Source organism: Pelobates fuscus, chromosome 13 (assembly GCF_036172605.1).
Source record: "Pelobates fuscus isolate aPelFus1 chromosome 13, aPelFus1.pri, whole genome shotgun sequence".
NCBI classification, from domain to species: Eukaryota; Metazoa; Chordata; class Amphibia; order Anura; family Pelobatidae; genus Pelobates; species Pelobates fuscus.
In genome coordinates, this window is record NC_086329.1 from 16032716 (window position 1) to 16104804 (window position 72089).

Sequence of the window (72089 nt, forward strand, 5' to 3'; positions counted from 1 at the left end):
TATAGTATTTTACTTTTAGTAGATCTATTGTAATGAGCTCGAATGATTTATAGTGATCTAATTTCTACTTATAACACCTGTATCGCCATTTATAGGGCCTTATTTCTCCACCTCCCAAGGTTTCAAATAGACAAAGGGGGTCACTTTAATTTTAAAGATGTGAGAAGGGATGTAACTAGGTGCGGGACTTATCTGAGAAATATTAGGTAACTTACCAATAACAATTCATGCTACTAGAATGGAGTTTAGAACAAGAACGATGTATCTTATTCACCAGACTGATTCTAAACCAGGGGTAGGCAACCTACGGCACTAGTGCCATGCAAAGCACTCAAGGTGTCTTTCCACGGCACTCAAGGCTGCTAGAGCCAAACAGGCTCTGGCCTATCAGGAGTCCCAGTGAAACTTTAGATATCTGCTAATATGAAAAGGTGGTGAAGGACAATCCTCAATTTATGCATTGCACACGTAGAGGAAGTGATCTGAGATCACTTCCTCCCAACACTTGTGAATGGGAATCCGCACTGTAGTAGAGCAGCCTGCAGCGGCTGTTGCAGCTCCTGTCCTTGACCTGTACCTGCCCAAGCTGGTCCCCACTGGAACCCAGGGAAGCCACCCACACCGCTAGATATACACAGACCTGCAGAATAACCCTCCACTCATACAAATAATACGAACAGCCCACACACAAACATACACACAATCCCCACAAACTCAACACCACTAACAATTCACATACATGCACACAACCCCACATGCAGCCTCTCACATGCAATACCCCAAATAGCCCCACACATACACACACTACCAAACACACAATGTGACATATACATCCACACACACAATTCCACAAGCAGCCCCCATACACAGCCCACATTCATATGTATCATATACGATACCACAAACTACTCCTAAACATATACAATATAATAGCTCATATACGCACAAATACAACAATACAAAGCAATTACAGAATAAATAACAAACAGAATACAGCAGCATACACACCTCAATTTAAAAAAATAGGATCGGCACGCTACGGGACATCACAATCCTATATCTGAACAGTTCTACTAAAAGGTAGCCTACCCCTGTTCTAAACTATTATTGAAGCATAAAGACACATTACTGGCAGTATTATTGTTGTGGACACACCAACAATGTGGAGCTCCTAGAAAATAGGGACATTCGGATAGAAAAGAGGATTAGTGGGATTTGGCTCAAAATAGGGACTGTCCATCTTAAATAGGGATAGTTGGCAGGGATGCACATTTGGGAGTTGGGAGGGATGCATTTCTCCTTCTACCTACTCCTGTGTCTCTCCCCATTATTCCTATCTTCCCATTCCCCAATTTCATTGCTCCCCATACCACCCACCCTTGTGTATGTCTCTATTATACCCACTACTGTACTGCTCTGCATTTTCTCACAATCCTTTGTCTCTATTCATATCCCTCTCACTCCTGTTTCACCTTCTATTGCCCTTTCACTTAAATGACTCTCCCTACTGCCTTCTATGTCTGTATCCATGCCCCCCCCCACGCCCCACTCACATGCCTCCCACTCATGTTTGTATCTCTAAAGACCTCTATTCCCATCCTTGTCTTTCTCCAGCTCACTCCCACTCAAATATAATAAGACATTTAAAAATTATAGTTAAAAAAAAAATGAATCTATTTTTGTAAGATATGTTGGGAACAGAGATATCTGCAGGCAAAAAGTGATTTATAAATAATAAGAAACATTGAACTTACTGTTTCGATCTCTAAAAAACCCCTATGAAAACACAGAGAATTCTTAGTCTTAACGTGTCACTGCAAAGCTGCCAAAAAATATAGGTAGAACATGAATTACGAAACATACAAAAACATGACAGTTCCTTCCACTACTGTAATAAATAATGTATGTTTGTTCAGCGTTTGTATCTGATTTGCTCTTTCTTTTCCCCAGACTCATCCATGATGTACAATTATTATTTTTTTAACACAAGCCATTCTACAAAACTATATATATATATATATATATATATATATATATATATATATATATATATAAAAAGAATTTTACTTATAAAGAATCTGACATGTTTACATTGTTTAAAACGGAAAGAAAGGACTTACATAAAAAAATTAAAATTCAAGACGTTATCTTGGTGACATTGAAAGCATTTAATATTTTAAACAATGACTGTTTTCATTTTGTTGTTTAAAAAAAAAAATATTAAGAATTTAAGAGCCTGACAAAAAAAAAAAACAGGGGTCTTTTCTGCGTGAGATAAATAAAAGATGTGTTTATTACATCTATTCAATACCTTTTTTAAAATTGGGTGAAAAAAAAAAAAAGGTCTTCTTTTAAAATCTCATTCCATGGTTGGTTATCATTTCACATTATGTGAGAATTGCTGTTTTAAAGATAGCAAGGAAATACGATACCGATCCAATTTTTTACTTGGAAATGGAAGTAAATGGGTTATACTATACTTTATAAGTTGTTCGTTGAACCTGGATCGGAGAACCGACTGAGACAGGCATATGGATTGCCATATAAATGATAAAATTATGTGACTCACAACGGTATTATGGTAACAGAAGAAATGACTCAAGCTGGGTACTTGAAGATGGTACTGAAATAACCATTCTATTTTCTTTGATGTAATTGGTAGCCCTCTGAATACATCTCTTCCTGTTTAATCTACGTCTGAAGTCTGCCTCTAGAACCGTTCAGTTCTCTTTCCCGAGAGATGTAAGCTAAATATCTAAACTATTTCTTTTGTTTCATACCATTTATTTTCCTGAAGACAGATACATTACTCCCAAAACACATCTTAAATATTAATGACTTTTACAGTCCTTTTTTTTCCCCAGTCAAGAAAACCATTAATCAACCAATTCTTGATATTTAGCTTTCTTCTTCTAATATAAAAGGAGACCAACTTGTTTGTTCTTTAGTACATTGTTACCTGGGTATGCGTGTAAGTGTGTTGAAGTAAGATATGGATATTATACGTGGGAACATTGTACACATGGGGCACACGTGTGTGTAAGTACATAGTGGTGAGCGAAAGTTCGTGAACACTTGAAAATGATCTGTATTCTTCCATTTATTTAAACTAAAATATGAATCGATCTTAAACCAAGTCTAACTACTAGATATATAGAGATGAATAATGAAGTAGATATACAGCAGGTAAATCAGACTTCCCAAGTTATAGGTTCCCTCTGTAGTTGCAGCTTGTTTGAGACCTGAGCGTGGACTAATCAAAGGGCACTCTACTGAGTTTTTACCCATGCTTAGGATTTTCATATCTTCTGTTTGTTTTTGCTTCAGTGGGTTTGGTTGGGTACTTACTAAGTGAAAAGGATCATTTAGACATCCGCTGCTCATAGTCCCCTAGAGCGATATGAGCCCCAACTCTTAAACAATTGTCTGGGGTTTCTATATCGCTTGTGCAGAGGGAACTTGCTTATTTTGGATCTGCCCAAACTTTGTAGGTAGGACCAGTTTGATATGCGACTGGCCTAAGCTCTCTGTGTAATAGCACATGTGAACAAAAATTAGTTTAAGACCTGAATGTGGACTAACCATACAGCAAGTTATAAAATGTTTTGCATGTTATCTGTGTTCTTGTATCTATTTGTTTTTGCTTCAATGTGTCAAATTATTTATAAAAAGTGCTATATGTTTAGAAGGTATGCATTATAAAGACAGACAAGAACCTGGTAGTGTATATATGCTGCCTTGTATACATTTGTTTCTAAATGTTTAGCTTTTTCTTGAGAATAACATCCCATATGTTTTTAAACTAGTTTACATCATTAGCCTATAATCCATTTACTGACAGGCTATTTAATCGCAGTCAATACCTTTTACTGCTCTATAAAAATAATCACTGAACTTAAAAAATCTTCAAAAAATATTAACTGAAAAACATATACGTAAAACAAAAAGTAAAAATAGGAAGCTAAGGATACATGACATTTGCACAGATGTTATTCGGCATGTGCCATAACCTTATACTTAAATAAGACACGGACACAGTTAATTCTGTTGGAGTACAAAGTCCACAGCTTTATTAATTAAATTATAATAAATTAACATAATTTAGGGTCATTGTCCAACTATACATTAAGTTACTATACCCCCCACACAGTACCCCTGACAATGACCCTACCAATTGAACAATAAATAACCAAATAACAATTCACTTGAAACATGGCCTACCAAAGAGGCCCCACATCATACTGTTAACTGTAGGGGTGTACCTCAGACACCCCTACACCCCCAGGTTCATCGCCACTGAAGAGCTAGAACCAACCAGTCCTTAATTCCATCCGGCCTACACCTTGGCCTGTCAAGCTCAAACTCCACGCAAAATTCCAATTTTCACTACGCCCTGTTCCGCCGCTGTAACTAAATGGAACTGCTAAAAAACTAGGGAGGGTGGGTGGCACAATTTACAGGTAAGAGAGGCTCTGGTTAAAATGGCCCCTACTCTAACATGGCTGCTCTTTATACTCCCTTTCTCCACCCCCAAGCTCCATTACCCTAACCCAGCCCCCAAACACTAGCACCTGCCCACTCCCTGGCTCTGTCAAGGCCCACTCCCCCACTGCGTTGTTCCATGGGCTTCAAAACGATAGTAGCGTATTTGTCTCTCACAGTTTATGGTAAATGACTGATCCATTCCTGCGTCATTGATAGTAAATACAGAGGTCTATCTAGATATAGTGAAAAAGAGGACTAAAGCTAGTAGTTTGAGATTAAAATATCCAGAACCACACAAGTTACTTTATTTTATTCTAGGACCAAAGACAAAATATGATTTATTCCACTGACTCCTGTTTTTTCAGACGTCTGCTTTACGTGGACCATTTCGTTGACAGTTCCACCTGTTCATGTAATGATTCCATGAACAAACAGCAAATGCGTGCTTGAGAAAGATTACGTGAGTTGAGAAATAGATTTCTAGGATTTCTGGAATATGAATGGAAAGCTATGCTTGTGCGTTATTTTTTATACCCACACATATTCTGTCTAGAATCTTTTGCTATTACATGTTCATGTCAATCAAACCTGTCACAGTCTGCAAAGGTCTGAACAGACTTCCCTGCTACCTACGGACCTCAAAATGATTACATTAACTGCATGTTCATGCTTTTCTCACCGAGGCAACATATTGGATGGAAATGGTCTGTTTGGACCAAGCTCTCTTTTGGTGTTCCTAGCTCAACGTGTGACAAATTGAGTGATGGTGAGAATTTGTGACACTCGTAAAGGTTAAGAAACGACTGATTTTTAGATGCCTTCCACATCACTTCAAGGCAATGAATCAAACCTGAATGTGCCAGCGCTAATAAACCCTAAATTACCCTAGTTAATGATTTGTAATAAACAAGGCTTTTTAAAATAATAAGATTGCTTATTTATGCCTCGCTATTTTGTTTTAATTATTTTTCTTTTTGTCACTTAGCATTTACAGAATGATTGAATAGTGACATTTTCCCCCAGTGGCATAAAAAAAGCATTTCTGAGACAAAAATAAAAAAAACGTCTATGTATATTTGTGTGTGTATGTGTGTGTATGTGTGTGTGTGTGTGTCTGTGTGTGTGTGTGTATGTGTTTGTGTATATATATATGTTATATGTATTCTGAGCAGGTATGGTCCTCTGGACTGTGAACTGAGCCACTTGAAGCTCTTTTTCACGGGTCCTATGAATCAATACTATTGATTGGGAGCTCATTCTCAGTTTAATAAGAAAAAAATCAATGGTTTGCATATCTCCTGATTAAATCTATATCTGCAGCCTTTTTCTATTAGACAGGAGAGCAGCAGGCAGAACAGTTATCAGCTTTCTTTTTTCTGTTCTGAGATTACTGATGGATTTCCGTGGGAGGGTAATAGGCGACTGATTGGAAAGATTAAAAAAAGTGCTAACGCTTCCATGAAGCCACTATATCATTTGCAGCCTAAAATAACATTAAGATTGAATGTAAAGAGGGGAAAAAAAACTGTTTAAGTATGTTTTGTTTGGGAAAAAGTGCTTAAACCATAATGTATTTAACTGTGTGTGGCAGAAAAAACATAAAAAAATAGTCCCGTTTGCACAATATTAACTTGTAAATGAAAAACATAATCAATTTTTTTTTCCTTTTAATAGTTTGGGTCTCTCTTGAAAGTTTGATATTTCCCTCTCAATTTTCCCTTTTATTTTCCTTTTTCTTTCCTTTAAATTCTCTTTTTCTTTTTTTTATTTCCTTATGTTTTTTTCTTTCCTTTCTTTTTTTTCCTTTTCTCTTCCTTATTTTCCTTTGGGATTCTTTTTCATTTTTTTTTCTTTCCTTTCTATAAACAATGTAACAGGTTTAAATATACAGTTAAGCAGAACACTCCCAGTGGGATAACACAAAAACAAAAAGACTGTTATGAGCCTAACGTGACTACGCACCACACTTTGGCGTTTCTATCCCATTGAACCATATTTACTATCAGCGTTATTCACTAAAGTGTAAAGTGTCAGGAATTCAATGTTAAATAATACCAGGCATCAAATTGTAGGTAAAACTAGCTAGATTACAACCTAAATTGGTTTATGCGGATAACGCGGCTGAAATTTCGTATTAACTCTAGATAATAGTCTAAAGTCAGTCTACTATCTGTCTTTTAGCCTTCTCGATTTTTTTACTGAAATAAAAGTTAAAAACAATAAAAATAAATGTACATTCATTATATATATAACCTTATGAAAACCTTTTCGTATGATGTTTTCTGCCGTAGATATGTCACCGTAGAAATAACTAAATGTGCAACATTTTTCTAAAACATTTACGATTTGGTCAAACCTCCTTGCTCTCGAAAGTCTTTATTGTCAGTGAACATTTTTCTAAAGCAATGTCATTATCATAATTTTTTTTATATTATGTCAAAGGGATAAATGTGCATTGGACTCAGGCTTCCTCTCCTTAATGCGTTTCTTTCTTTTTAATTTTCCAAATGAATCTCTGTTTCTGGTTAAGGACCAGCACAGTGTGATGAGTTCATTAAGACTGTGGTGCTCATTCAGTGACTCACATTAAGTACTGGAAGATCTCTCTGTTAACAATAATTACATGAGGTCATTAAGGCTACAATGAGATCACGATTGCCAGAAATTTACTCACGTTTTGTAAGGTCAAATTAACTATTAAGCACTATTTAATGTAACTCTGTATTCATTGTGTTGGTATTAACTAATCACATTTGGAAGTACAAGGGAGAATACGTATGTGATGAAGATGGGATTTTATAAATGTGTCACCTTTGATACAGTAGCTGATATAAATATAGACGATGGAAAAAGATATTGAGCAAGATTCATTGGTAATTTATAAGAGTATAAACCAAAATCTAAACTGTGTCTGTAAGTCTTATTAAACTCTTAGGTTCGGACTCAAATTGGACGAGTTATGTTATGTTAATGTTTTCATCTTAATGTCAATATTTATGTAATATATCCATGTGTTACTTCCAATAGTTTTTATTTTACACCAAGTCTTCGTCATTCATTTCATAGTGTTGGTTTTTAGCCATCTGTTTTTTTTGTGGAGGAGAGGAGACAATCAGGAAAAACAGATGACTGATCATATAGTAACAGACGAGTAAGTAAAACAAGTTGGGTCTAAAAAAAATACATAATCAATTATAAATAGGAGACAGCGGTGGGCATGTTTTTTGGGGTCAAATGAGATCTGGGCGCTGTGGGATTTGCCCTATTTGCTACAATCTAATATGGGGAATGGCTGGAAAATAGGTTTTACACAGTGGAAATGTCTAAATTGTGCTAAAATACAACTGTAAAAAAACAGCACCTTCATTTAACAATTTCATGATTTGGTTTTCATGTGCAAAAGAATAGTATATGTTTATCGCTTCACATGTGTCCTTGCTACCATTGCTATTTGGTCTTTAGAGACCTTGTATCTATATTGAAAGGCTTGTTTTTTTAGCATTTGCGGCTCCCATTAGCCTTCCATTCATTAACGTTGTGCCATTTTGGAATATTATCCATTGTTGACCCTTAGGGGTTTAAATAGTTACAGGACAAAGAAAAGACATATAGGCCAAAAATACACCACCAATTATGTAAAAAGAATCATCAAATAAGAGGAGAAGAGACGAGTCAACATAATAAAAAAATTCTAACATTTTGGCTAACGTGAAACATTTTGGCTTACTTGAAACATGTGTGTTATTCTTCCAAGATCGATGCAAGGGCAGTAATTAGCCTTTTATATGCTGCTTAATTTTTAAATAAATATCAATTTTTTTTCAAAAAAACTGGCGTAATGTTGTTTGAAACAGAGTACACATGTCTCAAATTAAGCCATCTCATGAGAAACATCAAAACCGACTACCATCCAACCCCTGTTAACTCCAATAAATATCTAAACAGTGGCTTGAGTCAGAACTTAATGAAAATAGCACAAATTAAAATTTATTGTAAAATTGTTACTCTCGAAAACAAATCTTGGATAAATCCTGTGTTAAGAATTTATTGTGCACACAATAGTATTGGCAGTTGTTGGCAACATGACCTAGTGTCTTCTAGAAAGATCAGGATATACCGGTGATTACGTTAGTGTGATGTCCTTGTAAGTTTGGGAGCTCCTCCCACACCCATGCACGTCCCCCTGGCACCTCTGTTATTAACTCTAGGGGAACAGATTAAGTATCTATAGGTGGCTGCTCCCTGCTTAACCCTGAGTCTCTATCTCTTTTCTAACAACTTCCTAATCTCGTATCCTCTGCTGTACTTCCGGGCCTTAGTTTCGTCTGTCATCTCATCTCCTACAGGCCTCTCTATATTTTGGGGTTTAAGCCCCTTCAGGACATAGCTTCAGAAGTAAAAGGTCAGCATGATGGAAAATTTCCGTCATGTGTCCTTCAAGGGTTTTAAGAGATGCTGCGTAATGTCACCACTTATATCCCAGAGTCAGTGATCCTCACTCGCCATATCATGATAAATGGCCCCAGTACTTTTCATACTGTGTGGGATTTGGGGCACAGGTAATATCATTATGAGTCTCAGGGACATGGGGTCGCAATAACTTGAATAGGCGATGCACAGCCACTTGCTCCAAATACCCATATAGCCAGAGAAGTCCCAATCCCCATGTCCCTATTGTAAAAAATAGGTCCTTATTCCATTAATTTTAATATTACCAAGCAATGCCAGTCCCCTGATCCCAATTATACAAAATTGCGCCTCACCACTTGTGGCTATGGAGCTCCAAGTCTAGAGTTTTTCAAGTATGAAAACTATTTTTTCAAAATATTACAATATTAAAAATGGTATACATTTAGCAAATAATGTGAAAATATGAAAAACATTTCAGGATACTAAATCATTTAAAAAAAGTTTATTCAAAAATATGATATCATTTTAAAAACTTGTCAAAAAATATTAAATCTAGACCCAAAATAGAAAAACCTGTATAAAACAATTGCTCTAATAGTTTTAATGTCAGGAGAAGTCTTTCCTTTGTTCTTGTTATTCAGACAAACATTGCCAGCGATTCCTTTTGCTAGATTCGTGTACTGGTCGGTAGTGCAAATGACATGGCAGACTGAATTCTGTTTTTTTCTGCTGAACAAGCTATAGAGTTTGACTTCAGCGAATGCCAGCAAGAAATCAGATTTGACAAGACTTAAGAATTGTACTCCCAAAAGTAGTCAAGTTAAAAGAGTTATTTGTGCAAGGGCAAGTACAGATACATTTAAAGCACTTAATTCAGCACTAATGTATCCAAAGTAGAATAGAAAGTAAGGCTGAAATTATGCAATAAAAGCTAAGTAGTCTTCATATCAGGAATGTCAGAATGCTGGGATAATGTGGCAGTAATGTGCTTTTTCCTTTATATATACAGTAAATTGCAGACATAAACATCTTATCAACAAAAACAATTTATAATACATTCTTTTTGAAAAGGGAAAAATATATAAAAGCCTTTATTTTCATCTTCCTTGGTGTAATTTCAACAGTTATAAAAATGTTTATTTTATTTTTTTTCGAAAACTGCCCGTGAAATTTTGATTATTATTATTTTTTGGAGAATATGACCATCCAGGGTCGTCCCAAGACATTGTGCTGCCTGGGTTCAAGAATGAAATGCTGCCCTCCCCTCCCCCCCTCCAAGAAAAACAACATATATGTTTCTGCAATGGTAGTGTCTTTATGTGTATGTGCTGGGGATAAAACGCGTGTCTGTGTTTGCTGTGGATGAAGTTTGTGTCTCTGTGTGTACTGGGGATGAAGTGTGTGTATGTATGTGTGCTAGGGATGTAGTATACGTCTGTGTTTGCTGGGGATGTAGTATATGTCTGTGTTTGCTAGAGATGTAGTATACGTCAGTATGTTCTGGGGATGTAGTGTGTGTTTGTGTGTGTGCTGGGGATGTAGCGTTTTTCTGTGTGTGCACAGATGCCAATACACTTACCTATACACTGTGTCTGTTTATATGCATTTGTGTCAGTGATTGTATCTGTTGGTCTATGTATCTGAATGCGTGGCAGTGTTTGTATCTGTGTGTCTGTATATCTGCATGTGTACCAGTGTGTCTGTGCAATTTTATGTGTGTCTGTATAGCTGCATGTGTATTAGTGTGTCTGTGCAACTGTATGTGTGTCTGTGCATCTGCATGTGTGTCAGCATATGTATCAAACACTGACACACATGCAGATATTGATATACATACCGATGTACACACACAGTGATACGCCTGCAGATACACAGACATACACACTGACACAAACAGATACACACACTACACAGAGACAGATGCACACAATACACACACAGACAGATACACACACTACACACACACACACACACACACTACAAAAAGATACACAGAGATACACACTACACATACAAGATACACAGAAACAAGCAAAAACACAGATTGTCAGGTTCCTATCCTGACTAGCAAGACTTTTTCCATTTGATGCCGTTTCTTTAAAATACAGTACCTGGTTCTCACCGCTAGTGGCCTCCCTAGCCACAAGTCACCTCCAACTCTCACCTGTAGAACATTAAATCAAGTTCTGCTATAAAAGGCCACATCCAACAAAGCAACTGGCTTTGACATTGAAGTTTGATAAATTCCTGAAACGCCATGCGTTGGGAACTCCTGTTATAGATGATGACAGGGTGCAGCAGTACTTACCCTCTCCAGGGGCCGGCCGGGGTCCTCTTTTCTCTCCGCGCGCGGTCCTGCTCCTGCACGAGCCGCGCGCGGCTCATCCAACGACGAGATCAGTCAGGCGGGCAGTGACCGCGAGAAGCAGTCACGTGTCCCACCTGACACTAAGAGCGCACCGCGCGTTTTGGGTGCGCTCTTAAAGGGACAGTGGGAGACAAAATTAGAATCAGTCTCCCATTGGCCCCTGTCATGCCACGTTCCCCATACACTCACGTTTTGGGGCGTGGATATGACAGGGGCCAATCAAAGTGAACATTAGGGTATTTATACTCACCTGTTTCCTTTGCACCTTGCCCTATCGTGGTTTCTGTTCAGTTCCCTTTAGTGCTTGTTGCGTTCAGTTGGTTTTTTGGTGCTTGACCTTGGCTTTGTTCCTGACTCCGTTCTCTCTTTATCCTTGCTTGTTTATCCGCCGGTTTGTCCTCCTGTGTACCAGTCCCCGGCTTGTTCTACTTTACGCTGTCTCTCCGTCCCCTTGACCTCGGCTTGTTCTGGACTCTGTCTTTTCTTGTACTGGTCTAAGTTCAGCCATTCTAAGGTCCGGTAAGACGAATCCTGTTTTCTTGTCTCTTGACTATCTGGACTATTCCTGCGTGTTGGGGTATATTACCGTGACACAGGGGTTGCAAAATGCTGCCCCTGTCAGTGTGCCACCTGGAGCCATCGCTCCACAGTGGTCTATGGACGGGCCGACCCTGCGACCACCACTTTGTGGTAAAATCTGTGAATCCACGTTTGTCGGTAAAAATAAAAATAAAAAACCATTCTTTTATCTAACTAATGTCAGGGTTTTAATCACTTAATAAAGTAATTCAAATTTGAATTTAAGGTAAAAAATAGCCAAACTGAAAACATAGCAGATAAAAATGTTCTGCCAAGTCACACCTTAGCTAATAAGTTATATAGCTAATATTTCTACCTTTGTAGCCCATTAACATTTACCAGCCAAGTGAGCAGTGGAAGCTAAAATCATAATTTGAGAGTTGCTAAGTATCCGATCCTTGGGGCATTCTTCTCTTACAGATACAATTAAAATAATATATATAGCACCAACATTCTACAGCGCACAACAGTAGAAAAGCCAAGACAAATAATGAATTCTAACAATACACATTTGACATATGAAAACAGTAGGTGAAGATGGCCGTGGTTAATCTAAAAGGATGAGAAACAAATATGCAGAGGAAACTGGGGGACTCAATTTATTTGGATATATCTAAGGATAGGTAATTGGAGTAATGGGGGCAGTAGATTGGAGAAAGCAAAGGGATGTTATTAGGGGTGAAGAGTTAAGGGGTAAGGTGATAGACTTCTCTAAGGAAGAGCTTTTCCTCTCCTAATGTATCATGCAGTCCATAGCTGCTGAAGTCAGGGTTGGATTTCCCATAAGATTGTCGAAGCCATGTCCTCTGGGGCAGTATATGGGAGTTGGGCAGCACTGCTGGACTCTGTATCGCTGGTGAAAAGAGACGAAGAACTGTGTAAGCAAAAGGGGACAGAAGAATGGAACAAGTATTTTAAGGGATAAAGAAGAGGAGAACAAGTGAAGGAAGGGGAACAAGTGAGGGATGGGGAAATAAATAGGGGAACAAGTGAGAGAAGGGGTAAAAGAAGAGGGGAACAAGTGAGGGTTATTGGGAGAGGGCATAATTAAGGAAATGGGGAAAGGAAAACATGTGAGGGAGAGATAAATTAACAGAGGGGGAGTGTAGAGGGGCATATGGGATTTAAAAACAAAGTACACAAAGAAACCCAAACATGCACATTAAAACTTCACATGCACACGATGGCACTCTATAAAAACAAACCACTAGACAAAGAGCTTAAACTGGCTGATGGCCTTCGAGCCACCCATTTTGTGTATTCTGCTATTTTTTATGAAATTACAAAGTCTGTCTCCATAAGAGGATTGTATTGTATTGACTATTGTAAAGTTATAAAACCTAGTAAACTTAATACAGGGATATTTTTCACTTAAAGTGTTACTCCAACAATCATGACCACATCTGCTTTTAGAAAGGTTCATGGTGGTAGGAATCTGTAGGTGCAGCATTTAAACACACACATAAATATCTTCACTGTTGTGCCATGGGCTAACTACAAACCTGACACAAGTGACTTAGACAGCTCGGAACTCAATGTACAAAAATTAAGTAAAAATTAAGTAATGAACTTCTCACTTGCATCCCTGCTTGTTAGATCCCTCTCTCCCCACCTTCCTTCATTTATCAGGTTTTTTTTTTTCTCAAAGTCCTTCCATCCCTCCCTCTCTCCCTTTGTCACTTCTCTCCTTTCCCTCCCTGGCCCCTAGCGCGCATGCTCTCTGTTCTATGAGAAGCATTTGATTGGACCACTGATTGGACCACAGAGGTGACGAAGAACCCTCGACTGTGCTAGATTCAAGGAAAGTCTTATATTTAATTTATAGTGATTTTAACAGGAATAAGGAAGAGGGCATCTAGTAACCGGTATCTAATTAAAACAATGACAATAAATTATTGGAGTAAGCATTTAATTTGTACATTCACTGTGTATACGTCTATTCTCTTTTTACTTTTTTGTTTTATTCGTATTAAAAATATTGTTGAAACTTTCCTTTTAGTTTTTTTTTTGATCCTGCAAAACATTTCCATATATATAAATGTCAAGAAACATCAGAAAAGATATCAAAAAAGAAAGAGGTTAAAAAAAATAGCTACAAGAACTCATTCTAGGTTATGTATATTTAACAGTAGTAAGTGACCATTTGCTGTAAGGACAAGTCAATGTCACCTGCAAAGCAGAATCAATTTGGATAAAACACAGCGGTTATCGTCAACAGCATGAAAAATGCACAATTGTTTCTTCCACATATAAATGTATTTATTCTGTCTCTGCTGGTAAGTAAGGATTAGCCAGCTGTATTCTGTTCTTGTCTGTGGAGGTTACCCTGGATTGCTGATATAAAGTTGGCTTCTGCGGCAGAGCATATTCATTGGGGTTTAAAATACATTGTATCAGGCGAAGATTGGTAGGTACTTAACAGTATCCTGCCGAATGAAGGGTATTACACAGTTTATGTTCAAACTTCAGTGTGTTACTATAAATTGTGAAATAAATTCTGACCATCAGTTTATTGATGGGAAAAAAAATGACTAGCCAAGTTAAGAAATACAAATACAGACAAACGAATAACGAGCGTACTCTGAAGAGGAAATAGTGTTCACGAAATTCCAAAAGTTATTGAAAATTTTAATAAAAATTCTATTTTTTTTTAAATAGTTACAAATGTTTCATATTGTTAGACAAATTAATTAATTAATTTGCTGTACAAGCTTGCAAGTGTTTTTCTTGGCTTTTACATCTTGGGATATTAAAAAAGAAAAAACAGTAAAAAAACGACGTGAGATTTTTTCAATAAATTAGAATTAAATAATGTTATTGTTTAAAAATAATGCAAAATAAATACAATAAAAATGTTTAACTTCCAAGATTTGAAGATCTGAAAATGGACAGATTAGAGAAGCAGACTGCATCTCTTGGAAGATCTTTTTCACTCCAGGAAGACGCTCCACCAATCAGGAGTCTCTGATTTTGGTCTACGTGGTCTGATTGTATCCCTTCGAATAGGACAAGTTTATGCATTGATGCCTATGCATTCCACTGCTAATCTTCAGTAAATCTACTCTGGAAATCCCCTGCAGTGATTCTCTCCAGTGTCTTTTTTTTAGAACACTTCAATGCTAGTGATCTCGTAAAACCAAGTTTTAATCAGTAATGTCTTTGAAATATGCATACGTTATTGTTCTATGAGCTGAAATGCCAAATGTAGGAATCAAGTCATATTTTATCCAACACTTCTCTGAGTTATGAGACTTTACAAGCAACATTATGCAAATTAATAAATGCAGAATTATTCACTAGAACATGATTTGTTGAATTGTAGCTGAATTAGAATTTAATAAATACATTTTAGGGCAAACTTGCTGAACAGGAAACATTGTCATCTTTGTTTCAGTCTTAGCTGCTTTGGCCTTAAATTTACAATTCCCTAGTGAAACCCCAACAATATTTGGTTAGTAACAAACCATGATTGTGCATAATTATGGGCTAGCTATGGTAAAGGAAAGGTGTATATATATGTTATACATGATGGAACCCAAAGAGACCTAGCCTAGAAAATGAAAAATAAAAAACAACAGAGTGAAAAAAACAAAAAACACACACACACATACATATCAATATATATATATATATATATATATATATATATATATATATATATATATATACACACACACAGATGTACATCCTGACACACACAAACTCACAAATGCCGACACACACACACATACACTCATACACACACACATACACTCATACACATACACACTCCTACAATCAAAGACTCATACACATACACTCATACACACACACACAGACACTCAAACACACACACACACTCATACACATATTCATACTCACACTCATAAATTCACAAACACACACACTGTTTGACCAACAAATAACTTGTTTATCATTAACACGTTCTAGCTAGTTTGTTGATTGTGTGTTCCTCTGTAGTTTCAACTTTAAGCTACTTCTCCGGTTTGCTTTTGTTTAATTGGTTTTTTTAAACCTTTTTGTCTACTTGTAAATATTTTATTAAACCCAAACATTGTAATGATGGATAAAATGTATTCCCCATGGGCATTGACAACAGCTGTGTAGATACATGGTCCTCTAGCTACCCCTGTAAAATGTGTAATTTTGTGCTACTCACAGCCCGATTATATATATTTACCATTCTTGCACCTCCGCCCAGTTGCTCATGGGATCTATGAAAAGTAAAATGTGAAAGGTTAATAAAAATGAATGCATGTGCAGAAGTGTGTATACAATAACTGTACCAAATGTTGTGAGCTTAATGTTAACTCTGACTAATCTTTTAATAATCTAATCTTTCTTTTAATAATATAGTTATGGCACAAAGGCAAGTGTATGGGCTAATGACACTCACAAGACACAACACAACGTGGAAATTGTGCAAAAACAGGAATGATCTACCGTGCCAAAACAACCGAACAGATAAAAAAAAAAACAATATTTAAAGTATCCTTATTGTGCAGAATTAGTATAGAATTGTATATACACATGCACTTATTAACAGTCAAAGATTGGCTATTCCAGATCGCACAGGACCTTAAAACACAAAACAGTAAATACAGATAATAGAGTGTGAGAGTGTTTGAAAACTATATAGGTGTTAAACACACTTTTCTGAGGAACTCTGAGGAAGCCCTAAGGAGTGAAACATGGAAAGTGTGTATTGGAGCCCTTTTTATTTGCATATATTTGTTTAAACTGATACTTATATTGATATATATATATATATATATATATATATATATATATATATATATATATATACTTTTTTATTCTAATGTCTTTTAATATATGGAATAACGTAATAGTTTATTGTTTTTGCTTATGTTCCAATATCCTGGTTCCTGCTATATCCCAGGTGGGGATTATACCACCAAAGCTATACACACTAACGAGAGCAAGTTACTGCTCAAACAATTGTAAGTAGGATACTTCTTGATTTATTTTTATTATATTTATATATATTATTATAAACCATAGTAGTATCTCTTTTTTTTCTGTTGGAGAACTATTAGATACACTTCTGAGCAGATCTTCACATATCCTGAGGCGGGGATTGTACCATCCAAGCGCTGCATTAAAGTGTGTATTTAACACCTGTATGGTTTTCAAACACTCTCACACAGATCTGACATATTGTACTATTATCTGTATTAACTCTTTTGTGTTTTAAGGTCCTGTGCGATCTGGAATTGCCAATCTTTGACTGTTAATAAGTGCATGTATAAATAAGACTATATACTAATTCTGCACTCTAAGGGCACTTTAAATATTATTTTTTATCTGTGTGGTTGTTTTGGCACGGTCGATCATTCCTCTTTTTTTCACTATTTGCACACTTTGCAAGGTTTGGGAATCTTTGCTGATCTACTGCAGCCCATTCTTATTGATTGATTATAGTGAGCGCCTACATCTGTCTCATTATACAATAAATCGTTGAACTTATGACTGGATTACATTTAAATATGTACTTGTTGCTGTTTTAACAAAGTGCCGAAGTGTGTTTGATACTGAAACACTAACAAGGTTTTTCATTAAACAGTGAATTGTCATGCATTCACTCGAGAATTTCACATTTTGGGCCAAAGCAGCCTAAATGGAAATAAAATTCCTCAACTCATTTTAGCTTTAATTTACTGTTACATGGTTACATCACTGAAGAGACATGCGTCCATTAAGTTCAGCTTTTCTAACATCTGTTTTTACTGTTGATCCAAAAGGCAAATAAACACAGTTGTAAGCACTTCCAATTTTGCAACAAACTAGGAAAAACAATCCTTCTTGACCCCAGAATAACAGTCAGATCTCTCATTGGATCAAGAATTCCACATCCTTATAGTTCTTACTGTAAACAAACAACAACCTTTCCTTTGCTTTAGACTAAATTTCCTTTCTTCCAGTCTAAACGCGTGACCTCGTGCCCTATGTATAGTCCTGCTCAATTCTGACCATTCATGGTTTAGTAAACAACACTTTGATGGCAAAGGGAATTATCATGGGTAGAAAAAAAAAATGATTGTGTTTGCCCTTTAGACAGACTACTCCAGAAACAAATGTCAGAGGAGCCTAGAACCCACCAATTTTATTCATTTTAAAAGCAAGCTGGAAAGAAAATGGATGTATTTAATCGCATTCATAGTTTTAAGGTTATGGCTCCATTTTGTACCTTTTAAAGAACGTGTTCCTTTGAAAGCTGAAAGCTTTAGCATGCATTCATTTTATTTTACCTCTATTTCATTTTAGGGAAATAAACGTTTAACAAAACCATGGCTTTTTGAAACTGCCTGTAAAACTTTGTAATGTGCTCACTGTGAAAATAGACGACAATTCTTAAAACACATTATACGCATATATACATATTTTTTTTTCCGTGTGGCTTTTTTCTACTTTAAAACATTCAAAGCACAATAAAAAGCTATGAATAGTATATTCATGAATAGTGTAAACTCGTATAAAGCCTGTGCTAGAAAACGCCATGTTCTTTTTAATGCGTTTTAGAATCAGAAGTTGTTATTTAATGATTATGTCCATACAATACATGCGCATAGTTATTCACTGACTGATGGTTGTGCCAAAGTACAAAAAAAAAAAAAATACAAGACAAATGTACAAATTTGAACTGAAATTACTATCTGGATATTCACTAAAGGCAATTTTGGGAGAATATTTGTAAATTAACCCTGAATATGCTAAGTCGGTGTGTTGACAATTACCAGCAAAGCGTATTAATTCCCTATAACGTCTGGAGATTTGGACATTTGTTCAAATCTGAATTTGACCATTTAGAGGAAGATAATTATATTTTAATTTCCTTCGTAATATAAGTGAAATGCAGAATTTGCCCCAACTGCAGAAAAAGACGATGGGCAATCGGAACAATACAAACAAAGAAACAGTAAGTCAATAAATCAATAAATAAAATTGGAATCTGGAAGACTTGAGTGTCTCTGTGTGTACGGATTAATGAAAAATACCCAGTGGGTGGGCAGGTCATCTGTTTTATTAGAGTAACACATTAAGCATCAAAACCACTGCTGTATGCTACGGTGGTTGTAGTGCAAGAAGTATACAGACCCCTATTAGAATGGTTTGAATTCTTACCTGTGGTCTGTCGGGCATCAATCTTCATCCATTACATCTGACAGAGAGCAGGAAGCTGAAAGTGCAGGGCTAAGTTCATTAATCCAGATGTGGACTACATGATGCTTTGCCAGCATTATGGTTGTAAGAGCATTATGGGAGATGTAGTCCACAAGATCTGGAGTGATGAAGGTTGCCTACCCCTGGTTTAGAGTGTCCCTTTAACTTTCGTACAACTGTCTATAATTTCTTAGTATCTTTAGTATTTAAATCCTGAGCAATTTCAGGGCTAATTGAGACCATCCTTAAGCTATGCTTTCGACATTCACAACTACTTAATTTCTGGTGAAGTTTATTGAAGGAGATACAATTCAGGAAGGACTTTATACTCTTTTGATGATAATAAAGTTACTGATAAATGTAGTGATACATTTACATTTAGAAGTACAGTATATCTGTGTGTGTTTTATTTGTACATGTGTAGATATAACGAAAGCATACTATAGAATTTACTAATCTGATAATTTAGTGATCATTTCTCGTAAATGAAGTGGTCTCAAATTACCTTCACAGTCGATAAAATTGTAAGATCCAGATTTAAATCACTCCACCTTGTATTCTTGAGTAAACCTTTTGATAATTCACTAAGGCTGTTGAATTTTATAGTAAGTGTTTTTCAAACCAACCTGGATTCTAAACAATAATGACTTTTTAATGTGGATCTGTGATTACATTGTCATAGTGAAATACGACGGCCTTTGACTGCATTCGAAATGAGGTAGTGCGAGAATTACTCGGAAGGTATAGATCACTGTAGCCCCAGGTAAAACCACTGTCATAAATTAAACTCCAATCTAAAGAGACCTGTCAGCCTAAACCTGTTGCTGTGAACTTAATTCCAAAGGTACATTGTGTAAACAAGTTCTCTGTTAATAATTGTTACTTTTGTATGGTGATTACTGATCAGAAGTAATTAAATTGTGTTCTGTACTCTCAAAGATTCACTCTTCCAGAATTTAAGTGGATTTTCCGTGCATGTATTTATAGCACCTTCTGCTGCATGCACTGGTATTTCAAATGACTTGTGGTTTTGTGTTCCGACAGTGTAATTATTCTGGAGATGTTTGTAAAATTCTATCTTTGGGCTTCGTAAAAGGACACGTGGGTTCAAAATAACCTTGACTTATATAGTCCTTTCAATGAGACAGATCCCGTCAGCTTCACACCGTAGGTGTTAAGTTCAATAAAAAAAACTAAAACAGCTTTTATGCTCATATACTCCCAGCAGTCTAAAGCACAAGTCAACAATGTAACTTACATAAATAAATACATAATCTTATTGGTCTTTGATTCATCTACGGAGAAAAAACATTTTAATAAACCTGTCTAAAACTAAATAGGTTCCATGAAATGTTCCAAACCTGGGAAATTTTATTTTGCAGTAAAAATGGCCAAATTAACCCCTTCAGGACGGAGTCAATAGTGCACGTTCTGATCAAAACAAAACGTAAACAAAAACTGGAATTTGCGCTATATGTCTGTTCACCCGTAGTTCCCCTCTTTCAAATTATATGCACCCACACTTATTATATATCAATTTGTTCAGGAGAAACAGGGCTTTAATTTATCATTAACTATTCATATATGGAACATAATTTATTATGAATAAAATTTTAAAAAAAATGCGAGAAAATAAGATTTTTTTTTAAATTTGCATTTCCGTCTGACATTTTAGCTGTAAATGTCATAACACTGTTAGGTTTTACTGCAAAAAAATGCACATATTTGTAATCAGCGATGTGTCACGAGTACAACAGTATCCCCCATTAACAGGTTTTATGGTGTTTTGGAAAGTTACAGGGTCAAATATAGAACATTCCATTTTCAAATTGAAATTTTCCAGATTGGTAATGTTACCTTTGAGACGGTGTGGTAGCCAGGAATGAGAATTACCCCCATAATGGCATAGCATTTGAAAAAGTAGACAAGCCAAGGTATTGAAAGTGGGGTATGTTTAGTCTTTTTTAGTAGCCACTTAGTCACAAACACTGGCCAATGTTAGCGTTCATATTTGTTTTGGTGTGAAAAAAGCAAAAAACAAATATTTGGCCAGTGTTTGTGACTAAGTGGCTACTAAGAAAGACTAGACATACCCCACTTGCAATACCTCGGGTTGTCTACTTTTGCAAATGGTATGCCATCATGGGGGTAATTCTCATTCCTGGGCTACCATACGCTCTCAAAGGCAACATAAACAATCTGGCAAATTTCAATGTGAAAAAAATGAAATGCAAGCCTTATATCTGACTCTCTAACTTTCCAAAACACCATAAAACCTGTACATGAGGGTACTGTTATTCTCGGGAGACCTCACTAAACACAAATATTAGTGTTTTAAAACAGTAAAACATATTACAACAATAATATAGACCATAAAAGTGCTGTTCGCTTGTAAAAAATGCGAAAAACTTCACTTTTATTTAAAATATCATCGTTGTAATACAATTTACCAGTTTGAAACACTAATATTTGAGTTCAGCGAAGTCTCCCGAGTAAAACAGTACCCCCTATGTACAGGTTTTATGGTGTCTTGGAGAGTTACAGGGTCAAATATAGTGCTTGCAAATTAAATTCTCTGCATTTTCTCCCAGTGTTGTCAGGCATGTCAATCAAATTTTAATTAATCAAATCACATAATTACGTTAAAAGATTATTTAAATATACACGTAGAATTTAAATATATATGCATTTATAGGTATTTAAATTCTACGTGTATACTAATGTAATCTTTTATATAATTATATGTATTTATCTATATATATATATATATGCGGTTATTTGTATTTTATATATAGATAGATAAATATATATATATAAAATGTCATTCTAAGTGTATTTTGTTACCGATATATATATTAATAACAAAATACAGTTAGAATGAAATTACATATGCATATATAATTTATATTACATTTTGTTTCAATATTTTATTTATTTATTTTATTTTATTTATTTATTATTTTAATTATACGTATTTATATATAATATATATGTACATCTATTATATATATAATATATATACATATGATATATATGTAACGTCATTCTAAGTGTATTTTAATATTAATATATATACTTATATTAATATTAAAATACACTTTGTATGACGTTACATATATATAATATGTATATATATATTATATTTGTGGTCGGTTAATATCGTATAGTGAAATACCTTGTGATTGGAATTAAGTCGGTGTGGTGTGCCGGAACCGACGTAGAGGGTAGGCCTGAAAAAGAGGGCAAAAGGAAATGCCAGAAAAACACGCTTATAGCACTATATAAAATCCGTGTCTTACTACTCATGCGTTGGGAATGTTCCTGTATAATATAGCTGATTCCTAGTGCCTCTAATTGTTTGTTCCGGCGTGCTGCTACTGGATGTCGTGCTTATAGAATGGATGTCAAAAATAGGAGCTGGTGGTCCTACTTACTCTAATGACAGGAGTGTGAATGTAGAATCGTATTTAGAAGTAGTTAGGGAATGATTAGTAGGTCAAGTGTCTTGATGTCTGGTTCGAATGTTGACGTGACGCGGTGTAGCGTTTGTACCTTCTTAAATTTACCTGGGGGAGACATGACTTACCAGTCTGATTAGTTGTGATCGTGGAGTTGTAGGGTTCCCGAACCCTTGTATGGTTGCGGGCACATAGATTTAAGACCCGGTTGTGTGGCGCGAATACTGTTTAGGGAGTCTGATACTGCCCGGTATTCCCATCTGTGTACGTAGGTTATTGTAGAGCGATAAACCAATTATCTTTGATATCTTGTGTAAAAAAAACTGGGTATGGTTTGAAAGGCTTGTCAGAAAACGTGAATGTCAGTTCGGAATAGTGCGACCGTGTGCGTATGAAGGTTTTGAATAAAAGGTGGCAAAAAAATGTAGAAAAGACTACAGGGTGATCAGTATGCCTGTGGAAGTCATGCTCCACTGATTCTAGGAAGAATGTCACGATTCTGTTATATGTATCTTAGAGCAAACGAATAATGTTCTAGATGATAGCTTGTGTCGAGCCCCAACAGCCGAGTGACCGGAAGGGGATGCTAAAATGCGGATTATGCTTGAGAGATGTGAGTTGGGTGAGGTGCGAGACTGAGCGACTCTCGGTTAGTCGGCCCTAATAGATACGAAAATGCTGCAATCCCTTGTGCGATGTTGCCTTCGTAGGACATCCTGAAAAAGAACATGACAACAACAATGAACTCAAATAACAACAATATGGTTAAGTAAAATAGAACTGGCTGGCTAACTAGTGCCGAAGCGAAAAGCTCACTACCCTGTGACAAGTGAGGCCCTGCTAGTTGCCAAGCGGCTGGTGAGAGGCTCTACCTATGATTTGGGCGTGGGGCGCGAGCCACTAGCGTGGTGGCGGGGTGGCGGCCTCTCGGTGACAGTAAAAGATCCAAAACGTGTGGCCGTGTCAAGTGAGGCCCTAACTATAAACCCGATAGGCGGGTGAATGCGAGGCTCTAACTATGATTTGGGCCGAGGGGCGAAAATCTCCGTGTTGAGATTGGGGAGTTGGCCTCGCGGGTCCAGCTACGTTGTACAGCTAAGGCCAGCTCCTAACCCTAGAAAGCCAGTTCTCTGACCCTAGACGGGGGCTTGATAAGGGGGTAACGTAACGTGCTTGGTAAACACAAGTTGTGGTCAATGATAGGTACCCAGAGACTCCCAGACAGAGACAGAGGAAAAGAAGGGAGTGAAAGGAGGAGGAAAGAAGAGGAAAGGAACTGAAGTCGAGGGAAGGAGAATAATGTGCAGTTTAGTGAAGTACTATGGAGATATAGCTGATAGTACAGTATCGATAGACCCTGAGGGTGCCGAAGATTCTCGTGATGGCTACTATATAACCTGAAAGGAGATGTATGAAGGCGTTGTGCCCAGAAAACGTTGTGGTAGCTGACGGAGAGAGGAGGGTGAAATTAGCGAGGTAGTGAGTAACAAAACGATTGTAACGGGTAGCAAGTACGAATGAAGAGTTGTCGAGTGTAGCCGTGGCCTGACGAGGCAAGGCAGGAATCAAGCCTCCGTACCCCAATACCCAATCGTGTAACAACGTGGCCTAGCAGAGGCAGTTGTTTGGAATGTGAATAAAACAAAGTTAAACTTGATAGAACAGGTGACAATCGTTTGACTAACGGCCAATTGTGTAACAATTGTTGGGAACGAGAACGACAACACATTTGTACCTGATAGAAACAGGCAACGATAGCGAACCAGTAATTGTCTACTGATAGCAGATGACAATATGAAACAACAATAGTAAATGTAACATTTGTTTGTTTCCCTTTAAAACTACACACACGAAAAATATCTACCTAAAAGTCTTGCCTGCATTGTATAACTTACAGATTTGTCGCCACAACAAGGGCATTACATAATTACTACCCTAGCCAAAGCTGGGAGTGACAGGACAAGCAGTCCAATAACAGTGAAAGAATGGTTATCCACATGGTGAAGCAGCTGAATAATAGATAACCTCAGTTAAAATATTAATATTTGCAGAACTTACGTAATCGTAATTGAGACAGGCAATTGTACTGTCAACTGATCAGTCTGAGTCAACCGTGATTGAAAAGGAAATTACGGAATTACCTACAATGTAGGACCACCATAAATAAAAAGAAACATTTGAAGACCTGTTAAACCATGTTATTAATGTATCACACCAGTGTTTGGCTGCAGCCTAACACAGTGAAACTGACAGTTACAGGAAATTGCAACATTGCTAAGGAAAACGCTGAAATCCCAATTATACTGACTGTATAAAGGTTGTAATGCAATAGGTGCCAATGTGAAAGAAACTATGGAAGTGGTACCTGCAACGATCATATTTCGCATAAATATACCGGCATAACTGATATTAAATTACCAAAAACAATTAATCTGCCGAAATGTAACTTGATTGCCGGTCTCATACGAATCGTGTTGTTTGTGGGTTTCAAGCATTCCTGAGTTAGAACGTTTGTGAGTTTGAGCGTATGAAATATAGGTCAGAACTTGCACATGCATAGTATGGCGGGAATAGCCCGAACGAGGCTATTCCCACCGATAACCTGAACGTTCGTTTGTTGTCGGTTTGGAACCCCATCGTGTAACAACGTGGCCTTGTCGGGGCAGTCGTTTGAAATGTACCTGAAAGAAACAGGCGATAATAGCGAACTAGTGATTGTCTAATGATAACAAAAGACAGTAAGCAACATCAATCGTAATTAGCGGGGAATGACCAATGGCGGTAACGCCTGAACCTGAGGTAATTCGATACAGGAGTTGCACAAGTGCAGTGTAATCTGGTAGATAAAATAATCCAACATAGACCGCGTTTAATTAGTTAGATTAACTTGACCCAATAAAACAGTACATGCATAGATTACGTTGATTGCCAGACAGTTGTCTCAACCAGAGGCTGCTATTGGTTAAAAGCTCGATGACAGGGTATTGGTAGTTAATCTTGCAGCCCTCTGGCAGTGTAAGAACTATCATTAATAATGATGCATAGGTGGATCTATGTAATACATGGATAACAGTGTAATATAGTGTTAGGGGAGGTATGCCGACTATACCAACAATTATAGGATTGTAAAGAGGAAGGAGCATACATGGGACATTGATTATTAAGTGATGTTATGCAGGTGTGTTAACCAGACAAACAGAGGGAGTCACAGGGGACTGTTCTAAGAAGTAAGACTTATATGGGGCGGAACTGAAAAGCGACAGCAGGAGGTATCATATGAGAACATAGACAGATCATTAGACTGTCTGTACATGTTTATCGGTATGAATATTTCTGTCACAATTAGGCTAAAGCCTGACACAGTGCCCGATCATATAATGAACGGACCTAGAATGACAGGTCTGAAAGATATTTCATCTAAGGAGCTGTGTTGAGGTTTGATGTGGTTGTATGTGCGTCTTCTAGAGCACTGTAATTGTGCTTTGGGGAAAAGCCAACAGGACGACAGGTTATAGGATAAAATAGTCCTACTTACCTAGGTAATGATTGAACTCCCCCCAAAAACAACACATAGATAGCTCGAAATGTGAAGCTTGAAATGTGAAGCTCTCAACGTGAAGCTCTCAGATGTGAGGCAAAGGTTAGTAAGCCTGCACCCTCCATTACGGCACTTTAACCACAATAAAACAGGTAGTTAGTACCTGGAAGTGACTCCCAAGGGCGGCAGAAGGAAATTCCACAAGCCCAGCCAGCTGTGATACAAGTAACGTAGTCCTGTACCAGCAGGGAGGACTGTATCACTGGCACAGAGGGCACTTCCAAAGTACATACTGGGTTTTTTATCACAGACTGAGAATTCGCTATTGTGCTGCTAGGAGTAATGTAGAATGCAGCAACTGAAACATTGTCACTTCTGAACAGAGCTAACCAGTTAACCCATGACATTCTGACTGCTCTGCATTGAATCTGGCTGGATGAGCAACATGAGAGATTACACAATTCTTTTTACCGGGGGTCACTGGAGAGGTCCCTGAGATACAGCCCCATAGCGATGGCAAAGCTTTATGGGAGTAGTAACCATACAGCAGATAGGGATATACCCTGTCCAGTGTGATATGTGCAAAACTATAATAACGCTTAAAATGCCGCTTCTAAACCAGTGAGACTAGTTAACCCTTTGCAGTCCAGCATTATCCGTGTACTGCAGCTGACTGAGCATTGTGAGAGCAGTATTCCATAACGGCATAATGAAGCTCTCTAGCAGGATTTTTTGACTCCTTTACTTTGTGTTAGCTATGCAGTAGTTTAAATACATATTGTAGCACAGTAGATTGTAACAGAGCAGAGTGTAGTATAGTACAGAGCAGAGTGTAAGTCAGGGTTTACACAATGGTAATTTTGAAAATGCGAACGGCGAGAATAGCCCGAACGTGGCTATACCCGCCGGTACCTGGACGTTCATTTGTTCAGCGTTCCAGCGCTGGAAGTGTTTCGGCAGAGTTTCCCCGAACGGAGGGGGGAGCTCTGAACCGGCGGGACGTGCGGCCGGAAACCGGAAGTGCGGGGTCATCGAGGAGGACCAGTGAACCCGGAAGTTCAGCTGTCACAGAAGCGAGGTGAACAGCGTGCGTACGGCAGGTAGGAAGGGGGGAGTAGCGTTTATATGGAACGCTTAACTCCTCCCACAAATACAGGCCTTACGGCCTTAAACATATCATATATATACATATTATAATTTTATTTAATATAATTTTTACACGTTTTATTTTTTATTTTTTACTTTCCCACCAGCAGGGGGACTGTCTGATATTTCAAACAGTCCCCCTGCTGGCAGATCCACAGCCACCTATACGGGGCCATGTGATCGCTCTTTGAGAGCGATCACATGGCCCCTGGGGGCCTCATTTGCCGGAGGGGGGCTGCCTGAGCTGTCAGGCAGCCCTCCAGAAGAGGATCGCGGTGGAGGTGAGTACAACTCATCTCCTGGGGGCTTAAGCCATTACGACGTACCATGCCGTTGCAACGGCTTTAAAGCCCATTTAATGCAGGACGGCATGGTACGTTGTAACGGCGTTAAGGGGTTAACTCTCCCCGTGCCTGTGCCGCCTAGTCAGCCTAAGCTACACCTGTGCAATAATCATGCTGTCTAATCAGCATCTTGATATGCCACACCTGTGAGATGGATTATCTCGGCAAAGGAGAAGTGCTCACTAACACAGATTTAGACAGATTTGTGAACAATATTTAAGAGAAATAGGCCTATGAAAATACATAGAAAAAGTCTTAGATCTTTGAGTTAAGCTCATGAAAAATGGGGGCAAAAACAAAAGTGTTGCGTTTATCATTTTGTTCAGTGTATTTAATAATTAGTTTGTTTTTCTCAATTGATCTGTGAACTAAATGGTGGGGAAATGATCTCATCTGTGCACTTCTAAATATATGCACAATATACATAAAATATTAATTTCTCAGTACACTGTTTGGCCCATTTTTGCATCCTTTTGGTCCATCTGATAAGGTTCAAATCAGTTTATTGCAACCAAAATTTTGCCATATGGCCAGAATTTGGCATCCTGTTTAAGTTGTTCGGATATATAAAACTTGAATGTTAGGAAAAAATTGTTTGGTCGAACCAAATTTTCTCGCCATGCACATGTCTAATATCAACCCACCCCACACAAAGAGATTACCCCTGGTTGCAAGATAATCTCGAGAAGTCCTACTTTTTTCTTTACTCCATATCACGTGGAGTAGGGGATCACGAGGGAATTTATTTAGATCCTTTTTTACTTTCACACCGATCTTAAGGACGGTAAAACTACTTTTTTTGTTGTTGCGGTTTCAATTTATTTTTTAGATTATTTTTTTTTTTCACATTAAGATAATTACATGAGAAGCTCAGGGAGTCTGTCTTCCAAACAAGCAAAAAACGAAGGAGGTTTTGTCATTTTTTTAAAAGAAGTTAGAACCAATGTTATAAAAATAAGTTTCACTATATTCGTATTTTTATCATTACCATAATTGTACGAATGTGAACAACAATTACCAACTAATTCATGGAGATGACATTCTGATGACTATGAGATGATTCCTTGATGAAGTATAATCTCTTTATTCATTTTAAGATCTGTTTCAGGAACAATCAGCAGTTTTTTTTATTACTTTTAATTTGATTTTCCCCATCATTGAGAAAGAAAAAAAAAAAATCTCAATTCAACTGATATATATAAAACATATATTATACAGCAGACTAAGAATAGTATTTGAGATCTGTGCCTATTGAGCGTTATGCGAATCCAGTCACTTGACAGACATTGGTTGGCTGCCCTGGTCGTAACAGATTATAAATTAACAGCCGGATGATACATGTGTTATTCTATGTGAATTACTCATCGTTCATGCAAACACGGATATTATTAAAATTGCTCTATCTAGATTTTGTAAATGGTTGTTTGAAAGCAATTTGATACTAATTTTGTCTAAGGGGAACTCATTTTACATTGACAGCAGTTTACCGAATACAAAGATTACAAACATCAGCTGACTATAACTATTGAGATATATTACAGTTATCATTATAAATTAAAACAGTGGTAAGCTGACTGAAAGCTAACTTGTCCATAGTAATATTATTGATTTTGAGTTTTGATTGATTGGGCAATAACAACTTTGATGCATAGCATTTAGGTGAGTAAATGACAAACAGCTATTATATCATGCAGTCATTTCATATTCCCTAGTGATAAGACCCTGGTTTCTTCCTTCCTAACCAGAGCTAAATACATGATTACGAAGACTAAAAATAAGGTTTTTTATATAAAATTCCCTCTGAATTGACAATTTCAGGGTTCATGATGAGTCTTTTGTCCAATGATGTATTCTCTTTCGACTTTCGAAGGGTGTATTTCCTTTGCAATCTGTAACTCATGCCACGGGCACTGGATGTAGGCTGATGGACCTAATAATAGGTCAATTATAATCGTGTAAAGTTCACCTAGCAGCTATATTTGATATGTACAGTTGCCATTAAAGGGATACTATAGTGCTATGAATACAAAGCTGTATTCCCGGCACTACAGCTCCCTCTGCCTCCCCCTACCTCGTGCCCCCACTCCCTCCCCCTCCCGGGTAAATAAAGGGTTAAAAAACATTTATTTACTCACCTTATCCCAGCGCTGAAGTACGTCAGGGCTGGGCCAACGCTCCACCCCCTCCGACGTCCCACTACGAGCGGGCTCTAATGCACATGCAGGGCAAATGCCTCGCATGCATTAGACCTCCCCATAGGAAAGTATTGAATCAATGCTTTCTTATGGGGAAAAATCTGATGCTGGGTGTCCTCATGCAGAGCGTGAGGACATCCAGCATCAGATACTGGACCAAAGGTCCGTTTCAATCCAGGAAGCCCTCTAATGACTGTCTGGTAGACAGCCACTAGAGGCTGACTTTAAAATTGTAGCAGGCTATTAAAATCATCTATCTTGCAAAGATAGACCTTGTCATAATGTGTTTAAAGGAACACTATAGTGCCTGGAAAACATACTCGTTTTCCTGGCACTATAGTGCCCTGAGGGTGCCCCCACCCTCAGGGCCCCCCTCCCGCCGGGCCCTGGGGAGAGGAAAGGGTTAAAACTTACCTTTATTCCAGCGCCGGGCGGGGAGCTCTCCTCCTCCTCTCCGCCTCCGATCCTCCCTTTCGGCTGAATGCGCATGCGCGGCAACAGCTGCGCGCGCATTCAGCCAGTCTCATAGGAAAGCATTTACAATGCTTTCCTATGGACGCTTACGTGCTCTCACTGTGATTTTCAAAGTGAGAATCTTGCAAGCGCCTCTAGCGGCTGTCAGTGAGACAGCCACTAGAGGATTTGGAGGCTGGATTAACCCATTTATAAACATATCAGTTTCTCTGAAACTGATATGTTTATAAAAAAAAAAAAGGGTTAATCCTAGAGGGACCTGTCACCCAGACCACTTCATTAAGCTGACTTCAAGTCCACCACTGCTACAAAGTACCCCAATATTGGTTAAAATCACCTTTCACATATTTGTGGTAATTTGTGGTCAGTCTCAATCTTTTGATTTTTTTTTTTGGTATTCATGAACAATTTATTTTTAATTTTTAAGTGCTGTACTACATTTTCAGATAAACAGAGCTGCTGTAACTTGGCTTGTTGAATGGGCCTGATTAATTTTGTATTTGAATGTATATCCAAGCAGTCGTACTGCAGTTCTGCTTTTAGGCGAACGCGCTGCCTTACACCTCTCTGCATGTTTCTTTTACAGAACAGCTATTGAATGATCACTTGGCTTTCTTCATTCTCCGCATGATAATCAACCTGTTAATCACGCTAAATTTATCTTAGGAAGCTTAAAAGTGCGGCACGGCAAATTTCATGTTCACAAATTGTCTCTATTCTTTCATCCTATTGGAAAATGATCACATGTTGAGTCTATATTTCTTTTTGTCGAACAGCAGAGGTGGGAAGGTTATTGCTTTGCAGCAATTTAAATACCAATTTTCTGTACGCCTTGTATATCATTGAGCGGAGCAATCAGCAGAAAAAAAACTATATCTATCTATCTATCTATCTATCTATGTATCTATCTATCTATCTATGTATCTATCTATCTATGCATCTGTGTGTTTTTTTTTTCATTGTCATTTAAATAAATTATCCAAAAATATGTAATGTTATTATTGTTTACACATTGAGGTTTGTATGAGAATGTCACCGTTCAAAAAAATACATGACAAAGTAACTAATGCATTCGCTTTTTACAAAAAAAAAGACACAATAAAATAAAGGTGACACTAAGTCTTATGAAGAATTTTTAATCCCTTAAGAACCAGTGGAAGTCCATGGTATCACAATCTTGTGACTAGTGATTCTACGCCAGCATGGAATATTTTACATATTTCTTAAAAGCATCTCAATAGAGGCTGAAGTTTAAAGGAACACGCAATAAAAATATCCATTATAGCGTGCTGTAGTAGTTATGGTGCCAAGAGTGGCCCTGCATTCTTCGTAGAGTATGTAATCAAACCAATTTTAAACTGCAGTACTTAATACACAGAGCTATTGGTAGTTCCTACTTCGAAACATCCTACTCCCCGGCTTTCGTAGCACAGAGAAGTCATATTTAATCAGCTAACCCAGTGATTACCAAACTTTTTAGGTTTAAGGTGCCTTTAACCCCTTAAGGACACATGACATGTGTGACATGTCATGATTCCCTTTTATTCCAGAGGTTTGGTCCTTAAGTGGTTAATATTTCAGTATTTTTCCAAGACACCCCGAGTCAAAATTTCGAGGTTGTATATCTGTACGGCGCTGTGGCATTTCCTGGCGCTATAGTGTAATGTACAGTGTTGGTGTTCGAAGGGGTGCTTGTCTACTTTTTTTGTGTTTTAGTACAGCGCTATGGAATTTGTTGGCGCTATATAAATAATAAAATAATAATAATTCAGGTGTGTATTTGTATGTAATGTTTGCATTTATTGCAGGGGAGTGTCTGAATGTAATGTTCACTTTTACATGGATGTACATTTGTGTGAAGTATTTGTGTTTGAATGCAGGGGTGTGTTTGTATGTAATATTTGTGTTTGATTGCAGGAGTGTTTTTGTATGTTGTGCTGGTGTTTGAATGTTTGGATGTATGCACATACATTACCACATACATACATACATACATACACAGATATTGATGCACATTAACACACAGATGCATATAAATACACACATTCATATAGACACCGACACATACACACACATAGATACACACCGACATACACACATGCACCCTGACCCACACAAACATTGATACATGCCCACACCATGACACATATACACACACTGACATAAAAACACACACCATGACACACAGAGGCACATACACAGATGTGTGCGCACACACAGACACAGAAGCACACTACAAAATGCAATTTTTATTCTTAAAGTTAATTAACTTTTATGTAACAAACAAATTAAATTGTAACTGTAAATACAATACTTATGTTTGTACAATCTGATACCATGTATCAAATTTACTTCAAGTGATTGAAAATGTTTATTAAAATCAATTACCTTTTATTACTGCTTCCAATTAAAGGGACATGATTAACTTATTTTTTTTGTTAGCGTTTTAATTTCCAACGCATAATTATTGTTATTATTTTTTTTTAACAAATAGCAAATAATCTTGAATCATGCCTCTGTAGTTCTAAGGAGATCGGGTGTCGTAATGAGGTAGGTTCAGGATTATTATTTGTGGATGATTAAAAAAATGCACACGATTCAACAATTTACATATATATTTCCAACAAACCATGTCATAGAAAAATAAGGTGAATGAATAAAAAAATAGTTTTCTATTGTGCTTTATATTATAAATGATACAAAATGGTAGAATTAAAAAAAAAATGTTATTATGATAATAATTGTAGCGGAGTAGTAGTATTATCCACGGTATCTCCGCTGGCAGATAGAATAAAACAGGTACAAAGCAGGCAAAATCCAGGTAGCGTAGTTACAATCCCTTCCTCCCAAGAACTAGACGACACATAGCTTGGAGGTCAACTGAGGTTTTTAATCACAGGCACAGTATTTATGTGGTTACAATTGTATGGGGTTTCCCGAGTCACAATGAGTTTTACAGCCAGAGTACCCAGCATACACTGCTGTTCCAAGGAGATAATTATCCCAGAATGCATTGCTAATGGGATTGTCCCTTGGTACAGAGAAATAAAGTTTTTATATTCAAATCTATAACCAACATAATATTTTTGCTAGGCAGCTACTAAACCCTTTATTACATAGCTGGGATCTGGGCGCACAGTTAAAGGGAACTTGCGCTCAGATCATTTTCCCGTATCAGGACCACTTAGTATAACCAATTGTATGAACTGAGGGAATAAAAGTCCAGAAAACTGAAAACTCCCGAACGTCTCGGAAGTCCAGCGGGGCTTGTGTTGCCGAGTAGCCGATTTAAGTTCCAGGCACTCGACGACAAAACCCCGCTGGCTTTCCGCGAACAAAGATGGCCGTCGCCTCGTGTTCGGTAGACGAATGGCGGCCACCCGCAACAGACCGCAATTAACACTGATACATTGTTGCAAAGTACCTAATTGGAGACACACGACCCGCTATGGGTGGTCTCCCATTCGGTACTTTGCTTATTCCACGAGCAGTGCGGTGATTCACTGTTCGTGCATAACCAGACTTAACATTAGCGGTATTCGTGTGCTGTAACACACGAATGCCGCATACATTACACAATACGGTTAACAGCAGCAGAAATATACAGTTCGGTTAAATACACAGTTTAGTTCTATAAGTGGCTAGATTTGCCACAATAATAATAATCATAACAAAGTATTTAACCAGGAAAGATACATTCAGATTACTCTGGTTTTCAAGTACGTCCCAACATCCAGAGAGAACTTGCAGGCATTTCGATTCTGGACTTCCGTAATGGGTGAGATCAGTCTGATATGCAAATAGTATAGGTTCTCTTTCTAATGGCACAAGTGAGCAAAAAAAAAAAGCATTTTTGAGAAGTGAGTGGGGACTAACCGAAGAGCAAGCGACTGAGTTTCTCTAAGCTTTTGTCCATTTTAAAAGTTTTCATATTTTTTGTTTTTGTTCCAATACAATTTGAGGCTACCCTGTTAGGATTTAATCAATACACAACACACAGAACTTAAGTTAACAAAATAAAACATAACCAAAATACTAAACGGGACCTTAGAATTGCCGGGTTTAAATAGAATAGTACAGAACAGGTCAGGGAGACAGAGAGTACATAAATGTTAAGACAAGCCAAACAACAAGGTTTACAAAAGGTAGAATAGTCAAGATACAACCTGGGGTCAAAATATGAAGAATCAATCAATGTAATCCCAGATAACTGCAAGGGAAGCCACACCAGGGCACAGAGAAAAAAACATATATAGCTTATAGAAGAGCTGTTTGGTCTTTGGTCTTTGGATGTCATGTGACGCCAGGAGGTGCGCATGACATCTGTATGATGACTCTCGCTCGTTCGCGTCTGTTAACTGATGGTTAATTTTTCACAAGGACTGACACATTTCTTCCCTGGTAGAGGAACCCAGCAACTTTCTTATTATTTAAAACCCAATTAAATTAAAAGAAAATCAGCACTTGTGGTCCATCTAAAAAAAAAAAGTGTGGACAAAATACTCCAATACTCGAGTCAAGAGTCCTGACATTATTCAGTAACTCATCTCTGTATTGTCATTTTATGATTGTCTAGATGTACTTTCATACTACACAGTCAGTTTTGCCTTATTTTTTTTTTTTTTTATTCTTTATTTTTGCAGCGCATATGAGGGTAACATACAGGCATGAGGTACCCCAAAGGCAATCCACATGCATATTTCAAAACAAAGGTTACATAACATGGAGAGCAGTGGGGTATGGTTGTACAATGCACTAGTTTTTGTTTTACAAGCAAGCTGAATACATGCTATTTAAGCAGGTTATAGATTGAGTTTCTATCAACGTGAGTTATAATAGGCTAGCTTTGGTAGGTAATTCTGTTGCTATAACATAGTTTTAACATGTAGCCTATACATTTCTAAAGCAATTTATTATGTTTAACGTTTCAGCGATATCAGGTGTATTAACTATTGACATTTAGATTTTCATGCTGGTATTTAGAGACAGTGAGTTGGTAGTCTAGGGGTGTTGTGTAAGATCACAAGCTGGGCAAGTTACAAGTTGCTATGCTAAGTGTGGTGTGCTGGGCGACACCTGGCCTATCCCTACACTGAGTGTAGCCGGCTAAAGAGTAATACAGTGCTTAAATGCCCCTGCAGTAAACAGATCTTAATCGCCTCAGCAGTACACAAAACGGACCAAGGCTTAAGGCATAGGTGTAGTACAGAGGTGTAATGTTCAGTGTCCACCTGGGTGTCCTGATGCTCAATGTGGTTTGGTGGGGCAAGTTTGCCGTCGGTGGCTTGTTGGTGCGTGGACATGAGGCCCCAGGTATAGTCACTTTCATCCTATGCCCCTTTGATGGAAGCGGGGTGTGTTTGTCGCTGGGTCTCGGCGTCTTGCCGCACTGTGTTGTGTGCGGTGTCCAGGTGGGCTTCGTGGTGTGTAGGTGAGTATCCGGAGTGGCATCGTGCCCAAGGGCATTTCGCTCATCTGTAGCGTGGGTTGCTTGTGTAGGGCTGCCAGTTGGCGCTCTATGTGAGTATTCCAGAAGCGGTTTTGTTGTGCCGTGATTCTCTGCTTGGGCTCCGTCCTATGCAGCTGTGATGGCCGCGTGGTCTTCATGCGTTTCCCGCTGCCAGCCGCCATTTTAGGTGTGCTTTGTAGGGGCTTGCGGTCTCGTATGCCTGGAACAGGCTTGTGCTGTCGTCTCTGCCGGTTCTTTTGATTGTCAAGTGCGGGCCGGGATGACCCCCGCCGGCCCGGGGGGGGGGGGGAGGAAGGCGAGTGCATCGGAGGTTGCATCTGCGGTGTTACCAACCAGGAGAGCGTCCGCCTCTCCCTGGCTCTGCCGCATGTAGGCCCCGTGTGCTTTGTCTGGGGTCCCAGGTTTTGAGAGTCTCGTCTGTGGGTTCTTTCAGAGCCCCCGGGTTTCCCCAGCTCGTCCTGTGTCCTCTGCCTTGTGGGTGAGTCGGTGTTCGGGGTATTTAACCCCACAGTTTTGCCTTATTGGTAGAGCATCACAAGAGACGTAGAGAGTTACTTACTTACAATTACTTACAGTTTAAGGGCAAAGTAGCCAAAATGGGAACATAGCTGGCATAGAGAATCATTCCAATTCAGCTAGGTTGACCTTAAATTTTAAATTCACTTTGAAATCCCACTTAAGTAAATAACCCTGATAATCCATAACACCTATATTGACACTGGTTACCCATCACTGCACGTACAGTATTGACAAATTAGATGTTTGATAAAATTCCAGCAAAACATATTACCATAACATTGTACGCGGTTAAATAAAACAAAAAAATGTCCTGAGCTAAGACTACCTTTTACGCTTCCGTTGCAGTTGTTTGTATTTTTCCCTGAGCAGTAAGCAAGAAGCACTCCATTCTAACAATGGAAGACAACCAACATTCCGTTGAAGGTAACGATGGCTATTCGATTAAACCTGGCCATTCAGTTGTTCACAACAAAACTATTTCTCATGACAAGTAGGAAATGCAGTGCAATGAGAAATGGTTCCAATCAAAGCACATCCATATGTGAATGCAGAACTAACACAGCGGACTGGTGGCTGTATGCACATTGTGACATCCTCCTCTTTTACAGTCAATGTGCGCGGATGAATGGATTCACTTTAACTAAGTTCACGATTTTCTTTCTACATCAGAAGGAATGTCAGAAAATTATATTAAGTTTATTGTGAGAAAAGGATATGTTGACACTCAATTTCACAGTCCAGTTCCACTTCTGTTTTATAAGATATACAAGGTAACCAATATGTCTAGTGTCACGAAAAACAGACAAAACGTACAAACTCCAAACTATCTGTTAACGTCGTCATTAAATTAAAGAAAATATTTAGTACGCTTATTTTAGAGAGCACATGCTTTTTCTTTTCCCCTTCCTGGTACTTGCTTGCGAATATTTGTCTTACTTTGTCCCTAACCCAATAAACTCTCCTGCTCGACTGTCCATTGCCACTGTCGCTGCCATCAATTTACTTGTTCCCGTCTGGTTCCTGTCTGTAATTTTCTGATGGTTTACTGAAACCTCTATTCTATAAGATTGTCTGCAGATCAAGAAAGCTCTTTGTTGTTAATATTATAAATTGTGTTCACTGAAATCACTCATTTTAAATATATTTCATAGTTGAGTTTCTTACCATTGTATTTCTCATATTTAACACTTAATCTGAGAGAGCTATTAACTACTGTGTTTACTGTTGAGTATTCAAAGTGAATTTAAATTTAGGCCAAATTATTAAAGCTGACAAGATTCCCTAATTCATTAGAAATTTTAGTTGTGCTAGTTTAGGCTAACATTTTAAAATCACTTAGAACTCACTTTGAATTCCCGAATACTCACATTTCAGTGAATAACCCTGTAAGGTTGATTTCTAAAGTTTATGATTGTAAAAATATGTTTTAAAACAAAATTGGAGAAAATATGGAGGAAAGTGCCAAGTTTTGGGCAGTTATCAAGAAATCCATGAGAAAATGCTTACGTGTTTTTTCCAGGTGATAATTCAGACGTCTACGTTATTATTAAAAAGTTAGCATATATAAGATCTTTACAAATAAGATGTTAAGCATTTTGGCCAAATTACGTCAAAATTTTAATAAAAATTATTATAGAACTCTACAAAAGAACATTAATGCCCTGTTTTCACTGAGCGGTACAGTTCAGGCTGGTACGGTCTGGTACGCTATTTTGAGTGTTTCCATTATGAAAGTAGCCCATACAACCGAACCAAACTGCACCATTCCTGGTCCTCCTTCCGATGTAGGTCCATAGGAAATGGTATGGTATGGTACGGTTAGGGCGGAGGTACTGGCGTCACACTATACAATCCATTGATTGGCGGACAGGAAAACATCAATGCTCACGACAAATGACATGCTTAGTCTAAACCCCGCATACACCCTGACGGTCCGACTTGCAGTGGAAACGCTCATCTGAATAGGCTGAACCATTCTAACCCTTCCAAACCGTACCGACCCGAACCATACCGCTCAGTGGAAATGAGGCAATATTAAAACTGCTGTTTTTCAGACTACTTATCCCATAAACCGCTATTTACAGAGATGTGTGGGATAAGTATTTGTTCCTGCTGTAGTAGAGGTCTAGACAATGCATTGATGGAGACATTTAAAGACGTATACGTTTTTTTTTCTTTTTTAATTCATTATGTTTATAAAGCATTAAAAATAGAAGATAATGGGAGCACAATGTAAGGATAATCATATAGGAATTGTATTGTATTCTATTGGATTAGTATGAGTGAAAATTACCTAAAATACTTTTAAGATAGAGGGAAAAATTTATATGTATATTGTTTTTTAGTGTGTCAAAAAATATTGGAATAGTTTCTTAGATAATGATTAGAAATATGAGATAATGTTTACTCCATAGTTTCAATGTAATCCATTTGTAAGTATTACATCATTGAGAACAATTACACATAAACTGTACAGGTAGTTCCCGACTTTACAAACCAATTGGTTCCGAAGCCTAGTTCATGAGCGTTCATAAAGTGAGAACTAATTTCCCATAGACCGCAATGCAATAAACATGGGTTTCGTTCCTGACCAAGAAGTTTTACCATTGAAAACCTACATAATTAAGTACAAATACAAAATGAAAGCATAGAAAATATATGTTGGCTTTCATTTCTAGATTTCTGTTTCCAACTCTGTCTGTCTATCTGCACTAATAAAAGTTCAGGTGTACCTTGAGATGGCTGCTACAGTTCACAGCACCTTGAGGTGAGTACACCATTATACAAAGCAGCCCTAACTACACAAACTGTTCCTAAAACTGCATCACAAGGTACACTTGTGTAGCCTGGGTCATTATTGCACCAGGTACAGCAATAATGAAGTACAAAATGAAAAATAAAAAACTAACATCCTATTCCCTCTACTGCTTGTCATGAATACAAACCCCAGGTCTTCTGAAATGCAGAGAGCAGCACAGTCTCATCATCCTTACTGCCAATCTATTTAATCATGAAGACCCCGTAATGCCCCGCATTATAATAAATAATGACACCCCCTGCACAGTCTGAGATCAATATTCAACAGTTCAAACAATCATGTCACTGAAGGCATGTAAATAATAACCAAACTTGCTCTGAGTCACAATTGTTTGCATTAATAGCCATGGTGTTTTTTTGATGATAGAAAAAATTTAAATTACTGTATAATTCCAGACCCGTTTTCGGAGGCCTCTCTGCCATCCCACACACACAGACAGACATCAATCTCAGCCATACACACACAAACCCGTTTTTTACACTAACCTTTCTCTCTTCTTGTCTTCTCCTGGCTACATATTCATATTTTCTATGCTCCCAAGCATGCTCCTCGGTCAGCATCCATGGAGCGCTGAAACAAAATATCGGCAAAACAAAATGGCGGCACGTCCGGAAAGCGTTCGTAAAGGCGGGAAAACGTAAAGCGGGAGTTCGTAAACCGGGAAATACCTGTATTTTTTTTTTTAGATTATTTTTGTAATGCAATATTTGTATGTCAAATAATATCTTGTTATGATCATTTACCTTTATGTATCATCGTACAATATAATAATTACAGCGGTGATGTTACGAATAATGAACTAGTTGTAAAGGCTTTGTTGAAACCAAGCCCTTTTATTTGAATCCCTTGTATTTAGAAGCAATTGGAAAGGTCAATTGTTTTCTGCCAGAGTAACATTTGCAAACTGTAACCTATATTTCTATTTAAAGATAGAAACATAGAACGTGATGGCAGATAAGAACCATTCGGCCCATCTAGTCTGCCAGATTTTCTAAATAAATATTTACCAAAATACCAAAATATTTACCAAAAAAAAAACATTATTCATCATTATTCAAATCATACATTTTATGTCTTACTCTGCTGCAGTAATACTTATTTTGATTCATCATATCTGCTAAAATAAAAAACAGTAAGCAAGTTGAAAATAAATGCCAACAGCTTCCCTTTTTGTCTCTTGGCACCCTCATAGTGCATCAAAATATGAGCAACCCCTACATTGCAAAGCCAAAGTGGCTTCAAAATTGTCACAGGCACTTTGGCAAACAATGGCACTCTGATGCCTTCACCAACTGAGCATCAGATACCACAAATATAACACCACCACTTCTTCCCTCGAATGCCTTAATATTTCCAACGTTGCCCTTGATGTCCTGCCTGGTCCTGTCATTTTTGACCTATAACTTTTTCAATGTACTTAGGAACCTTCACTATCTGTCTGGCTTCAGTGTTGTACCCATAAATAATTACATTAAACGTCTTAGTCTACAACGAAAACTATAAAAACTATACAGAATTAAACTATACAGAATTTATTAACCAACTACAGTTTAGAAAAAAAGATTTTGCCAATGAATGTGACTCAATTCAGCAAGTGACAGGCTCATTTTTGGTGGCTGGACATCTCTAAAGGAGCTTTGACAATTGCTGCGGACTTCTTAGTTAATAAAGCACAAAAAGCAGATGCCAACAAGGTACAACATAATAACTTGCAGATGATGAGTTGAATAAAATGTAATTCTCCAAAGACTTCCTGACCAATTGCGACCTCTTTCCTCTGAAATAATTGTATTTCTGAAAAATAACTATTACACAAATTAAGTTACACATGTAAATGCCTCTATTTCCATTACCGAACGAGATTAATCTGGAAATAAAGCTCTAGTTTATTTTCATTTCAGAATATCCGGTAAATAGATACAGTATGTTTCCTTCTTTTAATTATGATCTATAACGTCTATAACGTCTAAACACAGCATGCAATATACAGATGTCCCTGATTAAACACGAAGATATTACGAATAATCACTCCTTAGTCACGCAGATTGCCGTTGTTTACCTTTCGCAAATCTCAATGACTACTTTGAATAAAGGGTGATAGCATACTTTATATCTGGTAGCATTACATAGAGCAAATACTAAATAATTAACAGCCCTATAATTAAAGTCTAATTTAGTATTGACCGTGCCTTGAAGCAATGTAAAGTGTTTTCTCTTTGTGATTTTGTTTGCCAGTAAAGGATTTAATCCAGATGATAATTTTTCTTTTTCAAATAATGATTTACAGTTTTATCAATTTAATCATTCATTTAAATGTTTCTTTTGGCTAACCAGATACATAACAAATGCCAGACCCAAGGAGTTTACATATTGCACACACATTTTAGATTCTCGAAAGTTAGAGATTTCTAACTCAAAATCGTATAAATTATAGGATGAAGTTTAATAAATCCTTATTCAAAATAATGTCACTGTTATCTAACATGAAATCTTTTGGGTACCAGAGAATTACTCTACTCTAACCTTTAGCTATTCATTATATCCAAAATTTTAAGTTTTATTTAGCAATATACTCTTTAATACAAATTAAATATAGGAAAAATAAATGAATAAATAACCACCAAGTGTCTTTGCATGAGAAATATTGTGTTGCTACCAATGATTTGCTATGTATAAGGACATGTACCGTAGGTTATATATTTTAATTGATGGATGTTTATTTCCATGTGAAATGAGGACATTGTTTGATATGTCATAAGAGTATGTTCTAATTATATTTTTTTCATTCTGATTTCAGTTTGCTACAATTTCCATTTTGATGAATAAACACCTTAGTGTTAAGACAAAGCATATAATTGTCACATTTGCTTTCCTATGGGGTACACATATGGATTGTAATTCATTATCTAAATGAACACTCCAAGCACCATAATCACTACAGCCCAGTGTAGTGGCTATGGTGCAAGGAATGCCCTGACATCGTCCCACTGTAAGTAGTACTGTCCCATGGTGTTGTTTATACTTTAAAACAATCAGAGATTATAAGAAATCTTCGGTACACTGTGCAAATGTGAAGACATACCAAATATTTTTTACAAAGAACAGATGTGAAAAAAATACATAAATGCAAATATTATATGCTCTGTTTAAAGGTGTTTCTAGAATCCATGTTTTTGAATTTCAGCTTCCTAAATACAAAATAATATCTATCTGTGGTACACCAAGCATCTTGTCTGTGCAGGATATTACAGACTGGTATTAGTATATATGCTCTGAACAACTTGTCAATGGAAGATGTCATAGGCTGCCATTGCATCTTGCTAAGAATCCCTATAGTGCACTCAGAGTTCACAGAGTTCTTCCTCCATACTGACTGCTAGAACACAGCCGTGAAGTTTGACATACAAAAGTTGCCTTCGCATGTGGAAGGTGGGTGGAGGGAAGACAATGACAATGCAAATACAGAGAAACCTGGCTACGCAAATTTGTTTCTCTTTTGGAGAAAATGGTAAATAAATGGATTATGTTTCATTTTCTTTGTGCTTGCAGAGTTAGCTCATGTGTTTATGAGTGAAAGGGTAATGTATTGTAATTATAGCAATTCTAGTAATCCTAGATTTTATTTCCCTTTCCTTAATGCAATGATATATATTCTAGACACTGTGTAATTTAAAGTTCTGTGTTGGGTATATATTATCCTTGTATGTTTGTGTTTGTCTCCTCTGTCTTCTTTAGAGATAATCTCTCTGATTTACATTAAGCTCTTGAAGACAGAAGTGGAATGTCGTCTTAGAAGGTCGATCAAAGTTCTCATTTTTTGCAAATTTTTGGTATTTTTTTATAATTGGCAGTTGGCATATGTTTGTATCAGTTATAAACTGCTTCCAAGGGTTACATTATAACACTATCTTCTAATATTCACTTTACCATGGGTCACTAGTCACTCTACTACTGAACTGGACAAAAAGACAAAATATTGCATTTGGCTTCTTTTCTGCTTGGGGATGGTCTTCGTATCTGTAGATTTGGGCACGGTAAGCTGCAGCTGAAAGGGCTTTGAATTATCATCGAAACACAAGCTGCTTTCATCTCCCTTAGAAAAGTCTATTCAACCAATACATGCTTGCAAGGGGATTACGCATTTTCAAAAGGAGCTGAAAATATGTACTTTGTGTTTTCGCATCTTGAAGTTTCCATGTCTGTTTGTTAAGTCAATCTTATTCCAGCATAACCATCTCCTGGTGTGATTCATTTTCTTTATATTTAATGAGCCAGTGCATTGATTCAATATTAACATCCTTTCTTTTATAATAAGGGTCAACGCAGGGTAATGAAAGATGTGTGCATTTGAAATATGAGCGCTGTGTGTAATAAAATTTAGATAATAAATGGATGTCATCATCCGTTGTAGTTCCATAGTTCATGTTATACTTACAGCATTCTGGAACGGGTCCAGAACAATGAGACATCCTCACGACAGATGCTCCAATTAGCTTGCAGTTAAGAAGGCTGCTTTGAATTTGCAGAACTGATTGGTAGAGCACAAAGCAAAAGATTTGCTCTTTACAATTAGATTTTGATTACTTTAGAATGGCGAGCAATTATTGTCTTAATCTTTTTTCATTTATTTTACTTGATAGTTTCCAGATCTGGAAGTAGCCAGACTTTCAGGCCATGTGATCTGTATTGTCCGAGATCTACTGCTTTGAAGATATATGTATATAGCATTTTAGGACTTCTTTGAAAAAAAAATGCATTAATCAACAATTATAAACATATAGGTTGAATATTATTAGCTGAAATTTTTGTACACAATAAGCTTATTAAGCTACAAAAGGTTCTGCCCAAATAAGTTAAGAATAAATATATATATATTTTTAGGTATCATGAAGCAGGACCAGACTGGTAAAAAAAATCAGCCCAGGCATTTTTCAAGAAAGAAGGGGGCGGGGCCAGAGAAGGTGTGTTTTGTCATCACTAATGACAAGCACGCCCCCTCTCAAAGTGAGCATGTTGGTTCAATGCTTAGAGCTCCGCGGAAGAGCTCTAGCATGAGAAACAGGCCCTGCAAATGTAATAACATGCTTGCGCTATGGTTGGTTGTCCACAGTAGGTGATGGATCCAGATGCAGTTGTTAAAATATGTTGTTAAAATAAAGTATTTTGACTACCTCACTACCTGCCTTTTAGCCATATATTTTTAGAACGTATTATTATTTATTTTAATACTTTTACCTGACATCTGGACCCATCACCTACTGTGGATAACCAACCAAAGAAACCATTGGTGGGGATTATACCACCCAGGCTTTATACATAGAGCGGTTAGTCTGCTCACTCTATTGTAAGTATATTTTTATTTACCTTATTGATACTTACCTATCTATATAGAAAGCACTATTGGCTGCTTTTCTCGTCATTCCATAAGATCTACCTCATCATTATCCAGTTGTGATTTACCATCATTCTACTGTGTACCAAGTGTATTCTACTTGTGATATCCTACAAGTGGGGATTGTATACCACTGCGTGCTGCTTTACCTAGAGCTGGTTATAGCTCTACCATATGTGAGTTGACATCTTATCTAAGTGTCGTTTGTACTACCATATTGCACTATTGGTTTGCCTCTGTTTTTGCTTCCTTTTCATATTCTGCTATTAAGCAAAGCTACCAAGAAAGTCTCATACCAGGACTAGAAGATCTATTGCCACCTTTGAGACTGTGCCGTATCATTTGATATTTTTTATTCTTTTAAGTTTTATTGTGGACTCTTTTAATATCCTGTGGTTTTTTTATTGCTCTTATTGATTTTATTGTTCTTATTATTATATACTATTGTGTTTGGAGTATTTTTCTTGGCGCTACCTGTATATTGTTGTTTGACTCCTTCTTAACTTATAACTGGGAGGGGGACCATACTGCCATCCCTGGTGGTCCTACCGGTGAGAATGAACTCTAGCTTGTGGGGCTAGAGTTCACTTTTGCAAGATCAGAGCATTGCCATGGTAACCGCGGCAATGCTCCGACCTCGCAAGAGGAACCCGGCAGAGCTGCGAATAAGAGCTCCACCGGGTCCTCTTTCCCTCCCTCCCCCACCAGCAGCCGCATTTCACAGCCTGTGGGCCAGTGAGGGAGATCTTTGATCTCCCCACCAGCCCATAAAGGCACACAGCAGGGCCGGCGCTCGGAGCATCACCCTTTATAGCCACATTTATAAGAAACATTATAGGATGCAATGGGATGATCAATCATGGTAAAAAGACAGTACAACCTCTTTGAATTGCATTGTTTTACATATCAGGACATAAAAATAATCATATGTTTCTTAACAGGTCTTAAAATTAGGTAAATACAATCTTAGACGATGTGTCTTTATGACGATGTGTTATTTATTTACCAAAAATAAAGCCAAAATGGAGAAGCTAAGTAGCAGACAAATGCTAGTCAAAGGCATCAACAAGTGTGACCACCTCTATAAAAGCCAAATTAAATGTTTGCTGGTCTGGAGCATTCAGGTGTGTGTTAATACAATGCCAAGGAGGAAACCATCAGCAATGATCTTAGAGAAGCAATTGTTGCTGTCCATCAAACTGGGGAGGATTATGGGGCTATTTCCAAACAAGTTAAAGTCTATCATTCTACAGTGAGAAAGATTAGCGGAAAGTGGAAGACAGTAGACAATCTTCCCAGGATTGGATGTCCCAGCAAATTCACCCCAAGGTCAGACCATGCAATGCTCGGAAAAATTGCAAAAAACATACAAGGTACACCTAAGACTCTACAGTACAATTAGAAAAAGACTGAAGAAGTAAGGTTTGTTTGGAAGGGTTGCCAGGAAAAAGTCTCTTCTCTCTAAAAAGAACATAGCAGCATGACTTAGGTTTGCAAAGTTGCATCAAACCACAATAAATCTGGAACAATGCCCTCAGACGAGACCAAAGTGGAGATATTTGGCCATAATGCACAGTGCCACATTTGGTAAAAACCAAACACAGCATATCAGCACAAGCACCTGATACCAGCTGTCAAGCACAGTGGTGGTGGAGTGATGATTTGGGATTGTCTTGCTGCCACAAGACCTGGGCACCTTGCAGTCATTGAGTCGACCATGAACTCCTATGTGTAGCAAAGTATTCTCGAGTCAAATGTGAGGCCATGTCTCTGACAGCTAAAGCATTGGCAAAATTGGGTCATGCAACAGGACAATGATGCCACGCACACCAGCAAATCTACAACAGAATGGCAGAAAAAAAAGAATCAAGGTTCTGCAAAGGTCAAAGTTCAGACCTCAACCTGATTGATTAAGAGACCTGTGCATATACAAATGCCGGCAAACCTCAATGAACTAAAGCAATGTTGTAACTAAGAGTTGGCCAAAATTCCTCCACAACGATGTGAGGGAGTGATAGTCATACAGAAAACGATTAATTCAAGTTATTGCTGCTAACGTTGGTTCTACAAGCTATTGAATTATAAAGTGTACTTAGATTTTTACACATGGCTTCTCTATTTTGGCTTTCTTTTTGTTAAAAAAAAAATGATGACACTGTGTAATATGTCATGTGTTGTTTTTCATCTGAGGTTGTATTTACCTAATTTTAAAGGGACACTATAGGCACCAAGACCACTTCAGCCCATTTAGAGAAACTGCAATGTTTACATTGCAGCAATTACACAGCCTGCCTACCAGACAGCCACTAGAGGTGCTTTTTGAATCTTACCGGACTTTTGCTTGCCTATATGATGCTGGACGTCCTCATGTAAAGTGGGATGGGTATCATCAGTGAACAGCCATTTTCAAGTCTCTTCAGAGATGCTCAATTGGATTCAAGCTCAGGCTCTGACAGGGACACTCTTGCGTGTGATTAGGGTCTATGTTATGTTTGAAGGAAAACATTTGGTCCAATCTGAGACCCAGTCTGAGGTCCTGAACGCTCAGGATCAGGATTTCATTAAGGATATAATTACATAGTAACATAGGCTGAAAAGAGACATGTGTTCCTTAAGTTCAGGATTTCTCACATCTGGTTTTGTTAAAAACTCAGTTTGAAGCACTTTCTAATTTTACAACAAACTAGGAAAAAAAATCCTTCTGGTCCCCCAAATGGCAATGAGATTTTTTTTTATTGTATTAAGAAGATGTTGCTGCACATATTAGAAATTATAAATCTAAATATTATGCATTGGCAAGTATTTATCCAGTTACTATTTAAAATTATGCACAGGCTCTGATAAAATCACCTCTTCAGGCTGAGAATTCCACATCCAAATGGTTCTTACTGTATAAAAAAAAAAACCTTTCCTTTTGCTTTAGACTAATACTCCTTTCTTCCAGTCTAAATGCATGACCTTGTATCCTATGTATAGTGTGGTTTATGAACAGATTTCCAGACATCCAGATGTCTCTGGATTTTACTGTGTTCACCTTCCCGTCAGCCCTGAATAGTCTCTCAGTGCCTGCTGGTACAAAACACCACCCAGAGCATGATGTTGCCTCCACCATGTTTCACTATTGGGATGGTATTGTGCAGGTGATTAGCGGTGCCTGGTTTCCAACAGACATGTTAAAGACAAAACATTCATGCTCAGTTTCATCACACCAGAGAATTTTGTTTCCCAAAGCCCTTTAAGTGCTTTTATTTTTGTAAATTCCAAGAGAACTTTCATGTCTTCTAGTGAGGAGAAGTTAGCCATCTAGCCAGTCTGCCATAGAGACCAGATCACTGGGGTGTTGCAATGATGGTTGTCTTTCTGCAAGTTTCTGCCATCTCCGTGTATGATCTCTGGTGTTCACCCAAAGTGGTCATCGGGTTCTTGGCCACCTCTCCTACCAAGACCCTATTCCCCTAATTGCTCATTTTGGCCGGGTGGCCCACTCTAGGAAAAGTCACAGTTGTTCCAAATATCTTCAATTTAAGAGTTATGGAAGCCACTGTGCTTTTAAGAAGCTTCAATGCAACTAAACGTTATGTAGCCTTTTGCCGATCTGTGCCTTAACACACGCCTGTCTCAATTCAGTTTTTTTTATTTGCCATTATATGATGTGATAATATATGCATTTGTAGTTCTGAGTTCTTTTATAGGCACGTGTATTTACAGATCATGCCCAATGAATCAAAATCTCAAAGATGATCCAGACAAATGGGATGCACCTGAGCTTAATTGCAAAGGGTTATGCCAATGTAAATATTTAAGGTTTTCTTTTTAATAAATTTGCAGTTTTAAAGAAATCTGGATTTTACGCTGTCATTGTGGCAGACATGGGGTATTGAGTGTACATTGACGTGAAAAAAATTAAAATTAGAGTATTGTAAATTGTAGTATTCTGAAAACTTTCGGAATACATTGTGCATGTTTGCATATGTTTTTACATAAGCTTTTATGTGTGTATGTACGTGTATATAAAGTGTGACGTCATTTGTAACTTTTTCTAATGCTAAGCAAAATCTCTGGTGAGGTATGTGGAAACGAAAGAGCAAACACTGTAGCAATATGAGACAAAGAGTTAAACACAAAAGAAAAAATAAGTAACAAGTAAAAATATAATACTCCCTTGTGAAATACATTTCGACTAGCCATAGCTACAGTCACAAATATCCAGGGTCAAAGGTTAACAAAAAAAAAAACAAATAGCAAGGAAAACAGTGTATAGGAATGTGATAATACAAGCAAAGAACAACATTTTTTTCTTCCTATTTATTTTTTTTTTTTTAATATATAGAGGTTTTCTTCCCAGGGGAACTCAAAACACTTTAGTGCAATTTTTCAGAGTTAACCGATTCTGCTGAATAATAGAAGTTGTCATTATTTCACGAATGGATTAGACAGTAAGTACTGAAGTGGTTCTGGAATGAAAAGATAAACTCGGAAATATAAAATTATTATAGTAAAATAATAACAGATATAAAGAACCAGATAATCCATTTACTTCATATGAGAACAAGAATATTAAAAATAGAATAAACAACTAAATATACAGTAAAAACCATCTATACAAAATAGATGTACAGAAACATAGAAACATAGAATGTGACGGCAGATAAGAACCATTCGGCCCATCTAGTCTGTCCAATTTCTAAATACTTTCATTAGTCCCTGGCCTTATCTTATAGTTAGGATAGCCTTATGCCTATCCCACGCACGCATACTTAAACTCCCTCATTGTGTTAACCTCTACCACTTCAGCTGGAAGGCTATTCCATGCATACACTACCCTCTCAGTAAAGTAATACTTCCTGATATTATTTTTAAACCTTTGTCCCTCTAATTTAAGACTGTCCTCTTATTGCAGTAGTTTTTCTTCTATTAAATATTGTGACGAACCCTACTGCATAGGCCTGTATTGCGGGTTCATCTGTTTCCATGGGATTCGTGGATTTCCTGTCCGTACGCTATTGGTTTTTCGTTTCCTAAAGTACCGAATAAAACTACCGAACATCGGCCACCCAGGAGAGGAGTGTGCGGCTCATTAACACCTTGACCACAAATTAGAACGCTGTGGTTAACCGCAAACACCTCTCCATTCCATTTCATACGGGTGGTCGTCGTTCGTATGCCGACCACGAGGCGGCGGCCATTTTGGACACGAGGCGAATCAGCGGTGTTCGGTGCAAAACCCATGGATCTAAAAACGGACTCTTTATCTACCGAACACCGCTGGAGACGGCCGTCCCTCCTTCTATTCCCTTGGAGGCATACGAACCCTGTTCCGTTCGGGGGTTTTCTTCATCCGTATGGACTTACCCAGATAGCCGGCCCATGGAGTCATTCGTACACCGAAAGACTTATGAGAGACTTTGACTCCATGGCGATTGGACTGTGTACTTCGGATCTGAGCGCTATTCGGCAGGAATATGCCTTCAGATTCAGGCTATCTGGGGATACGTTGCACGAACACTATATCTTCGGTACTTCGGATTTTATGTATTTTATTGCATTTTGTATGTTTGTGTTTAAAATGGCGATGGTTCCTATCCTCGGAGTTAATTAGATTTCTCCCTAATTATCTCCGGGATAGGAAGAAATGTCTTATGGGTAAAATGGGGAGGGCTTGTGTTATGGCCACTGCGATTGGCTACTGTTAAATATATTTTACAGTCTTCCACCAGGTCCCCTAGGGGAGTGTCTACCTGGTGGAGACCTGCATAAATACTGGGCAGGTAGCCCCCATTAAACACATTCTGCTTGACCTTCAAAACGGAGCTTTGTCTCGTTTGTGGAGGGATTGACTATTGGGACAGCGTTTTCGTTTATTTCTAGCTGTGGAAGGATTTCGGATGGATTGCTGATCGGGAGTTACCGCATTCGTATGCTCCGGTCGGGAGTCTTATGATCGGTTATGCTGGAACTGCATTTCTGGAGAAAGGGGATTATCGGCTAAACGGCGGCTTCACTCTCCAGGCGGCGAGTGTCGTAACAACTGGTGGCAAGCGACGGGATGAATCCCACCGCCCTGAAGGCCAGCTACACACCCCGGATTGGAAATGCAATATGAGGAGTTAAGGCGTGCTACCCTTAAAGACATTTTGGAGCGCAGAGGACGATCAGCGAGCAATCTCAAGAAAAGAGAGATTATTGCTATATTGGTAGAGATGGATACAGCACAGGGAAGGGAGATAGCTAATGTGCCTGGCCTGCTGGATCTAACACCCGAGGAAATAGCGTTTAACCGGGCAGTTCAGATCAGGCTGGCACACTTTGGCCCCAACCCTGCAGCGGATATTGTAGTGCAAGTACAAGCCGCAGTAGCAGCACAACAGGCGCTCCAGAGAAGCGGAGCTGCAGCAGCAGAGGTACCCCATAATAACAATGGGAAGAAAAAGGTACCATTTGCTGCTTTTAAAAACTTTATTGAGACTGAAGGAGAGATAGACGGGTTCCTGGCGGACTTTGAACGACAGTGTGCTTTACACCAGGTACCCGCAGAAGAATGGGTTCCTATCCTCTCTGGGAAATTATCCGGCCGGGCTAGTGAAGCTTTTCGGGCCATCCCAGAGGAGGAACTCACTAGCTACCGGACAGTAAAAGATGCTCTTTTGACCCGGTACGCTGTTACCCCTGAGGCGTACCGGAGGCGATTCCGGGACAATAATAAACAGGCTGGTGATTCCTATGTGGAATGGGCATGCCGGGTACACCGCACGGCAGCCCACTGGATGACAGGATGTCGAGCGGTAACTGGGGAAGAGGTGCTGCAAGTGTTCCTGCTAGAACACTGCTTTGACAAATTACCTGCAGGAGTTCGAGAGTGGGTCAGGGACCGTAAACCCGCTACCTTCCATGAAGCTGCTCGTCTGGCTGACGAATACACTGATGCCCGTAAGCTCGATCAGACAGCAGCCAAGGTCCCTGCCCGAGTGGAATACAAACCGGCAGCACCTCCAACCACCAACCTATATCACCCCCCAGCACAACGTACCCCCGCTATACCGCCAGCAACCAACCATGGGCAGTCAGCCCGATTCAACAAACGGGGTTACTCCAACCAGGTCCAGTGCTTTGGGTGCAAGCAGATGGGACATAAAAAACCAGAATGCCCTTTAAACCACGCCAACCAAGCACCATCCTGGAGAAACCCAGCCGGCGGAGCCCAGCAACCACCTCAGCCTTCTGCTCACTGCCTGGAGCAGGAGGAGTTTTGGGGTTTCCTGCACGAAGCAGACCCAGTTCACGCAGCTCAGCAGGACAACCGCCAACACCACAGACAGACCGTTAAGTTGAACGGGAAAGAGGTCACTGGTCTAAGAGACACCGGGGCTACGATGACCTTGCTCCAAAAGAACCTGGTTTCGGAACACCAACACACCGGGAACACTGTGGCAGTAAGGGTGGCAGGAGGCGCCGTGTTCCATCTGCCTGTTGCCCGGGTTCATTTGGACTGGGGAGCGGGAGCTGGACATGTGAATGTGGGGGTTATGAAGGACTTGCCTGCCGATGTTTTGCTGGGAAATGATTTGGCCCCTTTGATTTCCGCCTATGCTACTATGGGACCTGGCGAAGCCAACCCAGTGACTACCCGTGCTCAGACCCGTGCTGCTGGAACCGGCCCACCTGCTGCTGAGACCCAGGTAAGGACCGATTCCCCGACTGACACCCCAGGGCCGACGTTAGCTAGTTGGGATTCCCCGGAGGAGTTCGGGAGGGAAACCCAGACAGACCCATCTCTCCAGAGGTATAGAGGCAGAGCAGACACTGGAGAGGAGGGAGCAGAGGGGGAGCGGTATGAGTGGGTAGGGGACAGGTTATATCGGATCCCTAAGCCATCCCAGAAAAGTGTTGCCCCTCCGCCGAATCGACAGCTGGTAGTGCCCGCGAAATACCGGCGAGAGATTCTGCGGATAGGGCATGATGTCCCGCTAGCCGGACATCTAGGGTCCCGCCGCACAGGCCATAGGATTATGCAGAATTTCTTTTGGGCAGGAATTAACCAGGCTGTGCGGATATATTGTAGCACGTGTGACACTTGTCAACGGGTAGGGAAGCGGGGGGACCACCCAAAAGGTAGGCTTATGTCGATGCCTATTATTGGGGAGCCCTTTGCCCGCATAGCCGTTGATATTGTGGGTCCACTGGCCAGGGCTAGTCCATCTGGTAAGAAATACATTCTCACCGTGGTGGACTATGCCACTCGCTATCCAGAGGCAGTGGCGCTGTCTAACATAGAGGCAGAGACAGTTGCTGATGCCCTGGTTAGGATTTTTACCAGGGTCGGGTTCCCTCAAGAGATTCTCTCTGACCAGGGAACCCAATTTACCGCTGTGCTCACCCAGCAGCTGTGGAGGGTATGCGGCATTAAACCGATACTTAGTTCCCCATACCATCCACAGACTAACGGTCTCTGCGAGCGATTTAATGGCACCCTCAAACAGATGCTGAGGACCTTTTCTGACACTTGCCGAGACTGGGAGCGATTCCTGCCTCATCTGTTGTTTGCCTACAGAGAGGTGCCCCAGGAATCTACTGGGTTCTCCCCCTTTGAGCTGCTTTATGGGAGAAGGGTCCGCGGACCTCTAGATCTCATTAGAGGCCACTGGGAGGGGGAGACAGAGCAGGAAGGTACCCCCATAGTACCGTATGTTCTGGAACTTCGGGACCGCATGGAGAAACTGTCTCTGATGGCAAGGGAGAATCTCCGGGTGGCCCAGGGGAGACAGAAGGAATGGTATGATCGGGGTGCCCGACAGCGAGTATTCCAGGTTGGGCAGAAGGTACTAGTGCTCAAACCTGTGAAGGCGAACAAGATGCAGGCATCTTGGCAGGGCCCGTATAAAGTATTAGCCCAGGTGTGCGATACTACGTACCTTATAGCCAGCTGTTCAGATGACAGGATCCAGCGATCCTTTCATGTGAACATGCTAAAGGAATATCAGGAACGACCGGAGGATGTAGCCGCAGTGTGTGCCCCCGCTGCAGACGATACCGAAAGCTTACCCCTACCCGACCTATTAGCCAGAGGTGCCCAGACGGATCTGACTGAGCTCGTACAGCTAGGGGACAGGTTAAGCCCCGCGGAGAAGGAACAGGCGAAACAGCTTCTGTGGGAGAAGCAGGCGACGTTCTCCCAAGAACCCGGCTACACTACCCTAGCTGTACATAAGGTAGAGACCCCTGGACAGAACCCCTTACGACAGCCCCCTTACCGTATCCCTGAAGCAGTCCGAGAAGGAATGCGGAAGGAGATAGAGGAGATGACCCAGCTTGGGGTCATCGAGCACTCCGATAGCCCTTGGGCCTCCCCTGTAGTCCTGGTGCCTAAGAAAGATGGGACCACCCGGTTCTGTGTGGACTACAGGAGGCTCAACGAGCGGACCACCACTGACGCCTACCCGATGCCACGGGTAGACGAGTTATTAGACCGCATTGCCAGGGGACGCTACCTGACCACCATAGACCTGTGTAAGGGCTACTGGCAGATTCCCCTGGCCAAGGACGCCATCCCCAAGTCGGCCTTCGTCACCCCCTTTGGCTTATACCAATTTAAGGTTATGCCATTTGGGATGAAGAACGCCCCAGCTACCTTCCAACGAATGGTGGATAGGCTCCTTGATGGCTTCCAGGACTTTGCTTGTGCATACCTGGATGATATTGCGATCTACAGTGAGTCCTGGGAGGAACACCTGGTACACATAGGGGTAGTACTGGATAAAATTCGGGCCGCTGGCCTGACGTTAAAGCCAGAGAAGTGTCATCTAGGTATGGCTGAGGTACAATACTTGGGTCACAGGGTAGGGTGTGGGAGCCAGAGACCAGAGCCGGCCAAGATAGAGGCAGTAGCGAACTGGCCCACACCTATAACCAAGACCCAAGTATTGGCCTTCCTAGGGACTGCAGGGTATTACAGACGCTTTGTCCCCGACTATAGCTCGATAGCTAAACCCCTGACAGACCTGACTAAGAAGAACCTCCCTAAGCAGGTCCTGTGGTCTCCAGCTTGTGAAGCTGCGTTTCAAGCACTTAAGCAGGCCCTCATGAATGCCCCTGTCCTGGCTGCCCCACTTCCTAACAAACGTTTTCTCGTCCATACAGATGCTTCCATGTATGGACTGGGGGCTGTGCTAAGCCAGGTCGGGGAAGATGGAGGAGAACACCCTGTCGCATACCTCAGTCGAAAGCTGTTACCCCGGGAAGTGAGTTATGCGGCAGTAGAGAAAGAGTGTTTGGCCCTGGTCTGGGCATTGAAGAAATTGAGCCCCTATTTGTATGGACAGGAATTTTCCCTTATCACGGACCACAATCCCCTTGTTTGGCTTAACCGGGTCTCGGGAGACAATGGTAGACTGCTGCGGTGGAGTTTAGCATTACAGCCATATAACTTCACCATCAGCTACCGACCCGGTAAGCAGAATGGGAATGCAGATGGGTTATCCCGGCAAACCGACGTCCTTGCTACTTCCTAGTCCGGTCATCCCCACGTTGACCCGCTAAAGGGCCAAGCCGGGTCTGCCGGAGTGTTCCACAAGGGGGGAGCCGTGTGACGAACCCTACTGCATAGGCCTGTATTGCGGGTTCATCTGTTTCCATGGGATTCGTGGATTTCCTGTCCGTACGCTATTGGTTTTTCGTTTCCTAAAGTACCGAATAAAACTACCGAACATCGGCCACCCAGGAGAGGAGTGTGCGGCTCATTAACACCTTGACCACAAATTAGAACGCTGTGGTTAACCGCAAACACCTCTCCATTCCATTTCATACGGGTGGTCGTCGTTCGTATGCCGACCACGAGGCGGCGGCCATTTTGGACACGAGGCGAATCAGCGGTGTTCGGTGCAAAACCCATGGATCTAAAAACGGACTCTTTATCTACCGAACACCGCTGGAGACGGCCGTCCCTCCTTCTATTCCCTTGGAGGCATACGAACCCTGTTCCGTTCGGGGGTTTTCTTCATCCGTATGGACTTACCCAGATAGCCGGCCCATGGAGTCATTCGTACACCGAAAGACTTATGAGAGACTTTGACTCCATGGCGATTGGACTGTGTACTTCGGATCTGAGCGCTATTCGGCAGGAATATGCCTTCAGATTCAGGCTATCTGGGGATACGTTGCACGAACACTATATCTTCGGTACTTCGGATTTTATGTATTTTATTGCATTTTGTATGTTTGTGTTTAAAATGGCGATGGTTCCTATCCTCGGAGTTAATTAGATTTCTCCCTAATTATCTCCGGGATAGGAAGAAATGTCTTATGGGTAAAATGGGGAGGGCTTGTGTTATGGCCACTGCGATTGGCTACTGTTAAATATATTTTACAGTCTTCCACCAGGTCCCCTAGGGGAGTGTCTACCTGGTGGAGACCTGCATAAATACTGGGCAGGTAGCCCCCATTAAACACATTCTGCTTGACCTTCAAAACGGAGCTTTGTCTCGTTTGTGGAGGGATTGACTATTGGGACAGCGTTTTCGTTTATTTCTAGCTGTGGAAGGATTTCGGATGGATTGCTGATCGGGAGTTACCGCATTCGTATGCTCCGGTCGGGAGTCTTCTGATCGGTTATGCTGGAACTGCATTTCTGGAGAAAGGGGATTATCGGCTAAACGGCGGCTTCACTCTCCAGGCGGCGAGTGTCGTAACAAATATAGCCTCCTCCATTACTGTGTTGATTCCCTTTATGTATTTAAATGTTTCTATCATATCCCCTCTGTCTCGTCTTTCCTCCAAGCTATACATGTTAAGTTCCTTTAACCTTTCCTTACAGGGATGGCATAGAGGTGCGTGAGATGTGCGGCTGCACAGAGTGCCATAGCAGCAGGGGGGCTGGGCGCCGACATTGCTCGCACACACCTGGGCCAGCAGACGGCAGTGCAGAATTTCAAAAGTTAGCCAAAACTAACGGAGGTGGGGACAGAGCTAAATACGAGGTGGAGGTGGAGCTAAATGGACATTGGTTTGGAGTCAATTGGGCTGTGGGGGCAGAGCTAAATAGGCTGCGAGGGCAGGGCTATACAGACTCTGAGGGGCATAGCTAAATGCAGCCTGAACCCTCTGCCCGTTTACTGTTTGCAGATGCAGGAAGGAGTCCCTGCATCCCCAACTACTAGACACGAGGGACTGCAGTGCCTCCACTCCTCCCCCAGTGCCTATAATGGAGAGAGGTAACTGTGTATGTTACTGTCTGTCTGTAACTGTGTGTGACTCTCTGCCTGTAACTTTGTGTGTGTAACTGTCTGCCTGTAACTATGTATGTGACTGTCTGCCTGTAACTGTGTGTGTTTATGACTGTCTGTCTGCAACTGTGTGTGTGTATGACTGTCTGCCTGTAACTGTGTGTGTTTATGACTGTCTGCCTGTAACTGTGTGTGTGTGTGTGTGTGTGTGTGTGACTATCTGCCTGTAACTGTGTGTGTGACTGCCTGTCTGTGACTGTGTGTTTAACTGCCTGGCTGTTTGACCTTCAGCCTGTATGTGTGTGTGTGGCTGTGTGCGAGTAACTATGTGCCTGGTACTGTGTGCATGTGGTACTGTGTGCATGTGGTACTGTGTGCATGTGGTACTGTGTGCATGTGTATTTGATAGTATACCTGTATAACTGTGTGCATCTGACTGTGTGTCTGACTATGGAACAGTGTGCATGTGACATTGCCAAAATACACACCTGCATTCATACATGCATTATTAAAATTCTGAATTAAATACCCATCACAAATATCACTCACAGTCAATACACCCATAACAAATATCACACATGCAAGTGGAGGCAGACCAGATTCCCTGCACACTGGACCACCAGATACCAGCAGACCCCCTCTCCCTGCAAGGAAACAATAGGGAAGGGGGAATTAATTACTCAGGAAAGCATGAATTTCCATTAAATTAGATTTATGATTTAGCAAATTACATCACAACCCAGTTCAGGCCAGGCACAGTCAGAGCACACAATGCAAATAAAGAGGAGCAATAGAAACATTGTTCCATTTCTCCTCTTCTCTGTAAACTTTCTCTATGTGGACTACCAGGTGCAAAGGACAGAGCTTATGACAATGACTAAGATGGAGGCTCCCAGTTGCAGGATAAAGAGATGGGGTTATCTACATATATTTTTCTTGCATCTCACAAATACACGTGGTAAATATAAGGATAAATAACAATATTTAAAATCTTGCAGATGACAGTTCCCCTTTAAGAGTATTGGAGTCTGTAATATCCCAAGTGCACAGTTTACCCCTCTTTTTCGCACACTCTGTTTTATTGCCAGCTTTGCCACTTGAGGTCCTCACCATCAAAGGAGTTATAAAAATCACAGACCTCTAGGATCAATGCTATACAATAGTTTATCGCCTGTATTATACTGTACGTTCGTTATATCTCTATAAAAGCTAGAAATCATTCCTGCCAATCTCTCAGACCCATTAAATCCAAAATCAGAGGGGCTTAGGCGCACTAAACAGCTCAGCCAGTGAAGAAATGATCCAGATTCATCATTTTCAGTATTTGTTTAAGAATACATGCATTCAGATAGGAAAATGTACAGTAAATGTCTTGTTTTGCGTCTAACATTGACTTTAATTGAAATTAGCCCTAAATAGGCACGAACATATTTGGTAGTTGAGTACAGAATGTATGTAGATTTAAAAAGTGATGTTGCTTGGTGTAGAAGATACAGGTTGGGGTATTAAACACCATCACTGTTAGGAAAATGTACAATGTAATTAAATGACCAGAAATTCAGATATAAATAATTTTTATTGAAAATATAATTCCACCTGTAGTATATGGCGGGCACAGTAGGTAAGTAATAAAAAAAACATACAATGTATATCAGGTACAAGTCTATTGGTACGTTGAGCAAGAATAAGAAAACTGTCAGGTGGGGGGGTTGCTCCAGAGAGGGGGGAAGAGAAGAAACTATAAACTAGTCAGAGGTCAAGGGTAATGGAAATCAGGGAGGTCGATAGATTTAGCTTGGTTCAAACACAGATAGAAATGGAGGCGTACAATCAAACACACTTAACGGCTATGAGAACCGCAAAGGGCAATGTCTCCCTAGTGGTTTTGATATATATATGCACAGAATTCATTTGAAATACAGCGTCATTGCTGCTGCTTTGGAAGATGCAAGTGTCCCTGAACAGCATTTTACAAACAAACATTGCTGTTCTTTTATATATATATATGTTTTATATAAAATATTTATATTGTATTATTTATTTACATTTTTTATATTTTTATATATATATATATATATATATATATATATATATAAATAATACAAATAAAAAATATTAAATAAATACAATTTTAAATATTAAATTCATAAAATATATATATTATTTATTTTATTTTTTTACCAAAAGAACAGCAATGGTAAAACTAAATTCCAATTACCTCTTCATTAATGTACTGTTTGGCTACCTCTTCTAAACAGGGTAAAGGTTAAAGAAGAACCATCTGAATTTCCACATATATTTTGGAGTTTTTGTATCCCCTGGCACTACAGGTTGCCATGGGGTTGGGTACCCTGGCATGGTTTAAATGGCATTGCCTGCTGTGAGTATTATAAAGATAATTATAATTGTTATTTTCTAGAACCAGGCTTGTTTCATTAACATTTACAATGTGTGTGATGATGATGATGATGTATTAATTATGTGATAGATTACAGAGTAACTGAAATGCAAGTACTTTTTTTGCAAATACACAAAGGTAAACATCCTTACAATGGAAACAATATGAATTAATAATGAAATAATTGTTTCGAAGAGCTTCTGCCATCATTATGGTAAGTCACACAGTACACGGATTTGTCTGTTTATTTTGTGTAAATACTTTGTAATTAAGACAGGAATCCATAAATATTTATTTTTGTCTTAATTTTATTCATCAGACAATACATGTTGGATTTATTCTGTAGGTTCAAAACAAAATGAACAGGTGAATTGTTAATGTGTTTTGCATTGAATTTGGCTGTGTTTCACTTGAAATACCCATTGTAACTCCTGTAATTATGGTTCCAAGATCAGGGGTGCAAATAATCAATAAGAGTCCAAATGATACGGGGTGATGTAAACAAACACAGGATTAATAATTGTCTTAAATAGTGACTTATTAATATTGAATAATTAATCAACTACAGTTTAAGCCATCACCATCTGATTTTGTTTTGTGTCCACCTTTGGACACTGACACTGGGGTGGGGGCCAGAGGGGAGGACATTAGGTCCCCCCCCTTATTCCAATTTAGGGCCCCCACCCACCACTCAGGGGTGGGGGTCAGGGGTGAGGACATTAGGTCCCCTCTTTATTAGTATTTAGGGCCCCCACACACCGCTCAAGGGTGGGGGCAGGGGGGAGGACATTAGGTCCCTGTCAGGATCGGGACAGGGATCCAACACGCAGAGTACAAACAGTAGAAAGGTACGTATACCGGGCCTTAGAATGGCCGGACTAACGTACAGAGAATAACAGAGAATGGTCAGAGACAAGCCGAGGTCGAGGGAACGAGAAGACAGGTAAGCGAGAGACAAGCCGGGTCAGAGGGATAACAGAGATAAGCAGAATAGTACAACAAGCCGGGTCAGAACCAAAGAGAATACTAGAATACAAGAGCACTGAGTGACTAGACAAGCTAGAACCACGACAGGGCAATGAGCTGACGAGAGAAGCAAGCTTAAATACCCTGAGTCCGGAGAGTAGACACGCCTCCGATGGGTGCTGATAGGATAAAGCCAATAGAGTGACAGGTCGCTCGGGATAGCGTGAAGACGTCACGTATCGAGCGTCATGTTAGAAAAGGAAGCGGATCCCTTGCGGCCAGCGTTAGAATGACTGGATGGACCGCGAGGAACGGGAGAAATGGCCTGTCTAGACGGATAAACAACTAAGTATCTACCCTTCTCAAAGGTAGAGACCTCAGGTACCCTGACAGTACCCCCCCTCTCAGATACGCCCACCGGGCGGAAGGAACCGGGACGAGATGGGAAGCGGGAGTGAAACGCCCTGCGGAGACGGGGAGCATGAACGTCCTCCTGAGGTACCCAACTCCTCTCCTCAGGACCATATCCCTTCCAGTTGACCAGATACTGTAATCTTCCCCGAGAGAATCGGGAATCGATAATGGAGTTGACCTCGTACTCCTCCTGACCGTCCGCCTGAACCGAACGAGGTGAGGAAACCGTAGAGGAGAATCTGTTGCAAATCAGTGGTTTCAGCAAAGACACATGAAAGGAGTTGGGAATACGTAAGGCCGATGGCAGAGCTAGGCGATACGCAACCGGGTTGATACGAGACAAAACCCTGTAAGGGCCTATGTACCGAGGCGCAAATTTCATAGAGGGAACTTTTAAACGAATGTTCTTAGTACTCAGCCATACTCTATCCCCAGGAACAAAAACTGGAGCCGCCCTTCTGTGTTTATCAGCGTGTTTTTTGAACAACATAGAATTATGCAGGAGAATTTGACGAGTCTGATCCCACAACTTCTTCAGATTGGCGACATGATCATCAACCGACAGTACTCCTTGGGAAGAGGAGACCGAAGGAAAAATGGAAGGATGAAAGCCATAGTTCATGAAGAAGGGGCTAGAACGAGTAGAATCACAAACGAGATTATTGTGTGCGAACTCTGCCCAAGGAATCAAACCGACCCAATCATCCTGGTGTTCGGAAACAAAGCAGCGCAGATATTGTTCAATCTTTTGATTAGTACGCTCAGCGGCTCCGTTAGACTGAGGGTGATATGCAGAGGAAAAGTTCAATTTGATACCTAATTGAGAACAGAAGGATCTCCAGAATCGTGAGACAAATTGAGAGCCTCTATCAGAAACGATTTCAGAAGGTATGCCATGTAAGCGAAAAACTTCTCTCGCAAAAATCTCCGCCAATTCAGGAGACGTGGGGAGTTTAGGTAACGGCACAAAATGAGCCATCTTAGTGAATCTATCCACCACCGTGAGAATAACAGTCTGTCTCTTGGAAGCAGGTAAATCCACAATAAAGTCCATGGCCAAACAGGACCATGGTTTCTCCGGAATGTTCAAGGGGAGCAACAAACCACAAGGAGATGCGTGAGGCTGTTTAGTCCTGGTACAAGTCTCACAAGCTCCGATGAACTCCTTAATATCCTTTCGTAAGGAAGGCCACCAGAAATCCTTGGAGATCAGGGAATAAGTCTTGCGAATGCCAGGATGACCAGCCACCTTGCTTTCGTGGAAACACTGTAAGAGCTCCAGTTGGAGTTCAGGAGGAACAAATTTTCTTCCCTCAGGAGTCTGTCCAGGTGCCAGATGTTGTAAGTTCAAGATCTGAGCAAGCAACGGAGAATGGATTTTGAGACTTGTGTTAGCAATAATATTGCATTGGGGTACTATAGAGGACAGAACCGGTTCAGAAGAAGCCAAAGGTTCATATTGACGAGATAGAGCATCGGCTTTAGAATTCTTTGAACCAGGCCTAAAAGTAAGAACGTAATTGAAATGGGTGAGGAATAACGACCAACGAGCTTGCCTGGAAGACAATCGCTTGGCCTCTCCAATATAGGACAAGTTCTTGTGATCCGTTAAAATAGTAACAGGATGTAATGTCCCTTCCAATAAATGTCTCCATTCTTTCAAAGCCTTGATAACAGCTAGTAGTTCTCTGTCACCAATGTCATATCTGCTCTCCGCACCAGACAATTTTTTAGAAAAAAATCCACATGGATGTAACGGTTTATCCACACCTAGCCTTTGGGATAGGATGGCACCTATGCCAGTCTCCGAGGCGTCTACCTCAAGTAGGAAAGGAAGAGTGGTATTAGGGTGAACTAAAATTGGGGCGGAAGCAAAAAGCTCCTTGAGAGTTTTGAAAGCAAGGAGAGCTTCCGTAGACCAATTCTTAGTATCAGCCCCCTGTTTGGTCATATTGGTGATGGGCGCAATAATAGAAGAATATCCCTTAATAAAGCGCCTATAATAATTGGAGAACCCAATAAATCTCTGAACGGCCTTAAGACCCTTGGGTAGAGGCCAATCCAGAATGGACTGGAGTTTATCCGGGTCCATCTTAAATCCCTCCCCAGAGATCACATAACCGAGGAAGTTTACTTGGGATTGATCGAAACTACATTTCTCCAATTTGCAGTACAGACCATGTTGAAGAAGTTTGTGCAAAACCCTTCTGACTTGTTCGTGGTGAGTCTCAATCTCTCTAGAATGTATGAGTATATCGTCCAGGTATACAATAACACACTCATGCTGAAATTCCCTAAGAACCTCATTTATCAGATCCTGGAATACAGCCGGTGCATTACATAACCCAAAAGGCATTACTGTATATTCATAGTGACCGTATCGAGTATTGAATGCCGTCATCCACTCGTGTCCCTGCTGGACTCTCACCAAGTTATATGCCCCTCTGAGATCTAACTTGGTGAAAATGTTAGAACCCTTTAAACGATCAAAGAGTTCGGTAATCAAAGGAATGGGATAAGCATTCCTAATGGTTATCTTGTTCAAACCTCGATAATCAATACAAGGCCTAAGTGTACCATCCTTCTTTTTAACAAAAAAAAATCCAGCCCCGGCAGGGGAGGAGGATCTCCTAATAAATCCCTTGTCTAAATTCTCGTGAATATACTCCTCTAGAACTGAATTCTCTTTAGTAGATAACGGGTATACATGACCCCTGGGAGGCATGGTACCAGGGAGTAAGTTAATTTTGCAATCAAAGGATCTGTGTGGAGGTAAGGTATCGGCTCTCTTCTTATCAAATACTGCCTTTAAATCCAGGTACTGAGGCGGTATTTGTGTCTCTGTAGGATTAGAGGAGTTAGCCGACGTGTTAGCCAGGCAAAGAGGTGAGACCTTCCGCAAACATTTCTCTTGACAATTCTGACCCCATGAAACTATCTCCCCTAACTCCCAATTAATGATAGGGTTATGTCTCTTTAACCAGGAGTACCCCAGGACTATGGGAATAGAAGGAGAGGAAATGATCAACAGGGATAGGTCTTCCTCATGCAAGATACCAACAGTTAAATTAACAGGTATGGTCTCACGGAAAATAACAGGCTCAAGTAAAGGTCTACCATCTATGGCCTCAACGGCCAGGGGTGTCTCCCTTAACTGGGATGGGATAGTATGCTTGTTAACAAAGACTTGATCGATAAAGCTCTCAGCGGCTCCAGAATCGATCAAAGCCATGGTTTTTACTACTCCCTTCTCCCAAGTCAAAGAAACGGGTAACAGAAGCCTGTGATCTTTATAATTGTGAACAGAGGACAAAATAGATACACCCAAGGCCTGTCCTCTAGAGAAACTTAGGTGCGAGCGTTTCCCGAACGATTGGGACAATTTAGGCGTAAATGACCTCTGACTCCACAGTACATACATAAACCCTCCCTTCTCCTGTACTGTCTCTCCTCCTCTGTGAGGTGAGTATTACCTATCTGCATAGGCTCTGGGAAACGTGAGGTTTCGATCTCAGAATTTTGAAATGCAGGAGCTAGTTTAAAGGAGGGTCTACGAGTCCTATCTCGAGTGTTCTGCCTCTCTCTTAAGCGTTCATCAATGCGAGAGATAAAAGAAATTAAATCCTCCAAATTCTCAGGGAGCTCTCTAGTAGCGACCTCGTCAAGGATTACATCTGATAACCCATTTAAAAATACATCTATATAAGCCTGTTCGTTCCACTTAACTTCTGCCGCCAAGGATCTGAACTCTAGTGCATAATCCACAAGTGTTCGATTTTCCTGTCTAAGGCGCAACAGTAATCTAGCTGCATTGACCTTCCTACCAGGGGGGTCAAAAGTTCTTTTAAAAGCAGCTACAAAGGCATTATAGTTATAGACTAACGGGTTATCATTCTCCCATAAAGGATTAGCCCATCTCAGAGCCTTCTCAATGAGTAACGTAACAATAAATCCAACCTTCGCTCTATCTGTAGGAAAAGAGCGGGGTTGTAATTCGAAATGGATGCTGATCTGGTTCAAAAAGCCACGACACTTCTCAGGAGAACCGCCATAACGTACTGGTGGAGTGATACGAGAAGAAGCACCTACAGTGGCTACTTCTAGTCCTGAACTTACAGGAGAGATCGAAGGAGTACGTGTCTCCTCTGGTGGGTTACTAGCACGAGACAATAGCGCCTGTAGTGCTAGGGCCATCTGATCCATCCTGTGTTCCATGGCATCAAACCTGGGGTCGGAAGAACCAAGCTGACTGTTTGTACCTGCAGGATCCATTGGCCCTGTCGTAATGTCAGGATCGGGACAGGGATCCAACACGCAGAGTACAAACAGTAGAAAGGTACGTATACCGGGCCTTAGAATGGCCGGACTAACGTACAGAGAATAACAGAGAATGGTCAGAGACAAGCCGAGGTCGAGGGAACGAGAAGACAGGTAAGCGAGAGACAAGCCGGGTCAGAGGGATAACAGAGATAAGCAGAATAGTACAACAAGCCGGGTCAGAACCTGTCAGGATCGGGACAGGGATCCAACACGCAAAGTACAAACAGGTACAGGGTACGTATACCGGTCCTTAGAATGGCCGGGCTAACGTACAGAGAGTATAGAGAATGGTCAGAGACAAGCCGAGGTCGAGGGAACGAGAAGACAGGTAAGCGAGGAACAAGCCGGGTCAAGGATAACGGAGGTAAACAGAGTAAGGAAACAAGCCGGGTCGAAACCAAAAGGATAACTGGGAAACACCAGAGCACTGTGTGACTAGACAGGCTAGAACCACGACAGGGCAATGAGCAACAGGGCGAAGTATGTTTAAATACCCTGGCTAGAGAGGATAGACACGCCTCCGACGAAACCTGATTAGTCTGTCTCGGACTGAGTGACAGGTCGTTCCGGATTGGCGTGATGACGTCGGCCTCCGGGCACCATGCTACAAAAGGAAGAGACTCCCTCGCGGCCGGCGTTTGTGTGACCGGGTCGACCGCGAGGAACAGAGGAAACATGGCGTCCGGACGGATGAACGTCTAAGTCTCTACCTCTCTTGGAGGTAGAGACTTCAGGTACCCTGACAGTACCCCCCCCCTCAGATACGCCCACCGGGCGGAAAGAACCGGGACGAGATGGAAAGCGAGAGTGATACGCCCTGCGGAGACGAGGAGCATGAACATCCTCCTGAGGTACCCAACTCCTCTCCTCAGGACCGTATCCCTTCCAATCGACCAGATATTGTACTTTCCCCCGGGAGATACGAGAATCAATAATAGAGTTAACCTCATACTCCTCCTGACCCTCCACCTGAACAGGACAAGGAGGGGCTGTTGTGGAGGAGAACCTGTTACAAATAAGAGGTTTCAGCAACGACACATGAAACGAGTTAGGGATGCGTAAGGTATCAGGAAGAGCTAGACGATACGCAACTGGATTGATACGAGACAACACCCTGTAAGGTCCAATATAACGGGGAGCGAACTTCATGGAGGGCACCTTTAAACGGATGTTCCTCGTGCTCAACCATACCCTATCACCCGGAACAAAGAGCGGAGCCGCCCTTCTACGTTTATCAGCATGTTTCTTAACCAGCATAGAATTGTGCGTAAGGATTTGCCGAGTTTGATCCCACAACTTCCTCAAATTAGCAACATGAACATCAACCGACGGCACCCCCTGGGAAGGAGAAGCCGAAGGAAGAATAGACGGGTGAAAGCCATAATTCATGAAGAAGGGGCTTGAATGAGTAGAATCGCAAACGAGATTGTTGTGCGCAAACTCTGCCCAAGGAATCAAACCGACCCAATCATCCTGGTGTTCGGAAACAAAACATCGCAAATATTGTTCAATTTTCTGGTTGGTACGTTCAGCAGCTCCATTAGACTGAGGGTGATAGGCAGAAGAAAAGTTCAATTTGATACCAAGTTGCGAACAGAAGGACCTCCAAAAACGGGAAATAAATTGGGAACCTCTGTCAGACACAATTTGAGAGGGTATCCCATGTAGGCGAAAAATCTCCCTAGCGAATATCTCGGCCAATTCGGGAGAAGATGGAAGTTTAGGCAGAGGAATGAAGTGTGCCATCTTAGTGAATCTGTCAACCACGGTGAGGATAACAGTCTGTTTTTTAGAGATAGGTAGATCGACAATAAAGTCCATGGCCAAGCAGGACCACGGCTTCTCTGGAACTTCTAAGGGGTGCAGGAATCCACAAGGAAGCGTATGAGGTTGTTTGGTCTTAGTACAAACCTCACATGCAGCGATGAAATCTTTAGTATCCCTACGTAAAGCAGGCCACCAGAAATCCTTAGAGATCAACGCAAAAGTCTTGCGAATACCAGGATGTCCCGCCATCTTGCTGTTATGGAAACACTGCAACAGTTCCAGTTGAAGAGCAGGAGGAACGAAATGTCGACCCACAGGAGTCTGTCTAGGTGCTAAATGTTGTAGCTTAACGATCTCGGCCAGTAACGGGGAATGAATCCTGAGATTCGTATTAGCAACAATATTGCATTTCGGAACTATAGAGGAAAGAACCGGCTCAGGTACAGTAGAAGGTTCATACTGGCGAGATAAGGCATCGGCTTTAGAATTTTTTGAACCAGGTCTATAAGTCAGCACATAGTTGAAGTGAGTCAGGAATAAGGACCAACGAGCCTGCCTAGAGGACAGGCGCTTAGCCTCCCCAATGTAGGACAAGTTCTTGTGGTCCGTCAGGATAGTAATAGGGTGTAAGGTTCCCTCTAATAAATGTCTCCATTCCTTTAAGGCTTTAATGACTGCTAAGAGTTCTCTGTCGCCGATGTCATATCTGCTCTCAGGACCCGAAAGTTTCCTAGAAAAAAAACCACATGGGTGCAATGGTTTATCTACCCCCAATCTTTGTGACAGAACCGCCCCAACTCCTGTCTCAGAGGCATCGACCTCGAGCAGGAACGGTAAGGTCGTATCCGGATGGACTAGTATTGGAGCAGAAGCAAAAAGTTCTTTGAGACTCTTGAAAGCAGCTAGAGCATCAGTAGACCATGTCTTAGTATCCGCCCCTTGTTTGGTCATATTGGTGATGGGCGCAATAATAGACGAGTAGCCCTTAATGAAGCGTCTATAATAATTAGAGAAGCCAATAAATCTCTGAATAGCTTTGAGTCCCTGAGGCAATGGCCAATCTAAAATAGACTGGAGTTTGTCAGGATCCATCTTAAAGCCCTCCCCAGAAATCACGTATCCAAGAAAGTCTATCTGGGTCTGGTCAAAACTGCATTTCTCAAGTTTACAGTACAAACCATGTTGTAAAAGTTTGTGTAATACCTGTCTGACTTGTCGATGGTGGGTCTCAATCTCTTTAGAGTGTATGAGTATGTCATCCAGGTAGACAATAACACAATCATGTTGAAATTCCCTAAGAACTTCGTTAATCAAATCTTGGAAAACTGCAGGTGCGTTACAGAGACCAAAAGGCATGACCGTATACTCATAATGACCATAGCGGGTATTAAACGCTGTCTTCCACTCATGGCCTTGCTGAATTCTCACCAAGTTGTACGCCCCTCTGAGGTCCAACTTGGTGAAAATCTTAGAGCCCTTTAACCGATCAAAGAGTTCTGTAATCAAGGGGATAGGATAGGCATTCCTGATGGTTATTTTATTCAACCCTCGATAATCGATACAAGGTCTGAGTGACCCATCCTTCTTCTTAACAAAAAAGAACCCAGCCCCGGCAGGAGATGAGGATCTCCTGATAAATCCCTTGTCTAAATTCTCCTGAATATACTCCTCTAAAACAGCATTCTCTTTAGTGGATAGAGGGTATACATTGCCCCTAGGAGGCATGGTACCAGGTAATAGGTTAATTTTACAATCAAAGGACCTGTGTGGAGGTAGAGTATCAGCGTTCTTTTTATCGAATACTGCCTTTAAGTCCATGTACAAAGGAGGTATCTGTCTCTCTTTAGGCTGGGTAGTAGTGTCAGGTGTGTAAATTACAGCCAAAGGGGATACCTTCTGTAAACACCTCTCCTGACAACCCTGACCCCACGAGAGTATCTCCCCTAACTCCCAATCGATAGTAGGGTTATGTCTCTTTAACCATGGATACCCCAGGACTATGGGAACGGAAGGGGACGAAATAAGCATAAGAGATATACTCTCCTCGTGTAAGATACCAACAGACAGGCTCATGGATATAGTCTCACGAGTAATAACAGGCTCGAGTAGTGGTCTACCATCAATGGCCTCAACGGCCAAGGGGGTCTCTCTTAACTGGGAAGGAATAGTGTGCTTAGTGGCAAAGGCTTGATCGATAAAATTCTCAGCAGCGCCGGAATCTATCAATGCCACGGTCTTAAGTACTTCCTTCTTCCATGTTAAAGAAACTGGTAGTAAAAGCCTGTGATTTTTGTAATTATGCGTAGAGGACAAAATAGAAACACCCAAGGCCTGTCCTCTAGAGAAACTTAGGTGCAGGCGTTTCCCGAGCGAACAGGACAATTCAGGCGTAAATGACCTCTGACTCCACAATACATACACAATCCCTCCCTTCTCCTGTACAGTCTCTCCTCTTCTGAGAGATGAGTATTGCCTATCTGCATAGGTTCAGGAATCAGTGAGGTATTGGACTCAGGACTTAGAAATGCGGGTGCTAATTTAAAGGCAGGTCTTAGGTTCCTCTCTCGAGTGTTCTGTCTTTCTCTTATACGTTCATCAATACGAGAAATGAACGAAATTAAGTCCTCTAAATTCTCTGGTAGCTCCCTAGTAGCAATTTCGTCAAGGATAACATCTGATAACCCGTTCAAGAATACATCCATATAAGCCTGTTCATTCCACTTAACTTCTGACGCCAGAGACCTGAACTCTAGTGCATAATCCACTAATGTTCGGTTCTCCTGTCTCAGGCGCAACAGTAATCTGGCTGCATTGACCTTTCTACCAGGGGGGTCAAAAGTTCTTCTAAAAGCAGCTACAAAGGCAGTATAATTGTATACCAACGGGTTATCGTTTTCCCATAATGGGTTAGCCCATCTCAGAGCTTTCTCAATGAGTAAGGTGATAATAAACCCAACCTTTGCCCTATCGGTAGGATAGGAGCGAGGTTGCAATTCAAAGTGAATGCTGATCTGGTTTAAAAAACCACGACACTTCTCAGGTGACCCACCATAACGTACAGGTGGAGTAACACGGGAAGAGGCACCTACAGTAGCTACCTCTAGGCCTGAACCTACAGAGGAAATAGGAGTAGGACGCGTCTCCTCTGGAGGATTATTAGCACGAGACAACAATGCCTGTAGTGCTAAGGCCATTTGGTCCATTCTGTGTTCCATGGCGTCAAACCTGGAATCAGAGGAACCAACCTGACTGTTTGTACCTGCAGGATCCATTGGCCCTGTCGTAATGTCAGGATCGGGACAGGGATCCAACACGCAAAGTACAAACAGGTACAGGGTACGTATACCGGTCCTTAGAATGGCCGGGCTAACGTACAGAGAGTATAGAGAATGGTCAGAGACAAGCCGAGGTCGAGGGAACGAGAAGACAGGTAAGCGAGGAACAAGCCGGGTCAAGGATAACGGAGGTAAACAGAGTAAGGAAACAAGCCGGGTCGAAACCAAAAGGATAACTGGGAAACACCAGAGCACTGTGTGACTAGACAGGCTAGAACCACGACAGGGCAATGAGCAACAGGGCGAAGTATGTTTAAATACCCTGGCTAGAGAGGATAGACACGCCTCCGACGAAACCTGATTAGTCTGTCTCGGACTGAGTGACAGGTCGTTCCGGATTGGCGTGATGACGTCGGCCTCCGGGCACCATGCTACAAAAGGAAGAGACTCCCTCGCGGCCGGCGTTTGTGTGACCGGGTCGACCGCGAGGAACAGAGGAAACATGGCGTCCGGACGGATGAACGTCTAAGTCTCTACCTCTCTTGGAGGTAGAGACTTCAGGTACCCTGACAGAACCAAAGAGAATACTAGAATACAAGAGCACTGAGTGACTAGACAAGCTAGAACCACGACAGGGCAATGAGCTGACGAGAGAAGCAAGCTTAAATACCCTGAGTCCGGAGAGTAGACACGCCTCCGATGGGTGCTGATAGGATAAAGCCAATAGAGTGACAGGTCGCTCGGGATAGCGTGAAGACGTCACGTATCGAGCGTCATGTTAGAAAAGGAAGCGGATCCCTTGCGGCCAGCGTTAGAATGACTGGATGGACCGCGAGGAACGGGAGAAATGGCCTGTCTAGACGGATAAACAACTAAGTCTCTACCCTTCTCAAAGGTAGAGACCTCAGGTACCCTGACAGTCCCCCCCTTATTTTACTGTAGGGCCCCCACCCACCGATCAGGGGTGGGGGCCAGGGGGGAGGACATTAGGTCCCCCCTTATTAGTATTTAGGGCCCCCACCCACCGCTCAGGGGTGGGGGCCAGAGGAAAGGAGATTCGGTGTCCCCCACTTAATTTACTGTAGGGCGGGTAGGGGGCTTGGGAGGGGGGGATTTTTTTTTAAAGCCATAGGCTGCTCACTGTTTCATAGACATGCCCCTACTCGCAGTATAGCGAGTAGGGGCATAATTTACTAATACTAAGTCATTTTTACTTAGTATTAGTAAATTTGTCTGAAAGACCAATTTAGGTCTCTCAGCCTTTTAGTATATAGCTCCCTAATACCGTGGGAATTCATTCCTGTCATTACACTGACTGGCTAAGTAACTTACATTTTATATGAATGTATGTTACTTGATTGTTGTAAGTGTTGCAAATGCTTACAGCTGAATCCTGGCTATGTTTGTATACTTTTTATTTAAAATTGTATACAGTGTAACATTCTTCATTCTTTCACTGGGTAAGTATATTAGTTCTTTGGGAATACTGTGCTTCGGCACTTCGGAAATTCGGTAATTTCGGAACTTCGGGACATCGGCAATTCGGCTATTCGGACATTCGGAAGTACCCGAATGTCCGAATTGCCTGAAATTCGTCTGAATTCATATTCGGACCAAAACTAATTGCACATGTCTATATTTCATGAATTTGTAAGAATTTCATGCCATCCGGACATTCTGATACTTCCAAATGTCCGAAGTGCCGAAGAGCCAAAGATCCAAAGTGACAAAATTCAGTCGTTTCGGAAGTGCAGAATCTCCGAAGCCCCGAAGTGCCGAAGTGTTTCTGGTTTCTAAAAAGTGGCAAAACAAGAGAGAGGGAGGGAAATTTATGGGAATCTTGACCAATAAGCTAATTCCTTTTGTGCAATGATGTCATATCCTGTACACGTCACATTGCGGCTGCTAGTGGACCCTGAAGGACGTGGCATGGGATGTTTGTCCCATGCAGTCTCGCACAGTCTCTACTGCACATGACTGCATCGGACAAACTACCTTAGCCAATTATTAAATAGGATATATAAAGTAGACGTGCAATTTGTTTCTGTCAGGGTACCTGTGGTCTCTACCTCCGAAAGAGGTAGAGATTTAGCTGTTCCTCCATCCAGACGGTCTGATGGCTCCCTTCCCCGCGGTCTATCCGGTCATGCTAGGCCGGCCGCGAGGGAGTGACTGCCTTTTACAGCATCTAGGCAGGAAGTAGTCATCAGGACACTCCCCCGGAACGACCTGTCAGTCAATTGCTGCAGGACCAATCAAGACGCCTCGGAGGCGTGGTTACTGCTCTGAACAGGGTATTTAACAGAGCTTCTTTCATTAGCTCATTGCCCTGTCGTGGTTCTAGCTTGTTCTAGTC